This window comes from Ochotona curzoniae, unplaced genomic scaffold, assembly GCF_017591425.1.
Source record: "Ochotona curzoniae isolate NIBS_2020 unplaced genomic scaffold, NIBS_Ocur_1.0 contig_64, whole genome shotgun sequence".
Taxonomy (NCBI): Eukaryota; Metazoa; Chordata; class Mammalia; order Lagomorpha; family Ochotonidae; genus Ochotona; species Ochotona curzoniae.
In genome coordinates, this window is record NW_024466502.1 from 35,068,954 (window position 1) to 35,141,042 (window position 72,089).

A 72,089-nucleotide genomic window follows, 5' to 3' on the forward strand; every position below is an offset into this window, starting at 1 on the left:
CTTTGGATGTTTGCGTTTATGATTTTATCTTTATCACACTTGAAAAATGTTTAAATGGAAAAGGTTGAATTTTGTGATTGACAGCTCTTATCTAACACTATTTTTATATCAAATAAACTGCTATGAATTAGGTGCAAAATTACTAGAAAGATTTCTACTTGAATGGCTCTGATACCTGGCTTGAATCTTGCAGAAATATCCAGTGTAAAGGTCAAAATTCATACACTTCAGGAGAAACTTATGGGGAGGAGGGGTTATCACTGTAGCAACCATTACTGACACTGTGTTAGCAGATCGTAGCATCTTGGTGAATTTACAAGGGCTCCAAGATGATAGCTTTCTAGATTTAATGGAATACAGATTTGTTTTTGTCACTCTTCAGAGACACCAGTGAATGAAAATGTTGTTTCAACTCATCAGATCCACATAGAAATAAAATGCTTGGGGCTGGCACATTGACTGAATAGGCTAATCCCTTATCTATAAGCACTGATATCCCATATGAATGCCAGTCAGTGATCCAGCTGCACCACTTCCAACCCAGCTCCCTGCCAATAGCCTGGGTAAAGCAGTGGAGGGTGGCCTAAAGCCTTGGGTGCTGGCACCCATATGGAAACATGGAGGAAGCTTCTAGCTCCTTGCTTTGGATCAGATTAGTTCTGGTCATTGTGGCCTTTTTGGGAGTGAACCAGTAGATGGAAGATCTTTTTCTCTCTGTCTCCCCTTCTCTTTGTAACTGTGCCTCTCCAACCGAAATATATATAGCTTTTATTAAGATACAAAAACTAAAGTGCTCACAAGAATTTATGTTACTTAAATGGTAAAAAATTGTTAGGCAGATTAGAAAAACAGATTTGAACAGATTATGAAAACAGATTTTCATGGAAGTCAAATTATAATTGTAAAGTTATTTTGGGGAGAGAAGAAAAAGACAAAAATGTACTTGAAAATGTGTGTTTGCTAATATGAAGGGAATATATGTGGACCATAAACTTTGATGATTTGAAAATTAGTGATTTGAGTGATATTTTCATGACAAGTGCAGTGTTAATAATACTTTTAAATGGAATTGGGCTGAATGTACATTGTATTTAAATATGCTAGGTAGAATGACAGTCAGAATTTTAGAAATATAAACAGGCAACAGTTTTTTTCTATAATAATAAGATTTTGTGTCTTGAAGAAACCTTAAGGGGCAGGCATGTGGAGCAGAGGTTAAGTCACCTGCGTTATATACCTGAGTGCCTGGATTTGAGTCTGCTTTGTTGCTGATTCCAGCTCCTTACTCCCTGCTGTGGTGTGCCCTGCAAGGCCATAAGTTATGGCTCTAGCAGTCAGACCCCTGTCACACACTGTGAAGATTCAAATAGACTTTTTAACTTCTGGCTTTTTTTGGCCCAGCTCTTTCTATTGTGAGCATTTGATGAGTGAGAGAGGAGAAATGGGAAGGAGATGGGAGATCTGTTGCTCTGGCTTTGAAATGAATAAATAAATAGTTTAAAAACATTTTTAAAGGTAACTCAAGGAATAATATGATTTTGCTCTCCTTCTATGGAAAATGATAGGAGTCAGTGATGGTTATGTAGCTCATCAAAGATTGTGTAACTAATTAGTATAGAGCAGCATCAGTTCCCAGGATCTCCTGGTTGTTGGACTTCTAGTACTTTGTCCAGTTATCTAGCCTTTCTCTAATCTAGATAGATGACAAAAGGCATCTAGCAAGATCAATGAAATTTTTTAGCATAAATATTTGAGCAATGAAAATTTCAATATCTTCACAAGGCACTTATTGATTACCAAAAGAAAGGGATGAACCCTACAAAATCTCCATAATAATCTACTGATCGAAGATAGCATCAACATTCACAGAACAAACTGACTGCATGAACCTCCCAATATGATGTATGGAAAGGACACAGCATCACTCATGCTATTTTTTTTTTTGCAAAAAGAGCATAAACTAAATCCAATCATGGGAAAATACTAGACAAACAAACAGAACAGTCTACAAAATCACTGGCCCATGTTCTTCAAATACCAAGGTTATTTTAGAAGATAAAGACTGGCAGAGAAACTTATTTCTGGATTAAGAAACATGACTAAGAAATGAAATGTATGATCCTATCTAAGATTCTGAAACAGAAAAACGTTTTGTTTTCTATCCTGAAGGACACTATTGGGTCAATTGAAGAAACATGTTGCAATATTGTGCCACTATTCCTTTGTAACTTGATGATTCTAAGGCCGTTGTATGAGAGAATGTAACCATCCTTTGGAAACACACATTGAAATATGTGAATGTGAGGTGGTTAATGTCTGCAACTTACAAACACATATTCCAGCAACTCCCAGACAGCAGCATTTACATGAGCCTCAGGGGAAGCATATTTGGCCTCATCATGTCCCCTATATTTTTTCTGGTATCAGTTTATGTAAGTGAAAATATATATAACAAAAATGAATGTTCAGTTTATGAGGAGCACTTTAAAAGGAGAGTCCATTTGCTTTCTAGTGCTGTTATATTTCACCACTGGAATGTTCTATAATGGATACACTCTTCTGGTTAACAAAATCCTAACTTGCTTAAATGGAAAGTAGTTGAAATTAGCTGATTACAACTATTAGCTTCCAAAGCAAAATGGGAAGTTCCACCGCATTAAGACAATGTTTCTGTGAAAGAGGCTATGTAATTTTGACTTGGTGCCCTGAGTCACAGTGTACCTCCCGATACCAGCCTAGTGGTGCAAACACAGTATAGGGATGTGTCTAATTGTAATAGTGGTGACTTCACTGGGTTTACCTGATGGATAAAAATTAGGACAAATACAGATTCTGAGATGCACGGTGATTCCATTGGACTTAGGAAATGAGCAACTTGTTTTAGTTCTATAACTAACTACTTACAAAGTTAACATAACATGATCTGCTTGTCTTTTCCATCAGTAAACTATTGAAAAATTTATTCTTCAGTGTATTTTTGAAACATTGTGAATACTTTAATTATAAGGTTGTCATCAATAAACTAATGTGGGAAATGATATAACAACTCAGCCTTTTACCTCAATGTGTACATGCTTACCCTCTGGCCTTAGTAACTCACTAACTGTTCCATTTTGCCCACAAATGTGCTACATGAAGGAAAGTGCAAAATTTTGAATCATCCTCTCTAACATTTGTTCTGCTTTCTGATGCCCCTCATCTTTCCAAATTGTCCAAATACACAAGCTACAATATTTAGGTCATCTCTGGGGAATATTTGCTTCTTTGTTGTTTGTTAGTTTGTTTTGTTTGTTTTAATGGATGATAATTAAAACCAAACAATAAAAAGAAATTTTGATGCTACTGCTGGTAATCCTTTACCTGTATAGGCACTGATTTGTGTTCAGGAAGCTCCATTATAATCCAGCTCCTTGACTATGGATGGGGAAAGCAATAGAGGTAGAACCCAGTCCTTGGGCTCATGCACTCATGTGGGAGACCCGGAAGAAGCTCTGGGTTCCTGCCTTCAAATAACAAAGCTCTGGCCATTGTAGTCATTTGGGAAGTTATCCAATAGATGTAAGATCTCTCTCTCTCTCTCTCTCTCTCTCTCTCTCTCTCTCTCTCTCTCTCTCTCTCTCTCTCTCTCTCTCTTTCTTGCTGTCTCTCCTATGTCTGTAAAATCTATCTTTCAAATACAAATAAATCTTTAAAAAATATTATGGGCTGAATTTTTGGTGCAGAAAGTCTTCTGAATCTCACTGTAGGTGGCGTGACTGCTTTGCTGTATTTGTAAGAGCATCTCAGATTCACACTACCTCTTTGGCTTGCGAGTCCTGTCCACCTATACAATACTGCAGACAAATTTGTCTGCTTTCTTAGTACTTGGTTTGTTATTTCACTGTGACATTCTTTGAATGTCACTAAATTGTAAAGAAATTTTTATATGCCCTGGTTTGCAAAGTGATCAAAATCCTATTTAGTAGATATAGATTATTCTCTTATTTTAAGTCATACATTTCTTTTAGGAAAATAAAATAAATTGAGTAAATGACAATCAAATATAAATCCCTTTTTATTAATAGCTGACTGCTCTCAGTACTTGCTTCTTACAAGTTATGATTACGAATTTTTAGCTTGAGGTCCGTAAAAAATCATTCAAGCTCTTTAGAAGTTGAAGCACTAAATCCTTCTAGATGTATATTTTAACGTCTCAGCCTTGTTTGAATCATTTATTCCCTTTGGAACTTTCAATGTCATACTTTTAATTACTTTTCCTAGAAGGACTTACATGTTATAAAAATTCTTTTTGACTAACAACCTTAACTTTTTAATCTATTTTCTTTGTGCTTCCCTGTGCAAATTCACTTCTGGCATTCTTTTCCTATCAAGGGGATATGCAGTATGTCAAGTGAGCTCCCTTTCTTGGACAGCGGGACATGGTTGAGAGGTGGTGATAGCCGTGGACATTAAAACTTGAGAGGACTATGCCCTGGGTATTTATCATCGGATTTCTTTCATGTTAAAAATTCAGGTAGACGTTATGCAAACTAAACTCTCAATTTTTCTTGTATTTGTATTATAAGGAATAATAATCAAAATGAGGACATCTATTTAAAATTAGTTTACTATCTCATATTTTTTTCTTTGTTTTAACCTTTGGCACTAGAACTATTTTTCTATTCATTAATCAGAGTTCTTGTTTCCTATTATATATTTTTTATTCGTGTTTGTTGAATTTTTATCCATTGTTGTCATAATTTTTCATTGGATAGTGTTATATTCATTAGGTGTATATAAGTAATTATTTTACCATTCCAGTGGTCTTTTACTTAATACCCCCTTTGCTATTTCTTGTTATTTCAGACCAGGTACATGATCTTAGTGTCTGTCCTTGAACTTGTTATTTTCTGCTGAGTTCTGAATGCAGACAGATCATCAGTGCAAAAGTACTTCTAGAGTATACCAGGAGGGATTCTTTTGGTGGGGTATATGTGAAAGATAGATGACAGTTGGTTACTTAGGCAGCTGCTGGATGACAAATGGAGGACAGTGCCTTCAATTCCTTGGACAGAAGGAAACAGTGAATCAAAACTCAAGCAGTGAGGCATAGCTGTGGAACCCAGGGACGTGTCAGCAACCTGCATCCTAAAGGAAACCAGGGCCTCATTTTGAAATTCAAAATAGCAGCTAAATTCACTGTCTCTGAAGGCAAGTGTTTTTAAAACATGGCACATTAACTGCTTGGGTGATAATAAAAGACAGTCTCTGTTCATCAGTGTGAAAACCCTTGTGAGACAGATATCGGATTCCTTAATTCTGACAGCGAAGTTTAACTTCAAAGATTTTATACTGAATCTTCCAGTTTACTGTGTACCTAGAAAGATATTTAATTTTCAATGGGAAATGCTGTTATTTCCAGTGTGTTAGTATATTGTTTCCTTAGAAATAATTTACAAAAATATTTATAGAAAATCAGACTGTAACTACAGATAGACCTATGGTGTAGTATGTATGATTTCAGAAACATTCTGTAGTTAAATATACAATTTAACTTATATATTTCTGGAGCTGGATTTTAAGCATGAATTTTTTTTGTGATTTAAAATCTAGAAGCTGTTTATGCTTCTTGTTTAATCTCCAAAGTCTTGCCTGTTTATTCATTCAAAGTAAATATCAAGTTTGTGCATGGTAAGATAACCATATAGTTTGATATCAAAATAGTGTTAAAATTAATTAAGAGAGAAAAAGACAGGGAAGGTGGGAGTTGGGAAAGAGAGAAGGGCAGAGGGAAGTACAGTTTTCTTCTTAGAAATATACCTATGAACCACATGGAATCTGTTGTCTTTCTATTAATAATAAAGAATATTCCTAAAAACTAATAAGGCTTGTTATAAGACAATTACACATGAAAAAACCTCAAATTTGAATAGGAAAAGCAGGATGGGCCAGCTTCATAGAAACTCTGTTATGAGAACCCTGATACTGTGAAGTGCGACGGAAGAGCCTCAGACAGATGGTTGCCTGTGATCCGCAGGAAAATCGTGCTGGAGCCCAGGCTTGGACAGCAATGTATAACAAGCTGACTTTGTAGAAAGACTCCGAGGACCTATGGGCCAGCATTAAGAACCACCTGAGAAAGCTGTGCAAGTTGGCTCACAGTCTTGATTCCCTACACTGTGTGGAAGATGTGGATCCAGTTCCAGGCTTCTGATTTGGCCTGGGTCAGCCCTGGCTTTTGTGGCATTTGGGGAATGAACCAGTGGATCAAAGTCTCTTTGTCTCTCACTAACTTACTCACTCATTCTGTTCCTCTTTGTAATTCTGATTTCCAAATAAATAATGAATATTTAAAACAATTTTTAAAAAGCATGCAAAGTGTTTTTAAAATCCTAAGGAAAGTATTGCTTTTTAGGAGAGTATTTTATAGGAGAAATCATAGCAGAGGCAGTTGGATTAAGCTGCAAGTATAACTCATAGAAACCTGAAGAACTGCAGGGTGTCCGTGCAAGGCCTGAGGTGCAAGTCCCCCTGCGGGTTCACAGAGGAGGTGCTCTGAATTAAGAGGAATTTCTGAGGGATCAAAACCTAAACACCCTGCTTCCTGGAGATAGATCCCATTCACCATCGTGCGGTGGTGCTGCAGAAAGCTAATACTTTCCTGCATTTGAACGGCAGGAGACACACAGAGCCAACAGCTCCGAATTCCAAATTGATCTAATCAGTCCATCATCCACTAACCATTTCACTACCTGTAGTTGATGTTGCAGTGCCCATGAGTTAGTCACATGAAAGCCATTGCAACTCAATACATGATAACTGATCTAATTAAATTTTTAAATTGTTATAGCCATACCAAAAGCTGTGGCTGTCTGTATATATATCTGTATAAACATGTGTGTATCTAGTTAGTTATCCATTTTTTATCATTTTTTAATTTGAATTATCTTTTGCTGTATGAATTATTATTGAAAGGCAGATCATCACACCTATGCACATGTGCACCTATGTGCATACACACACACACATGCACGTTTTTCCATGTGCTGATTCACTTCCCAAATGATCACAGCAGCCAGGACTGGGCCAGGCCAAAGCTGGGAACTCTGGTCTCCCACATGAGCTCACACATTTGAGCATTCTTTTGCCTTCCCATGCGCATTAACAGGAAGCGTATCTGAAATGCAATCACAGGGCTTGGGTCACCAGTGGCAGCATAATCAGGTGCACCACAACATTGTCCCTTTGGCTAATCTTGTCACAATGGTTACATCTTAAAAATTAATTACTAGACTGTGAAAAGGGGAGATATATTTAAATTTCTGAGACACACTCCATTTTCTGCATACACAATTCTTCATCCATTAATATCTCAAGTAACAGGGTCTCAGAGTACCTGCCACCCACGCACTCATAATAATCATTAATTGTTTTTTCTCATTTGCTTTCATCTTCAACACTTAACTTCAGATAAATTATATTGCTATTGTTGGTGTTTTTCTGAAAGAATATTACTTGGTTATATTTTACTTTGGCTGTACTTTTTTGGCAAATTTACATTTGATAATTTTTGCTTATTTCTCTATTAGAGTTTTCATATATTGTCTATAGATTTATAAAAACAACATAGAATAGGGCCTGCTGTGGTGGCGCGGTGGTGCAGTGGTTAAGGTCCTTGCCTTCCACACCCGGGATCCCATATGGGCGCCGGTTCTATACCGACAGCCCCACTTCCCTTCCAGCTCCCTGCCTGTGGCCCGGGAAAACAGTCGAGGACGGCCCAAAGCTTTGGGAACCTGCACCCGCGTGGGAGACCCGGAAGAGGCTCCTGGCTTTGGATCCGCATAGCGCTGGCCTTTGCACTCACTTGGGGAGTGAATCATCGGATGGAAGATCTTCCTCTCTGTCTCTCCTTTCTGTGTATCCGCCTTTCCAATAAAAAAATAATAAAAATAAATCTTTAAAAAAAACAACATAGAATACTAATATTATCCACTTATCGGATACATGCATTAATTCCACAAATATTTATTGATAGTACCTTGGCATTAGGGACAAAACTAATGAATTTAGCATTTATCCTTGGCTCATTAATCACAGTTTAATTTATTATGGAATTTTCTGCAGTACAAGAGTTTTTAAATTATAGTAATATTTAATAGTCTTTTCATTAATTCTGGTTTTGCTCTTGTCCTAGGCAGTCTGATACTTGAAAAGTGGATATGTTAAAAGTATGTTTATTTTATGACATTTTGCAGTTTTTATTATATATTTTTGTTTTAATGTTTCTATGTATTTATAATTTGCTTTATTATATGTATTTCTATTTAATATATCTGGAAGTTATTTTGTATTGGAAGTAATATAGAAATTCACAAAGCTTGTTTATACATACGGAGATTTATTTAATGTAATTCTTTTTACCTGCTCAAATATTTTTGTCATTTATATATAAAATGTTATCTGCTCATACATTTTATTTCTATTTGTGTCTGTGATTCCTTTAAGGAGTATATTATTTTTGTCTGTTCATGGAATCATATATCTGTAGATTCTTCAGCAATCTAAAATAGTAATCTATTTAGATTTAAAAAATTATTTATGTATTTAAGAGACACAAAAATAAGATCAAAAGGGAGGCAGAGAGAAAGACAGAGAGCTCTAATTCATCCCCAAATGGCTGCAGCATCCAGGGCTGGCCCAGACAAATGCCAGGAGCCTGGAACTCAGTTTGTGTCTTTCACTTGAGTGGTAAGGACCCAAATACTTGTACCGTCTTTAGTAGTGAGCTTGAATCAGAAGTAGAGCTTGTGCTAGAACCCAGGCACTCCAGTGTGAGTTGCATGCATTCCATGCAGCATTTTAACTGGCTTGTCATAGTCCATCCTATATAGATGTTGTAAAACTGTTCCATCATTGACAAGCTTTTTTCCTTCCTCTATTCCTTCTTTCTTCTCCTCATTCTTTTATTCTTTCTCTCTTGCCATCCATTCTCCCCTCCCTCCCTCCCTCCCTCCCTCCCTTCCTTCCTTCTTTTCCTCCTTGCTTTTGTCCAAACATTTTGATATTTGGTTTAGTATTTAAATGCCAATGATTTTTCCTCTCAAGATCAGCATAATTTTCTTCTGATAAATGATTTTGTTTGGAGGAATAGTTCCTTTACACTTTCTAATTTATTTTCATAACTGTTAATATAATCAGATTGTTTTGCATACTTGTGAGTCAGATTTAACTCATATTCTCTTCCGGTAGAATCATCTGCTTAATCCAGATTTTCTCTTTTTTTTTCTTCATCTTTATTTCTTACAAGTAAAAATTACATATATTTACCATATACATGATGATATTTTAAAATAGATATACGATGCGGAATGGCAAAATTGAACTAAAATATGCATTATGTTATGTGCTTATATTTGGTGATAACATTTACATTTAAATTGTGTTTTCTGAGTTATTTTCAAGGCTTCAATATTCTGTTATTAACTATAGCACCATATTTTACAGCAGGTATCTTGGACTCATTGTGCCTCCTCTCTACTAAGGTTTTTTTTTTCCATCCTTCATCCTCAATGCCAACCTATTACCATCCTCTAATAGTCATTCCATTTTCTGCCTTTCCGAATTAAAACCTTATAGGTAACACGTACAAAAGGGGTAATGTGTGCTAATGCTTGTATGTGCTGGATTATTACAATTCAGATAGTGGCATTAATATTCACTCATGTTCTTGCAAATGCCATGGGAAAATCATTTAGGAGAAACACAAATCTGTTGGTTTTCTAGTGTTGTATACTTTAATCATTACTACAGTTACTTTGACCCATTTCAAGGTGTCTGGAGATGAAGACTGCCCTTGACTGATTGATTGCCATCTCACAAGGTTGCTGCCACACTGCAAATCAGCGCTGCAGCTCTTCCTTCTTGGGAACATTCAAATTTTTGTAGTTCAATTCCCAGAGTTTACATATTGTTCCCTGCTATATTGTCTCCACAGGCAGTTCAAATCACAATGGCTTACTTCATCAAGGCAAATCAGATTGTTTTATTCACCGTTCTGATGGGATGAAATCAGATGATTTCACTTCAATAAGCCAATGATGTATATCAAATTAGCACCTTTTCTTTGGTCTGAAGCAAATGTTGATTATTTTCCATTATGATGAGAAGGAATAATTGCAAATCATTGGGATCTACCCTCAGTCAGCAATACTGAACATTTTTGCAAATGGAATGGCCAATATTGGAACCTTCTTGGGAATTTCAGTTACCCAAGGTCAACTCTAGGCCTAAATTTTAACTGGATAATGAAAGAAATAAGCAAGTCACAGGTTTAATTTTTGTGCTTTTGTGCTATTATGAGTATTATGATGAAATCTTCCATGGTATCTCTCCATTGTCCCCAGAAGGACATCCCTTTGTGCAGCGTATCCATGTATATAGGCTCTCTGCCTTTAGTCTTCTGTAGCACTCTGAGTTGTCGATCAAGTGTGATGATGCTTTGGTACTTGTGTTCACTTATCACTTATTTTACTCAGTAATCATCCTACAACACAAAAAGATTGACGTTGACAGTTTGCATATGTTAAAAGAAAACCATTAATTGTTTTTGTAAGTGAGAAGATAAAGTTTATAACTCAATAAGCAAAGAAAAGTCGTATGCTGAGATTGCTAAGATCCAAAGCAGCTTTTTTATTTAAGTTATTTATTTTATTTCTATTGCAAAGTCTGATATACAGGGAGGAAGGGAGACAGAGAGGAATATCTTCCCGCCAATGATTCACTCCCCAAGTGACCACTATGGCCGGTGCTGTGCCCATCCAAAGCCAGGGGCCAGGAACTTCCGCCAAGTCTCCCACATGGGTGTAGGGTCCCAAGACCTTAGTGGCTAAAGTCCTCACCTTGAGTGTGCCAGGATCCCACATGGGTACCAGTTCTAACCCTGGCAGCCCTGCGTCCCATCCAACTCCCTGTTTGTGGCCTGGGATACAGCAGGTTTTTATTGTTTACCTTTTACTGTATATAATATGTACATTTGGGGAAGGCAATGTAGGAGTCAGTGTGTAGCAAAGTGGGTAAGCCACTCTCTGTAACATGGGCGTCCCCCAATTCAAGTCCCACGGATTCAAGTCGCAGCTTCTCTGTTTCATATAAAGCAACCTGCTTATGCTCTTGGGAAAGCAGCAGAAAATGATACAAATCCTTGAGCACCTGCATTCACTTGCAGAACCCAGATGGAATTTCAGGTGCCTGGCACTCATTTTTTCCAGCTGCAGTTATTTCAGCCATTTGGGGAGTGAGCCAGCAAAACAATCATTCATTCCCTCTTCCCTCTCCTCCTCCTCTTTCTCCATCTCCCCATCTCTGTATCACTATACCTTTCAAAGAAATAAAAAAAATATTTTTAATAAAAATAAAATAGCTAGAAACAAATATTATCTTCAGTCAAAGCCATCTAATTGGGGGGCTGAGTGGGTGCAGGGTATCTTAGAATGCATCTCTTGAGGATTAGGTTGGCGTACTATATGTGTCAAGTAATTAAATCCCTGCTTTATCCTGAAGACTGGTTGCAAACTAGCAGAATATTTTATTTATAACAGAGATTATCATGGGGAAAGTCATCAGAGAACTAGAGTTCAAAATGCCTATAAATCAGGATTATACCTCTAGGCATTCCCTAATTATACATCTATAGAACTAGCTGCATCATAATATGTTATCCCGATATGATCTGTGTTAAAGTAAAAGAACAAACAACCACTCTGATAAGCCTCTGAACAACATTTCGTTTGAAAGGCAGTGAACATCTGTGAAGGGAATTGGTTGAGGAGCTCAATAACCATTATTATGTTTTAAAATTTTCCTTCCTAATAAAATACATATACCCTGCTTGTAGTTCATCTAGAAAAATAGACTCCATTTAGTTATCACTTCCAATGTTATTGTATGATGTTTTATGAAAGCAGATTTGGCAGAATTACTGCTTCTTAAATTTATTTATTTATTTTAATATGTTGGAAGATTTCTGTAGACAAAAGCAACAAGCCCTCCTTGTTATGAACGTGGGGTAATCATTGCAAGTTGCTTTAAAAAGAAAAGATCATGTTTCCTAAGATAATTTACCCTGATTTCCAAGGAATTTTTTATTTTATATTTTAATAGTACTTTTTCGTTTCTTAAGACAATGCACAGTGCTAAATACTTCTCCAAAATCTCATATTTTTGCATGTGGCTTATTTTTAAAAAATCAATGGCAATAGTCTTTGATTTTGTATGTAATTTTCACAATTGATTCTTAAGAATAGCACATACAATTCTTACAGGAATAGGATTGCTGATATTTTCTCTCTTTTTTTCTCTTTCCACTAGAAGTGGATTGAGTCATAATGCTGAACATAGAAAATGATGTATTTGTGTCTGTGAGAAGTTAAAGATACTAACACACTCAAACTCTGCACCAAGTTTATGATTTCTAGTTGAGAGAGTGGGTATTCTTCTTTTTTAAAGATTTATTTATTTATTGGAAAGTCAGATATACAAAGAGGAGGAGAGGCAGAGAGGAAGATCTTCTCTCTGATGATTCATTCCCCTAAGTGACCCCAACAGGCGGAAGTGAACCGATCCGAAGCCAGAAGCCAGGAGCCAGGAACCTGGAGGTCTCCGATGCGGGTGCTAGGGTCCTAAGGCTTTGGACCATCCTCAATTGCTTTCCCAGGTCACAAGCATGGAGTTGGATGGGAAGAGGGGCCAACAGGATTAGAACTGGCATTCCTATGGGATCCTGATGCTTGTAAGGTGAGGACTTTAGCCTCTATTCTACTGCACCAGACCCTAGAGTAGGTATTCTTTTCAGTCTTTTGCTAACATGGTGTATGCAGTTCAGTTATTGAGAAAGTTGTTCTGAATTTATACACTTTCATAATATTTTGCATTTGTATGCTTTCATAAAATCCAAGCTCTTTTGAAACAATTTTATTTAACTTTTTAAAATTTGTGTTTTTACTTTAATATTTATTACAAAAGTGAAAGGTTTACAGACTCATGTGTGCCTCAGGATAGGATGCACAGGCTCAGTCAGGGTGGGCTGGGGAAGATGGATAAGATAAGTGTTTCCGTTTTCCCTCCTGTGTCCTTGGCGGGGTGCTGAGCAAGGTGAGTTGGGGAGAAAGTATGCTGCTCCTCACCATCACATTCCAGCAGTGCGTGGGGATGGAGACAGTTGTTTGCTGTCCTTGAGACCCCAATGTGAGGAAGACCTTTCCAAGCTTGCTGCTTGAGTTGTCTTGATTGTTCTGAGAAGTTATTGTCTTTGTTACACCAGAAGTAAGAAATATTTTCTAGGGTGTGTTGGCTGTCCTTGTCTCCCTCAGTGTGTGCATAGCCTTAGGGGCTTTTGTAGGACCTGGCCTAAAATGTTATTCAATCTGTACTTTTTCCATCTTGTGAACTACACAGTCTTCTGTTGGCTTAATTAAGTTTGCTGTCTTTTCCTTCATGTTGATCTGGATATACTTTCCATTCTTGCATGAGGACCAATAACTGAGGTGGCTGCATCCAGTAACATGTGGTGTAACTGAAGTGTATGTGACTTTCGCTGCAGTTGAAAATCAAGTGCAGTGGTCTAGATGGGGAGCCGCCTAAGAAGTCACACACACACACACACTAAAAAGTTCCTCAGATCTTATTCTTGTGTTCACTAGACGGTGCAGGACTGGGCTCAATTCGTGCCCTGCATAAGCCAATGCATGTGCTTGTGAGTGCAGCTGCCTACTTAGTCCTGCCCTCAATGTTGGCTCTGTTCCTGGCCCAGTTCTTATATATACTGTTCTGTGCTGTGACCTATGTACCCCACTATGTCCTGGGGCCTAACCCAGCACAGCGCTCCCTAAGTCCCAGCTCTCACATTTGCTGGCAGGTGCTGCAGCCTAGCAGAAGCATCCTTAAAGATCTTCTAACAGCCTACTCCTGGCCCTCATTCTCCAGATTGCCAATGGGTGCTACAGTTCAGCCCAGTTTAACCTGACACCAGTCACAGCTGGCACTGATGGGTGCTATGGCCTATTTGTGGTGATCCCAAAGAATCTTTACCAGACACCTCCAAACATGGATCTCCTTAGCACCAGCATGTGCTGCAACCTTTGCTGTCTTCCCCTTCAGCTTTTCTGTATGCTCTCAGCCCAGCTCTTCGGCATACAGGCAGGTGACTTTGCCTGATGTATGGAAGGCCTCTGAATTCTCCATTCTGATCCATCCTGCTTCAGCTCCCTCAGTTATCTGCAGGTATAGTGGCCTGGTTCATAGATGCCTCCAGAAAGCATTTTATACATTATGGAACAAACCTTTAAGTGCCTCTATTCTGAGCTGCACCAAGTACCCTGACCCCTGGTAATGCACATTGTCCCCTCCCCCCCCCCGAATCCCTGCTATGTGCATGTGGTGGTGTTACCTTGGCCCACAGGCACGCATGATGGCATGGTAGGTGTTCTGTCACCTCCAGTCTTTAAAAATGGGAAAAAATATTGAGCAGGCAGCTATGCTGACACACTGGTATAGTTTACAGAGTTGGCATCAACTAGTCCAAGAATGCCAGCCAGCTGTTGTCTGCCTTTTTTCCCAACAGTATAACACTTGCCTACATACAAGGCAACCTGGGAAGCTGCTTATACCTGGGGAATGTTCTGTTTCTTAAAAATTAAATTCTTCTAAGGTTGTAAGTCAGTATTTTTTTGAAATTATTGCAATGTATTACTATATATTAAGTGAGAATACAATGAAACAACAGTAAACAAAATGTGCATTGCTTTTAAAAATTGCGAAGTTAAATATCTTTGAAAAATAGTCTTTTTTTCTTTTGTTGTTTCTCTTCAGGGTTACGTTTGAAAAGGACAGTTGATTACACCCTAGTTGATACTTCTTCTGAAAGAATAATTTCTCCGTGTCTTATATGACTCTTTTTGCCATTCATCATTTTACATCATATCTATGCCATTGATTGGACCATCTCAGACAACTCTCCCACAGAGCATGTGTAATGTTTAGTAGTGAATGTGTGTTTAAGTGACTGGAATGTGTCTGAGTTTCCAAATCTTGTGTAAGCCATCTGTCATCTCAGGATCCCACAGCAGGGCTAATGGTGCTGAAATCTCTTGGTAATGAAGAGGTTAAATCATTTTGTCCATGATATTTAGGATCTATGCTTACAGAAATGTCTTTTGAAACTAAAATAATCATTGCTTTAAATTAAAATGTTTATTATTAACTGCCCAAAATGCCAAACCTCTTTTCTCATCCATATCTCCAGGACACTTTAGATTTTCAGGGTCGTGGCTCAATCTTTTGCTTCTTTCTGTTTATTTTGAACTTTCCCATTGCGAACCCTGGGAATGCTATTCACAGTTACTCTTCCCTATGTTCTCACCTTCTTTTCTAACTCTTTTGTCTCTTTTCTCTTATACTTTTAAAATAATTTAAAACTCATATTCACAGTCCACTATTATGTAAGCTATTTCTTCAGATTTTTACCCCATGGTGTTACCCTCATCCCAAGTTCCATTATTATTTTGAGTAGTTTTATCACTCACTTAGATGTCCCATACATCATTAGACAGCCTGTTTTTATTCACTTTCATATCTTCCATTATGTGCATGCTGTGTGCTCTAGGCACTTATTTCTACTCACATTGTCATCATCTGAAGTGACTCCACCTTCAAACTCTGTAGGTAAATCATTTCACTTCACCTCTTCTCTTTCCAGTCTGTATGCCATTACTTCCACCTAATTTATCAAACTCCCACCATCTCAGGACCTCTTCCTTCATTGATATTTTTTGTTTGTTTTGTTCCTAGCAAGATATCTTCTTCTTAATCTTTATCTTCTTATTAATCAGTTGTTGAGTAGTAATTTTCCAGTGTATTAATCTAACTCTTCTTCTTCATTGATTGGAAAGCTGCAAACCAAGAATAATCCTATGGCATTCTTCATTCACTCTCACCTGAATTTCTATATGGGTGCTGGAGAAAATCATACTATAAGAATATTATAACATGAATGTTATGACAAGAATGTTACAACATCAGATTTATTCTTAATGCTTCCCAGAAATTCATTAGCCATAATAATTTAAGGTTTGTCTAATTTCATGAAAACTATTTTGTATTCTCCTCTCATGAAATCTCTCGCATTTCCACTCTAATACTTAAATCTTTTCTGAAGTTTTTTTTAACAATTTGTAAAAACTATGTGCAAATGTGTTATATCTAAGTGTCTACATTTACTTTTATCTGTTTTGACTCTCCAATCCTCTATTTTCATGTAGAGAATTTTCCTGAAAGTCTGAGGTCAGACACTCCAAGTAAGCATTTGTTTTCCTACTATTTTATGTGCCCAGGAAATCTTCACTTCATTCTGATCCTCATTTTCCCTTCCTCCCTACCCCAGTATCAAAGTTATATATGTGTTTTCTATGTACAAGAATGTTTCAAAAAATTTTGGAGAAATATAATTATCAGATACATTTATCTTACTGAAAATGGGAAAGTTTCATAGATTTTTTTGTAATAATATTTCCATAAATTCTTAAAGTTCTCCTTCCTCTCTCTATATAATATTGAAATAAATAAATAAAACCAAACATATTTCTTTACTGTCCAACTCCTCAATCTACTAAGCATTTCCTTTTTATCTTCACATGCAAGGTTGTGGGAAAAAAAATCCTTTGTGCTTCCTCTCTGAATTCTGTATATTCTGTTCCTAATTATTTCTATTTAACTTCTACTTCATTACTTCATAATAAGGCTTTCACTAAGTTACTAAAACATGCCATGTTTGTGTGCTTAGTGTACACTTTTATGTTACCTTCTGATTGGCTTAGCATGATTTAATGATGTTGTCCATACTCTTACAATTATCACCTTGCTTTAAGTAAAATATTTATCTAATTGAAAAAGAGAGAAACTTCTATGCACTCATTCATTCCTAAATCGCAAATATCCACACCAGCTGTGACATGACTGAAGCTAAACCTGGGAACAGGGTATGATTCCAGATCTTCTAAGTGGATGGCAGGAACCCAGGCACAATTCTTAGGGTTGGCATTGGTAAAAGGCGGAGGCAGGAGTAGTAGTGAAAATCGGTACAGGAAACAGGTGTCCTAAAAGCTTGCAAGGAGACTGTCTTTTGGCTGTATTGGCCCAATATTCTTTTGTGTTTCCTCCTACCTTTGTATTTTCTCTTCTTTGTCTGTTGTCAGCACATTCCTCTACTGGCTATTAAATGCCAGCATTTTTAAAGCTTTTTTGAAAAAAAAATTATTTTTTATTGCAAAGTCAGATATATATAAAGAGGAGGAGAGACAGAGAGAAAAGTCTCCCGTATGAGACTCCCCAAGTGACTGCAATGGCCGGTGCTGCACCAATCTGAAGCCAGGAGCCAGAGGCTCTTCCAAGTCTCCCACGCGGGTGCAGGGTCCCAAAGGTTTGGACCGTCCTCTACTGCTTTCCCAGGCCACAAGCAGGGAGCTGGATGGAAATCAGAGCTGCCAGGATTAGAACCAGTGCCCATATGGGATCTCATCATGTCCAAGGTGAGGACTTTAGCCACTAAGCCACGGCATTGGGCCTAGAATTTTTTAAGCTTTATTCTTGGATTTCTTCTCATTTTTGCTCCCTTTCTTCTAATTTTTCTTATTCAGTCTCATCTCTGCCATCACCTCAGTTGCCATTTATAACACTCCTTGGATTTTACATGCATATCCAGTTTATATTCCTCTGAGCTACAGATTTAAATGCCCAACTGCCAATTTGATACAGCTACTGAATATCTCAAGGTATTTCAAATTCATCATATACAAAATTAAGTTTAATCTTCAAACTTTCTCACAGCTTAGACAAATGACCTTAGTTTAGTCATATTATAAAAGGAACACAGGGAACAATTGCTGTCTCTTCTGTGACCTCAAATGGCATATCAAGACCAATCCATGTCCTATCTAAATATCTTATGAATTTATCCACTTCTTTTTGTCTTCATTGCCATGATAATAATAATAATTGCTGTGTCTTTAGCATAGAATTTAGAATTGTCCCAAGGACAAATTTCCCTAATCTTGTCTTCCCCATGGGATATCACTGCCATGAAGAAGAAGAAGAAGGAGAAGAAGAAGGGAGGAGGGAGGGGGGGAAAGAAGGAAGAAAGCAGACAAAAGAGAGGAAGGAGAGGAAAAGTAAGAAACCTTAAAGTGACCAGTCAGACCACCTTGCTACCCATCAAATTTCTTGGTTTCTCCTTTTCCTGTTTCCCATGACATTGACCTTGAAACCTAGGGGTACTTCTGCTATAGGAGTTTATGTGCCCTGACATCTTTGTCATGAGCACTCATTGCCTCCTCTTTCTTTGTGCTAACTCATTCTTCCTTAATGTCATAGCATGATTATATTTTAGGAAGTTTCCCCAAATTCCAATAAATAATTGCTAGATCCCCCACAAATTTGTGATTATTTCCCTTAATCGACAATTCTGTACCATCATTGTGTTTAATTAAAATAGGACATCCTGACTGGATTCTAATCTCTTTGTGAATAAAATCCTTGTATTTTTCATCATCATTTGTATCACTTCTGCACAATACAATAGCCATAACACTGTAGACACTCTTATACATTTTTTAAATTAATAATTAGTCCTGGTGGATGATATAAAAACAGAGAGGTATATGCTTAACATAAATGATTTTGAAAGGAAAATGTAACTGCACAAATAGCAGTAATTAGTAAAATCATCTCCTGATGTAAAATGGTTGTTCTGCTTATTCTACTGTGTTGCTCTCTAAGGTCATGGTTGAATATTTGTTGATCATTTTTAATAGGGGAAAACAATTCTTTGCCTCTTGTCAGGCTCATCTTCTACTTGGTTACTTAGTGTTGGAAGTTCTTAAGACTTGTTCCAGAATTTCAACTAGTTTTGCTGCGTGTTGTTCTCCTTGCAATTTTATCCCCACCATAACTCGGCTAATGCTTATAAACTAATGCTAACACACATGTGCATTTCGAGTTTACACTTCTCTGAGCTTCAGACCTAAGTGCTGCTGATCATTTTAAGGATCTGGGATTGTGGCAACTCTAAACAAAATTCTTCAGATAACTGATACAACCTCAGTCCACAACATAACAGCAAGTTGTGTTCAATTGGAATAATTGAATAAACTACATTTCAAAAATTTATTCACTTATTGACTTAATTATTTGAAATGTATATGAGAAAGAGGGAGAGAGAGAATATTTCACTTGCTGGTTCATGTCTCAAATGCCTGCAATACCTGGGGCTAGGATAGACTAAAATTAAGAGGCAGAAACTCTATCCACATTTTCAAACTTCCTGGGACATTATTTGCAGTCTGTCAGGTGCGTTGATAGGCAAAACCTAATCCCAAGCACTCTAGTAAGAGACACAGGCATCTCAAGTTATATCCCAAAATGCTCACCATTAAAGTACTCCTACTATGCACATTTGGACAATTGAATTAAATTGTCTGGATGATACATGATTGCTCAGTTCAGTTATAACTCAGGATCATTAAGTTATTGAAGGTGTGTAAATGGTTGTGTATCTTCAGGAATTTAACACACCTAACTAAACATATGTTTGCATTTTTCATGATTTCAGTTCTGTAATGCTGCAGGGTCTAGCATGAATCAGAGTGGTGAATGAGGCTGGCATCATAAATACAGTTTTGATTCAGAATCATTAGGGAGAGTTTGTTCAAGCTATCTGTGCATTGACATTTCTGGAAGATTTCACATGTACATATGACGAGAAAATATCAATTTTTGCTCTCTCATCTAATTAATCACTTTTTCAAAATATAGGGAATGGTGTTCTGCCCATGAAATATGTTGAATTTTAAAAGTTATGGAATTTCTTAAAGCATAAAAATAGTCTTCTTCTATTTAGCTTAAATGGAGATGGGTTTAAGAAAGCAGATAATTGATTTGCTTATTCAACAAATACTTGCTGAGATTCACCATATGCCAATGAATAAGCAATTACAGACTCTACTTATATGACCATTGCACACCCTCGTAAGTCCGACAGTGTCATGAAGAAGTCATAATAAACAGCTGAACATGAATAATAAAACACAATAGATTGTGAAAATGCAATGGAAGGTATATAGAGAAAACTGTAATTCAAAGCAATAAGAGAAAGTGGGATAATTTCTTACTGAAGAACTTCCACAGAGGAAATACCCAATCTTAGAGTTGAAAGACAAGAAGCATTCATCCATGCAAAGATTCAAAGGAAAAATATGTTCACAGAGAATAACAAGCTGAAAGGCCAGGAGCAGGATAAAGGTTACTGAACTCTGAGGACCAAAGGTCTATTGTAGCTTGCAGCACAGTGAGCCAGAGATAGAGACCTACAGAGTGGTGTCATGTACTGAAGTGAAGAGGTGGCCAAGGTGAGGGCATGCAGGGCTAGTTCCAAGTAGCACATTTCTGCGAACTGCTAACTGGATGGAACGGCCACAAAGGAGCTTTAAGTAGTGTTGGAGAAAGACACTTTCACTGCAATGTGGAGAGTGATTTCACAGGCCAGGAGTGAAGGCAGAGATCAGTTATTTCAGAATTCCAGGAAAATGAGCATAATGGTGTCAACCACAGTGGGAACACTGGCAGTGAGTTGTTACGAGGTCTGTGTTAGATTCTGACTCTGCACTATGGTTTGGTGCTTTAAAGATGGATTGGGAACATTTTGGAATCATTGAATGAATGACTTGTTATAAGGAATGAGAAAGATTTTTAGATTTGTTAACTGTAGAATAGTGTTTATTTATTTATTTATTTATTTATTGGTCTGGTGTAGCTTAAGGATTAAGAGGTATGGGAAATGACTAACAAAACCATGATCCTGTTGAATTGGAGATAAAATAAATGCTTGTGATAGAATGGTAGTTGGGTAAACTATTATGTATATGTTTAGCAATGAGGAAAATGAAAATAGGTAGATGATAAATGGCTTGAATTTAGTGAAATGTATGCATTGGAGACCAAAAAAAAACATGAGAAATGGTGTTCCTGATGTAATGAAGTACATGAGCTGGACAGACAACTTTCAAAGAATGGAAAGTTTTGAATTATTTTGGAAGTGGCAGTTATGTTGATTACAAAGTCCTAGATATGACTATGATACTGGCTGGCTGATTTGCATGATAAAAATAATTGTTTCAAGTGCATATATCAAAGAATTAGAACTCTAGAATGTAAAGTAAATGAAATATTTTGAATTGAATTGATTTTATAGACTACAAAATATTTGCATATACATAAGATGTCTTGGGAATGGCACCCAAAGATAACAGAAAATGTATGTTTCACATATATCGGAATCATATTCTGAAGAAATGCTATGGCTTTAATGTGTCTGAGTTTTTGCTGTGATCTCTCCTATGAGGTAAATGTGTGATTTTCCAAATATGGCATCATCTTGGTGCTCACATTTGGGGACTTTCCATATTTTAGGTTTTTGCATTGGGGATACTGAACCTATACAGTTACTAAAAATAACAGAAGTGAGTTTAAATGGAAAAACTCTGGTCCAAATTAAGGATTTTAGTGAATGAAGAGGAGTAGCAGGTGGGTAAGAAGATGGCAGAATTGAAGTGGAAATTGAAAGGATGATTAGAATGCCCCACATGTCAATGGTGCTGAATTTTGCAGAAAGCAAAGTGGAGAAATAAATGGAAAGTAAAAGGAGAGGACACTTAATTTGTGCCTGGATGGAGTAGTTCCTCTGTTAGTATGGGCTAACAAAGAACTGTTGTCCCAAGGAATACTCAGATTAGACTAAAGACAAAGCTATTCTGTAAGGTTTCTTTCACACAGAAAATGAAGATTCAGAGGACTTTGCTCACCTTGCACTGGAATTTTGGGGGGAAACAAAGAAATATGTGAAGTCTTAGATAAAATGGTATTATGTTTCTGTATATGTAACATTGCCTGAATGAATTTGGCTAAAGCATTGAACCTGGACTATATAAGTCTAGAAATCTAATCATGATTTGAATATATCATGAGAGAACATCTAGAAAATGATGAGAGAGCTTTGTCTCCACCAAGGCACAGATTTTTATTGTAAGAAGGAAAGAGACTTTGTATTAAGTAGATACTCCTGAGTTGTAGCATACTGATTTTTTTTTAATTGATTACATTGCATTATGTGACACAGTTTTATAGGCACTCGGATTCCCCCCACCTCTCCCCACCCCCCCCCCATGGTGGATTCCTCCACCTTGTTGCAGTATTACAGTTCAAATTCATTTGAGATTCTTTCATTGCAAGCATTTACCAAGCATAAAGTCCAGCATCTTAATGTCCAGATAAGTTCAACAGTTTCTTGGGGAGACAATCTCTGGTCTGAAGGTAAAGCCGGCAGAGTATCGTCCCAATCAATTATCATAACATAACATCAGGTATACTGATTATTTAAAAAAAATTTTTTTTCATTTGAAAGTCAGATTTACAAAAATAAGGAGAGAAAGAGAAAATGATCTTCTGTCCACTGGTTCACTTCCCAAATGGCTGCTATGGCCGATGCTGAGCCAATCTGAAACCAGGAGCTTCTTCCAGGTCTCCCACACGTTCAAGGCTTTGGGCCATCCTCCACTGCCTTTCCAGGCCATAAGCAGGGAGCTGGATGAGACATGGGGCAGCTGGAACACTAATCAGTGCCCATATGGGATCCTTGTTCATGCAAGGTGAGGACTTTAGCCACTAGGCTATCGTTCTGGACCCAGCATACTAAGCTTCCCTTTCCCCTGGAGAATTTATTTAAATCCCAAAGGGTGAGCACTCAGGATCTGCTCCATTTTGTTTTGTTTAAAAATTTATTTATTTGAAACACATAGTTATGTGGTGTGTGTAGGAGGTGGGGAGAGACAAAGAGACTGCTTCTGTGTCTAGTTTACCCCTCAAGTGGCCACAGTGCTGGGCTGATCAGGCTGAAGCCAGGCACCCAGAGATTCATTCAGGTCTCCCATAAGAGTGGCAGGTGCCTAAGCACTTTGCCCAACTTCCGCTGATTTTCCATGTGCATTGGCAGGGGGCTGGGTTGGAAGGAGAGCATCAAAACCTCAAATCGGTGGCCATATGGAATGCCAGTGTTGCAGGTGGCCTATGAACATGCTGTACCACAGCACTGTGTCCAGTTCATTACATTTCTATGGAAACCTTCTCAACAGAGAAATGCCCAAACTTATTTTGGGAAATTATGCAAATGCCAGACCTTGGTTTGTTTTTTCTTACCTACGGTAGTGGTATACTGTGCACAAGATAGCCAATTCAGTTTCAACACATTTTCCCATTGCAATCTGTACCACTACACATTTATTACCTGTTCTTAATAATGAATTATCATATTCTTTTTTTTCAGAAACTGTGTGTGCATTCAGGATGGTACTAAAAATATAAATATTAAAAACTTAACAGTCACAGTGTCAAGTTTTGGCAGAATAAGGATGAATTCTAGTGATAAAAGCATAGCTGGGAGTCTTGGTATTTCAAAGATAAGTTCAATGAGCTTTTGCCTTAGGAAAGTAAGATAAAATGAGGGTCTACACTAGTGAAGAGCTGGAAGGAAGGAAGAAATCTGAAGACATGCCTCAAAAGTTTAAATAGTCAAAGTATGTAATGGACTAGGTGTGAGATATTAGGGAAAGGGAACTCTCAAGAGTTACTTCAGAAACATGTAATTGGACAATTTACATGACTGACACAATCTAGGTGTAGGCAAAAATTGAGTAGGGGGAGATAATGAACTCATTTGTGATGCTGACTTTTAAACATCAGAAGTATATAAAAGAAACTAGGGTTAAATTCTGAGCCGTGATAAAAATCTTGTTATTTGAGGTTCTTCAAAAAGTTCATGGAACTATGTATCATGAAAGAATTACACATGTATTTCCATTTTTTTTGCACCAAAATCAACTTATATTTGATCTCTTTCAACATAAATTATTTGCAAGGAGAGTTAGTTATTTATAAGTCAGAGTTGCAGAGCAAGATAGAGGGAAGGAGGGAGAGAGAGTGAGTGAGAGAGAGAGACAGAATCTTCTATCCTTTGGTTCTTTCCCCAAATGTCCCCAGTGCCAGGGCTGACTCAGGTAAATCCAGAAGCAAAGAGATTCATCCTGGTCTCCATTGTGGCTGCAGGGGCTCAGGACTTCACCTGTCCTCTCCTGTCTTCTTAGGTGCACCAGCAGGGATCTAAACGGGAAGTGGAACAGCTAAGACTGGAACCATTGCGTTTGTGGGATGGTGGTTTCAAAAGTACTGGAGTACTGGCTAAATTACTACACCACACACTGGTTCTTCTGTTTTTTAATTTTAAATCACCTTCATAGTACTACCTCCAGAATAAAATATAGAATATGTCCACCACTGCTAGATTCCTTATCACCTTTTATTGCCAATTATTTCTTTCTACAATAAGCATTCATAAGTAGTTTTGAACATCGAAGGAAAATCTGAGCTGAGTAGAACAATGAGAACTATAAGTTTGTGGGGTGAATGTAAAACTTGCAAAGTATGAGTGTACAGACAGTGAGATGAGTCAAGAGTGAAAATCCTTAGAAAATCAGCTTCTAAAAGATTGCCAAGGGATAGGAAGCCCTGAAGGAGACAGAAAGAATGACAGGACGATGTAGCAGACACTACAAAAAGTGTGGAATCACAGAAGCTGAGAGAGCAGCGTTAAAAGAGGTCAAGTAATGTTTAAAAAGAAAGAGTACAGTAAGTGCTTCATGAAGCAAAAGCCAAGTTAAAGTTAACACTGGTGAACTGAATTGAGTAGTTCCATCACGATTAAAGGACTGGACTTTAAATAACTGAATGTGAAGCACTGAAGATATCATCAGGTTTAGACTGTTGTCCTTGGATGAAGAGCTTTGTTTTGTGTGTCTGTGTGAACCTCTTGCATCTTGCTAAGGCACCTCCCCGACTGGGAGGTGGAGCAGCTGCCAGGACAACTGTGCACTCTGATCAGTCTTTTAACTGATACAGACAAGAGCTCCAGAGAAGAGAACTCAACAAATCAGGAACAAATAGATGAAAAAGACAGCTTTAAGGAGAGCTCTAAATGTTCCAACAACCACGTGAGCAAGTGAGCTCAAAAATGTGCACTTTTCATTTGAGCCTTCACCTGAGACAGCTGACATTTTGGCTGTTATATTATACAAGTATATGTTCTTCTGTGCTAGTTTTTATGTAGCAACCAATAGCATGCATATCCTGAATCCACATTAGGGAAGTACTTTGGCAGCTTGAAGTTGTCCCTGGCAGAATTTCTGCCATTAAAAGTAGGTCAATGGCATTTTATATATATATAATCCTGTAGGAGCAGTAATAGTTGGGTACTTATAAGCCTACCCCTAGCAGCAAAGTTTAGACTTTTGGAACATAGAGAGCAAAGTTCCCTAAAATAATGAAATGTAACATTAGTTCAAGAATTTGGCTCAACTGAGAAGAAAGACACATTGGCCTCAGAAAACATTTGGTCTAAGTAGGTAAAGAGTGCCAAGAATAGATGATTTTTAAAATATATTTAATGCTCAGGACCAAAAGTAGCTTCTTTAGGTAGGTGCATGAGGTAAAAAATTACAAAAACACATATGCCCAAGCATTATTTTGGGAAGCCTGAACTAATGAACCAAGTGATATTTCTTTGCCTTTATTTTCTAACAATAGAAATAACACTATTATATTATCACTTTAATAGCACTGATACATAGCTTTCCTCACTGGAAATTCCAATTAGTGTTAAAGAAAACAATTTATATATAATGGGAAATTGCCACAAACAGAAAAATTTAAAACATTAGAGGATTCATTCAGATTAAAATAATAAAAAGCAATGAATTTATTCTCTTAATGAAATTAGTAATCGAGATTTGCATGGTAACAAATAAATACGTACATTCATTTAGAATTATTTTTTCTTAATGTGCAGCATTCTATCTTAAATTTATATATACTATTAATGATAATTATAAAATAAACTTCACATTGCTATCTTTGTATTAAAATTAGGGAAGCACTTTATTTGTTTATTAATTACAGCTATATATACATTACTCATCATTTGTGGTGGCAAACTGTTTCTGTTATGAAGCTTGAATAATAGAGTGTTCCAACTGTGAGGAGATAGAAGACGGAAAAATGGCTTGACAGAGAAGCTAAATCTATTTATACTGAGGGAACCAGATAGTCAGCCAGGTAAGCACTGTCAGAGCTGTCAGTCCGCAGGAAGCAGACTTGGTATTCAGAAACCAACATTTCCAGTTTGTGGATAGAGTAAAGCAAATGAATAATCAGATGGAGAAATTTATGCCACTGAAACTGAAGAACCAGCCCATCACAGAGACAAAACCAAGCAAGCACAGATTAGCAAGGTGGGAGTGGCTGTCAAATCAGACTCAGGCAGATGACACAAATTCAGTTATGCAGGTGACTTGTGAGGCCAGCCCCAGCTTAGTAGCTCGGATCTGGGCTGTTGATCTTACTCGAGAGTATTGGGCAGTTTTATCTGGGTCTGTGAGCTATAGTTGGGACTGTGCTTGCTGACACCGATGAGAGTTCAAAGTGTTTAGCTGTAAAGAAAGCAGATGGTCTAGGACAAATGAGCTTCATGGTCTATGCCTGCGTTTAATTATTTGCATGCTATTGCTTGGTATACCTTATAATATCATTGTTTTCATTTTTATGAGCAAGTAAAAACTTGGAAACAAACTGATCCAAATTAAGCAAAGTCACCTTCATCATTTTTTTTTTGGAGACTGCAGAAAAACTATCCTTCCATGATCCTTCCATGACCCTTTTATGAAAATACAAATTCTATAGGAGCCTTTATTTTTATAGTTGATTTCTGAGTATATTTGATCAAAGTACTTTGGCCTGAAAGATTGATATTTGTGCTTAATGGATCAGAGATTTAATTAGCATATTATCTCTGCTCTTGGTTATTGATAAAGCTATTCAAAGGAACTAACTTGACCTAGCACTAGTCTCAGTGATACATCCAAGACCCTTTCAATCAGGTTGGTTGTCTACTTTTATTTGTTGCTATTCTTTAATGACTTTTCAACTCATGAGTTAATGATGGTAAGCAACTAATTATTTTTTTCAAGTATTATTTCTTTAGACATTTCTAAAATTATATACTTAAGGTTAAGCTTCCTATTAATGAATTGCCACTTCCAAAGTAATACAAATAAAAATATAACTATTACCTATTTATTAAGATTTAAAACTTTTAGATGTAATCTTATAAAGTAGGTGTAAAATATTTGTGGTGGTCTAGCGGCTAAAGTCCTCGCTTTGCATGCACTGGGATTCAGTATGAGTGCTGGTTGTAATCCTGGCAGCCCCACTTCCCATCAAACTCCCTGCGTGTGGCTTGGTAAAGCACTAGGGGATGCCCCAAAGCTTTGTGACCTTGCACCCAGGTGGGAGACTTGGAGGAAGTTCCTGGCTCCTGGCTTCCGATTGGCACTGCTCTGGCTATTGCAGCTGCTTGGGGAGTGAATCATCTGATGAAACATCTTCCTCTCTCTCTCTCCTCCTCTCTATATATCTAACTTTCAAATAAAAAAAATTTAAAAATTGACAAATATCATTTATGTTACTGATATTACCTACATCACAGGAAAACATGAAGTAACCAGCAAAAATATTATAGACAGTCATCATGGTAAAAACACGGAGATCTAATACTTGACTCAGCATTCAGCCTAATATACTGGCTTTCTAAAAGAGAACTGAACATTTTCTTTGTAACTTTTGTTACACCATCAGGAAATCTTAAGCTTATTTCAAGATTGCTTTCTAATTAATTTTTCTTACTGTGTTTCTCTCTGAAACTTTTCTGCCTTTTCCAGTTATTTAAAATTCCTAGAATCTCATTAGCTACAAATCAATAGGTAAAAATAATGTGTGTGTGTGTGTGTGTGTGTGTGTGTGGTGAATATTAAAGGCTGATTTGTAATTGTATTTCTCAAGAAAAATAGGTAATTCTTGTGGCATCCAAAAATATACCATCTTTTATTGCCTTGCTTTTGTAGGCAGAATATACTTAACATTGTTTATGGAAATACGTTGATTTTAAAGTATTTATGTAGTACTATCTATCTGCCTCTATAACAATTCTACTTATACAACCATTTTATAAATAAATAACATTTTGTTTCAGAGACACAGTTTGGTTTTTTATGTGTAGCCAAGCATTAGCCTACATTAAATGTCACTATTGATGTTTAGATATTACGTTTTCTTTGATCTTAAAATAAATTCTTAGCCATTTCTCAAAACTCAACACTATTTTAAGACCAACGTTTTTGCCAAAACAGAAAAAAATATAATTAATAATAATCTTTGCTGCTGTCAGAAGGAAGTATTTCTGCCTGGTTTTCACAAATTATGAATATAGCCTTATTTTATTGATCAACAGCCAAAAATAAATTTGCAACCTATGCCTTTAAAATTTTCTTTCCACAATATTTTAAATTCCTATTTTACTGTGGATCCATTTTTTTTAACCTAGAGATATTTGAATGTTAGGTAATTATGTTTGTTGGTAAGTTCAAGAGAGAAAGGATGAGAAAGTCAGAAAGTAACTTGATGATGAAGACAGAGAATGACTTTATCATCATAAATGGCACTATAAATCCAGATGTGAGTGAGAATAAGAAAATGTTTTCTGCCTTGTAATGAAAATTCCTTTGTATATTCATGGATATCTGTTCTTGAATTACAAGAGACAGCAGTCGTAATGAGGTCCATGCCGATTGACTGGAAATGGTCTCACTTTGTTAACCAGGCCAATCACACTGAGTTTTGTCTCATCATCCAAACAATTGCTAGCAGAGAAAATTGTCGATAATCACAGAAAATCAAGGCAGAAAATTGATGCTCTTTGAACACTTGAAGCAACATAGGTCACGATGCCCTTCGTGAGCTCACTAACAAGATGCTCCAGGTAAGGCACTGCCAATTTGTTAAACCTTCTCAAAGACCTTAACTCTATGTAAACTGTTTCTTCAAGATGGTTGTAGGTCCAGCATGAACTTGGTCTCCCTCTTTTGACTTTTCTATCTTTCTCTATAAAAAAAATTCAAATGAGTAATTAATCTTGGATGTTCAGTGTTACATAAAATAATTGGGGATATTTTAATCCTTTAAAAATTAGATGTTAAACAATACTAGAAAGGGAGACTTGATATGTTCTTTTCAGGCATTGCGTTGGAAGGAGAGCCTAACTTTCTAACATAAGGAGCAAGAGGTCTGGTTCAAATCCTTGTGCAATCCTGTGTGTTTTGGAGTAAGTCACTCAACCTCCCAAGGTTCAATATCCTTGCGGATGGACTAGGAATTACAACCCACACACTGCAGGATTTTTGTTAGGGAATAGTAGAAGAGAAGTTTATCATTGATTGAGTAGTAATATTATCAGTTTTCCTCTCCTGAAGTGCAGATTCTAAGACATCAACAAAGGATTTAAAAGAAGCCGGGACTCGCTTCTGTGGACTAAAATCTTTAAGCACAGAATAAATACATGGAATTATCATCACATATAAAACGATTCAAATATAGGTGACCTCACCTGAGCACTTTTTTTCTGATACCAAATTTAGACTCAGAATGTGATAGGAACAAATTCCTCACTTGGCTTATGTAGATTTTTCCTTTACCTAGAAGTTATCTCTGTAATCTTAATAAGTACAGTTCCTTTGACTTGTTTTATAACACCTTATGGCTTGAATGTATAAACAAAATTATACAGCTTATCTGAAGTGAGAGATATAGCTGAAATCCATTTGTGACATGTGTTGTTAGTGTTAGGAAAGTGAGAGTCATGTGATTGCTCAGGAGACATCATAATTCATCTCTGGTTTAACATTTAAAGTGTTTTTCAGCCGCTGAGAAAGTAACACATAACGGGTGGCACGTCTCTCATGTCAGTAATCCATAAACATACAACAGTACCATTGCCTGAATGACACCGAATGCATTAGTATCATAAGGGTGTTACACTGCTGCTCCATAAATTTCAGTGATTAAAATGTTCTTGAAACAGACTGAATCATTTGTGTCTGACTCAACAAGTATTCTCATATAGCAGAATAATGCTTTTATTTGAAATATAGGAATTTAACCTAAGTGAAATTATTACTATAGGGGGAAATAGTCTGCTGTAACACATCTCTAAAGATAATTTTCCCATCACAGAATTTCATAGATATTTGCAGAGAAATTTGTGCAATTTTAACCATACAATGTCACAAAACTTTTATTAACTCTTGTTTATAGATTGCATTTTTTCATTGAAGTTAATAAGTACTTAGATATTAATATTTATTAGTATTCATTCAAGGTAAATAGCGTTTTTTCCCAAATGAAGATATAAGGTATGGAGTTTTATAGATATACCAGTATCGGTGCACTTGACAACAATAAATATTTCAATGATAACAAACACAAGAAAGGCAGCAAATAGTGAAAAATGAGGATCAGGCAAATCCAAATAAAACTCTTTATGCACTGAAGAGTTTATAATTTATAATTTAAATCATTTCATTAAATACACTATTCTAACCACACTATACTTTCTTAATCTATGAAGATCATTTGAATGACAGAAGATATTTTCACTGGAAGTGCTAGTTACAAGAGGGGGGCAGCAAATAATCTGTCACAGAATGCAGAATAATTAACCGACCCTTCAGCAGACACAAACTACAGAATGATATGAAAGATAAACAAACATGTCTGGGACCTTAAGTACACATTATTGCATTTTGTTCAGAATTTTCCTTTCAGGAAAGATTGGGCATTGGACACATAAACAAGTAAAATTTATTCTGCGTGGTTCTCCTATCTGATTATCCTCCAGAATCAGAAAAATTAGATGACAATGTAAGTTGCTAATGTCTACTGCTGTAACTGATAATGGATAATACCTAAAAGACTTAATTCTGTTTATCACCTCCTTCCTTAATTATGTTGTTACTTCACATAATGATATTTGCAACATCATGTTAAATTTGTAATTCCTGCAAGCAGTTTTTCTTAATCTCGCTATTTTTCTCACCCTTAGTATCTATTGCTTCAGCTGTAACTCCTGTTTTTGTTTGATGTCTTCAGTGTCTCAGGTACCTATGGCTGGGTTCTGAGTAGGATATGAATATGGACAAAACAAAATTTCATCCAAGAGATTATTCCCATTCTAGATGGTGAAACTAGCAAGTGAATAATCTCTCACAGATGCTGTAGTAGACATGAGAAAGAAGATAATGATGAGGAGGCTGAGATAAGCATTTCTACCTAGGGCAGCTGGGTAAAATTTTGAAGGAGTTTGGAAAATTGAATAAAGTGTAGAAAAAAATGTGTTGGAGTTTTGCAGATGAAGACAAGTGGACAGAGAATGACAGAGTATGGGATACAGAATTTAAGAGTTATAACAAAATCTTGGTGAAGTACATTGGAAATATGAAATCTTAGATAATACTATAAATGACATAAAAGACCCAAATTGCTCCATATAAAATAATTTGCTGGCCCTCGGTAATGTTGAAAGAATTTTTCGTTAAAGTAAATATTAAAGAAATTATTGTATTTTGTATTTATCAATTTGAAAAAAAGGTAAATATACTACTGTCAAGTGTGGAAAATTATTTTCAAAGTATAGAAAATATTAAATTCCAACTTTTCCCGTAATTTTTAGAAAATATATTTTTACAAGGTGAACATCTCATGTATTTCAGATAGGGATGTATTTCAGCTTTAGTGATCCTTAACTTCTTACATTCCCACATGCTCCTTATCTACCCTCTTCTTTCGTTATTTCTTCTTCATTTTAAATTTTTACAATGACATACTTGCTCACATAACTATAAAAGGTTTAACACTGGATTAGATAAAAATTCAACAAGTAGTAGGTAAAAAAAAAAAACACTGTTCCTCAAGAGTATAATCAAAGGCTGAAACGGTAGTCGGATCTCTCAATGTCAGTTTTGCTCAACCAATTATATTTTTGTACTCTGTGTATTAATTACCACTGCTTGGGAAACCATATATTTGTGTTTTGGAGAATTTGTGTTCTGGCATATTTCTAGTTGCATTCGTTTGTTGAAAAAGACACGATTTTTTTTTTTTTTTTTTGGTGAATATCGCGGAGTAGCACCCCAAAGCACATAGTGATTAAATGTACTTATTTCATCATACTTACTTTATCCATTCATCCATTGATGGTCATCATGGGGGTTGAAGAATTGTGAAGTGAGCTGCTACAAGCATGGACATATGGATACCTCCCCACCATGCTGATTTCATTTTGTTTTGGTAAATTCCCATGAATAGGCTCACTAGGTAAAACAGTAAATTGCTCCTGAATTGTGTGGACCTCTTTTTAATATTATTTTTTACCAATTCAATAACATGCAGGATTAGTTTATGTTTTGGTGTCTTCTATTTCTTTCTCTCTTTTTTAATTTAATTATTTCCATCAAAACTTAAAATCTTCTACCATGTCCCTGATAAATAGTAACTCCACTTGTAATCATTTGTCCAATGCTTTCTTCCTCTAAAGAACTCTGCTTATCAGCTAGTGTCATTTTGAATACCCTCTTTATGTGGAGATAGAGTATACTACTACAAAACCTTTACTTCTTGATCCTACTTTGATCTTGAAAAAAATTTAAATAAGCTTACTTTTTCTGAAACAAAGTAATTTTTTAAAGTATTTGAACATTTCAGTCAAGACCCCTTCCCTATATCCAGGTTAAATATTCTACATATGTGTAGCTTTGAGGCTGCTTCTATCGCTGATCCTAGTTACAGTAAACTGCTGGAGTTAAATCTGTGAACTAAAGGTACAGATTCTTTTACTTTAGCGTCAGTGCTTGGTTTGAAACAGTAGGGTACCTCTCATTTAGATTGCTTCTACATCTACACGAATGTAACAGTTTTTGAAGCCACATGTATTTAGAGTCTGTATTAACAGAGAAGCCTTGTAGACTCATTTCTTTTGGGACATATCCACAGTGTGGCTACTGTGATTGGTCCATAGTCTTGGTGTGCTGACCTGGGACAAAAAGGCCCCAGAAGTGGTACACTCCTCTATGAATCCGGATCTTTCTTCAGTCACTGCAGATCTTCCCAGAGCTTGTTCAAACCACTGGCCAGAGCCTGGCAGTATTTCGCATCTTTTCCATCCCTCTGTATGCTCAAGAATAGTGTAGGATCTTGTATTGACATAGACTCTGCATAATGACGATCACCCATTCTACCTCATCCTCTGTGAGTTATGCTCTCTCCATGGGGTCAGTGTCTGCTGCTTTCCTTAGTACCATAGGGTACATCTTCAACCCATATCCTTAACGGCACTGTTGGCAGAGGCTGTTTTATGCCACTCATTCTAGCAAATGAGTGCATTCTTGCAAAATGTGCTGGAACTTCTCAGGGATCACTGGTTTTTGTTGTTGTTGTTGTTGTTGTTGTGCTTTAGTGGAGCATTAAATTGTTGACTAATGCAAAGTTAAAATACGTTAGGTTAAAAATTGTAAAAGAGGAAGCTGGAAGGGGAGGGGAGAAATTATCATTATATAGTTTTAGAACTGTTTATATGAACAGGATGAAATCTGTTCCTCATATAAATGTCACAATAAAAACTTTCAATATAACATCTCAGAAATGTGTAAAACCATGAAATAAAGTTACCAAAAGAAAGGACTAAATTCATGCTAATCAAGGATATTTGTTAGGCATATATTACAATGAAAGAAGCAAATAATTTATTGCTATTCATAGTCTAAGCAAAACAAGGGCTTCAGTTTAAATTTTTGTCTGTCATTATTTGTATGTGATAATACAACTCATTTAAATATATACCTTAAAATAAATATTTCTTAAGCTTCTGAATCTTAACTGCTGAGCAATCTAACATAGAATCTGATACATCAAATCTATTTACTCAATAAAAGTCAATATAATAATGAATGTTTCTGGGTTTCCTGAGTTTCTAACTACAGATATACCACCCTCTAGCAAGTCCAGATCCCTAAATTAATACTCTTGTTGGATGGTTTCTGAGTATTTTCTATCTGCATGCTGGAATATCTGTCTAAAACAATTTTAGCTTTTGTACAAGAGATATTAAACTGACAGTGTTTAGCCAGCAGGCTTACTAGCTTATTAAGGCAGTTGCTAGAATCTAATGAGAAATCTTTGTCATCAGCACAGAAGTAGGTACTTGTCTTCTTATTTCCAATGGCAGGTAGATATTCATTCAGATCATTTGAATGCTTTACCAAATTATTTTGAAATAAATTAAAAAGTAGATATGATTCACATATTTCTTTCATGGATTTTGATTGGAATTTAATGTTGGGAGTCCATTTTCACCTGCTCTGATTCTCACAGGTGCTTTATGCTTGAGACTTTGAAGGTGACTTCACAGCCTGAGGTCTGTGCCGAGATCATACAACATGGCCTATAGTGATTCTGATCTATAGAATCAAAGGCTAACTATAGATCAATACTGCTGACAAAGGCGTGTATTGTTCTCAAATATTTTCTAAGTGAGGTGAAAATTTCCACAAAGCACAAGCGAAAAATAGAGATGTTTGGCAATGGTCCACAATACAGAATAGTTTTGTGTGAACCCAGCATTTGTTATATAGAGAATGTTTTATTGAAGGGCCAAATTCTTTAGCATTGTAAGGTATACTCCTTATAAAAGAGGTCCTCTTTGTTTCTCAACTGAATTACTTGACATTTAAAGAAAAAATTTGATATGCTTTTAGCCAAAACACCTCCTCTTCTCAAGTAAAATTATTTAGATACACTTTCTCAGTCCCCAATCCTGCCACAGTTTCTTAAGATCCACAACTAGCAGAAGTTTTCTATCAGTTATGATGCCTGTGTTGTGACAAAATATATACAACTAAGAGCTATACCAAAACATTTGTATCACTTAATTGTCTGGAAAGTTACAAGGTATGGCAAAGGTTAACCCAAGACAGTGGTTCAACATCTCCATCTTCCTGTTGCTCATTATCATGCTGGCTTGCATTTGATTTTCCTCTGCATTGAACTGTTGATTTGCACTCCTTTCTCCTGGAACACTTTTTCATCTGGAGATGGGTGGAACAATTGGTAATGTTTTAGTGTCTATGTTGATATCATGGCATTTTGATTTTTTGCATTTTCTTGCAGTTGATTGTTTTGAAGATACATTTCATTTCAGCATTCAGACTATGAAGTACACAGAGTTATCATTTCTTAAAAAGATGTATTTATTTGAAAAGTGGAGTGATGGAGAGAGGTGGAGAGACAGAAGAGAAAGATCATCCACCTATTGATTCACTCCTAAAATGGGTGCAATAGCCAAACCTGGGCCAGGCTGAGGCCAGGAGCCAAAACTCAATCTAGGTCTCCCACATTGGTTGTAAAGTCACACATTATTATACCATTATCTGCTGCTGTCCCAGACATATGACACGCATGCTAGATCTGTAGGGAAGCAACTGGGACTTAAACCAGCATACTTCTTTGTGATGTCAGTATTGCAGGTGGCATTTAATCTGTGACACTACAATGCTGGCTCCATCACAAAGTCAAGGAAATAGAATCTTGTTTGTGATCACATTTAATAAGTGACTCAACAAAGCTTAAATAGAGCCCTTTTCACTTAAATATAATGAAGTTTTACTTCAACCCTGTTACCTTTGAATTATTCTGAAAAATGAGATGACATTCTTGTATCAACAGGAATCTAGTCTGTGATTGGGGTTTGTTTGACTGATCTGGCACATGCTGACAATGAACCTGACTGTTCCTCTGGTGCTGGCACCTCTTGTTCCACATTTGAAAGGGAAAGAATAAAAAGGTGGATGAAAATAAATAAAACAAAGACAAAATTGGCAGATAGTACTTTAAAGGAAAATGAGATGAAAGTCAAACTAGACAAAGTGAAAACAGAAAATTCAACAGAATCAACAGAGTACTCTCAAAGGCTTATGTTACATCTTGTGTCTGAATTTAAAATAGTTAAAAGTAGCAAGTTATTGAGCTGTCAGAACAAGAGGAAGTCTCTTGTAGTAATGATAGGGTGTGGTTCTGCGAAAGACTGTAAGGCAAATTTGGGAATCTGATACCGTCTGACACTGTGGCAAACAAGGATGGAACAGATATTACCAGGCACAAAGAAGGGAAACGTTCTTAGAAAAGTTAGAAACTTAAATCAACCTAAGAAGAACCAGAAGTTCTAAGTAGTTTAGATTCTATATAAATTGAGCCAATGCAATATGAATCTTTGGGACAAGGTGATTGTAACTAACATTTTAAGATTCAAAGAAATTGGGCTGCTAGAAAGAAGAAATTCATTTAGAAGTATAAGAATTGACTGATGGTGATTCCAGTCCAGTGGATAGCAGAAACAGTAGGTGCTCCTGAAAATAATGCAAATGTCTTGGAAACATCTGTGAAGATTTTACTTAATAGTTGGAGATGTAACCAAGATTTCACTACGCTTACCTTGGTTCTAAGGCAGGCTTATAAACTGGTTATGAACCTGGTAAGTTTGAGAAAGCAGAAAAAATATACAGAAAGACAAATATCCATTCTACTAAATAAATTGTGACCATTCAATTGAGTTTGTGCTGTGCAGTTCCCAGGTGACTATCCATAACATCATCAACATATGCAAAATCTCGGTTAGTGTTTGATCTACCATTCAAAGAAATTATGCCTGTGATAAATGCATATGTTTTCTTTTCCCCAGAACATTGATTTGTCAGTTTTATCAAATGCTGTCAAATGTGAAGGAAAATGCAATGTTTTGTCTTTGTCAGGCATCCTGACAATCTTAGCAACATGTGAATGCTTCCGTTAGTAGTGCTTAATGTGCTTCTGTGCTTATTTTGATCTTTCTAGCAACAGAAATTAACACTAAAACTTGAGTTGAATGTGGTACTTTTCATCTTCAGAATGTTTTAGAAATATTAACTAATTTTCACCCTTCTGCATCAAATGTAGCACAAGCATTGTTACAGCAGAAAAAGAAAATCTGTCAGAAACGTACTGTGGGAGCTGTTGCACAGCATGCCATGGTATTTGCAGATTCAGCTCTTTGTCAAACTGCCAGTGGACATTGACTGAGAACAAATATAATTTGGCAAAAAATGGCAAGAGAACCCCTCAGCTGGCTGAAGGGGGGTTATGGGGAAAAGCATTTTAAAGCCCATTAATGTTGGCTTCTAAAATTTTTGTATGGCCTAATCTGACATTTTATATATATATTTTTTTACCAAACCTGGGACAGTAACAATTAATATAACATACTACTGTAATAATAAAATAGCATAATAAATATGTAGTGGTTTGAAGTTCAAATCAAGACAAGAGGGACATAATCTATGAGCACTATTGAGACTCCCTTGAAAAACCTTGCCTCTTAAAATCACTTTATTGATTTATTTTCATTTTCTTTGAAACATAGACATAGAGATAGGGAGAGAGATTTTCCATTTGGTAGTTCATTCCCTCAAGATCTGTAACAGCCAGGACCAGGCCATACCAGAGACAGGAGGCTGTAATTCAATCCTGGTCTTGAACATGGGTGGCAGCAACTGAATCACCTGAATGAGTACCTGCCGCCTTCCCAGGGTACACATTAGTAGGAAGTTGGAATCCAGAATATAGACCTGACTGTAATTCAGGTGTTGTGACATGGCATCTCTACATTCTACATTATAGCTTACCCATTATGTTTACCCTGATTATTAACCCTATTTTAAGTACAGGTAACAAAGAATTGGAGAAGTTAAATAAATCATACAAATTGTGCGGCTGATTAACACCGCAGACCATGTGCTATGGTCTGAATTTTTGTCTTTCCAAAATTCCTATGTCAAAGTCTAATCATCAACTTGATAGTTTTAAGAGGTGAAGATCTCCAAAACGGATTTAGTTATAGGGGCGGATACAATTAAGTAATCTTGGGAGAGGCCCATGGGAGTATCCCTGTTCCTTTTGTTTTTCCTTTCTTCCTTGTTCCTTTTTCTGAAGACACAATGTTTGGCTCTTTTGCTCTGTGAAAGTGTGGCAAGAAGACTTTTGCATAAACCAAAACTGTTGATGTTTTTACTTCAACTTCTACCACCCAGGACTGCAATAACTAAATTTATTATGTCTTTATCAGTTACTCAATCTCTGCCGCTCCTTCATTGCAGTACAAGTGGATTAAGATTCCTGACTCCTGGGCCCGGCGCGGTGGCGCAAGTGGTTAAGTCCTCGCCTTGCACGCCCGGGATCCCATATGGGCGCCGGTTCTAATCCCGGCAGCCCCGCTTCCCTTCCAGCTCCCTGCCTGTGGCCTGGGAAAGCAGTCGAGGACGGCCCAAAGCTTTGGGAACCTGCACCCATGTGGGAGACCCAGAAGAGGCTCCTGGCTTCGGATCGGCATAGTATCGGCCCGTTGCGGCTCACTTGGGGAGTGAATCATCGGACGGAAGATCTTCCTCTCTGTCTCTCCTCTCTGTATATCTGCCTTTCCAATAAAAAGCTTTGGGAACCTGCACCCATGTGGGAGACCCAGAAGAGGCTCCTGGCTTCGGATCGGCATAGTATCGGCCCGTTGCGGCTCACTTGGGGAGTGAATCATCGGACGGAAGATCTTCCTCTCTGTCTCTCCTCTCTGTATATCTGCCTTTCCAATAAAAAATAATAAAAATAAATCTTTAAAAAAAAAAAAAGATTCCTGACTCCAACTTAGTTCTGATTTTTAAGGTCTTGTGACATTTTTTATAATTACTGATTTTTGAAGCTAGCATTAAACAAATTGTTAACGTGTTTGCTAATTTTCATTAGACTTCAAACACTCTGTTATTTCTTCATTCTCAATCTACATGAGAATCTTCATTCAGTTGCCTTGCTAAGCAGTGATTTTTTAACCACAATTGTAGTACTTCAGTACTTCAGATGAATAGCTTGAAATTTCCAGATTTCACTGCCCCCATATGTTGTCCACAGATGGAAATGAGCTGCTTAATAAATCCGGAGCACTTGTAAGGGTCTAGGAAAGATTCGGAATCCATCCATCTCTTTTATACTCTACAGCAGTTTAGAAGGGTCAGATTCTTTCCACAAATTGGCTGAAATTTTCTCAAATTATTTTGGAAACTGAGCATTCCAGCTTTTCTGTATCCTTTCCAGGTCCACCTTGGTCCCTGGGAAGCAGCTGCTCCAGCCCTGCTGTGCCCAATGCTGTCTGTGCTTAGTACTCTGAGAGAATCCATCCCCAACACCACAACGTTGCATTCATCAGATTGTACTGCAACACTGACATAAGTGTCAGTTATGAAATTCAGCTTCTTGGCCTGAAGCTTGCCTTATTTTCTCACATTTTTGGCAGGTTCCACGATTCATTACCTGTAGGTTAGTTCTTTCCGTTTCCATAGCTTTTACTTAAGCCAAAGTCGGTGAGTGATTAATAGCGATTCTCAGCAACTCACCTTAGAAGTCTGGATTCATCTCTACACAATTGGAAAAGTAATCTAAAAATAAGTTAGAAGCCTAGGGGCATTTCTTGGCTTTGACCTTTAGCATTTAGGGAGAAGACATAACTTTGGGGCAAAAGCAGACATTTGTGTATTCAGGAATCATCCACTGCATGTGAGAACGCAGGCCTCAGACACCTTCACGTTAATTAATTATACTGAATCCTACCCAATAATCTGGTGGAAATTTTAACATATTCTACTGGTCAGACTTGGTTAAGTAATTTCCTTTTAGCTGAGCTAGGAAAAGGTAGTCTCACACTACCAAAGTTTAGTTACATTTTTATTATTCAATTATTTAAAAAACATTCTTAGACAGATGAAGAAAAGTGTCTATTTATATCTATATTATCTGTTCATGGCAGTATTTTTCATAAGCAGGGGACTTACCCCCTTCTGACTGAATATTATCATCATGAGATGTTTATCATCCTAAAATACTATTTCTTGATTATCAAAGACTTTCAGGATAGAGGGCCAAACAAATTCCTATATTGTTTTATTTGTTGTCTACCAACCATTTGAAAAAGAAAATGAAGTTTCAGGAATGTGAGCAAGTTCTCCAAGGTTAAATCCTAGCCAAGCTGTTATTCAACCCAGGTTCTTTAGATATAAAGTCTGTGAACACAGTGCCTATCTAAAGTACTTTAAAATCCTCACCTCACTGAAATATATTTTTCTTGTTTTTTTTTCTTCCTGTCTTTAGCATGACTGTCTGCAATTTGAATATCCCAGATGCTTTATTTGGCTGGATTGATATAGTACATCATGAATTGTTCTCAGCTTCAGGTTATCATACATTTTTCTGGCCTCTTATTTCCTTGGAGAGATTTCAGGATGATCTGGATTCATATCCATGCTTACCTAGACCCATGACAAAGGTTGCTTACCTTTGCACTTCAGTTTGAAGCTTCATCTGATTGAAGCTTTGTGCCCCTGCCCTCTTCCTGGACTGGTCCCATCTGCTGTTGCTTAACCATTGACTTGGACAGCCTGTATACTAACCTGCAACTACCTCCAGTTTCCACTGATAATTGCTAAAAATTCTCTCCCCTACAGATTAAGACTCAATAAGTGTGAGCACAGAGAAAAAGGGAAGTCTAACGTAGATCTGATAATTTTTCTTCAATAGCAATTATATTGTACCTTGCGTGTTCATAACACAACAGGCATGGGAAGTGATATAAAGTAGACAAAAGGAAGTGTTTTTATTTTTCAACTTCCTATCTCTACAGTTTCATATTTGAAGCTGACAATCACCAGTTCTATTTAAAGAATTGGTATTTTCTAATTTTCTGATCGTGTTTGACATTTATTCTAAAGATTGAAAATGACAAACACAACAACAGTATGTTTTTGCTTATGCAGTTTGCCTATAAGTAAAGTTGGAACTCATTTAAAACATTTCATAATATACTTTTATTTATGTATTTCTAAAATAAACTTTAATTTTTTTTATTTATTTGAAGGTTGAGAAAAAGAGAGACAGAGTGAGGGAAATAGATCTCTTCCTTCTGCTGATGTGTTCCCTAAATGGCTGTAAGAGCCCTGCCTGGGCCAAGCCGAGAGAAGCCAGAAACTCTGTCCATGTCTTCTATATGGATGTAGGGCACCAAGTACTTATCATTTGCTGCTTCTCAGAGCACACATTAGCAGGAAACTGAATCACAAGTACACATGGGCTGCGATCGCAGGAACTCTGATATAGGATGCCAGTGTCCCAAGTAGCAACTTAACTATCTGCACCATAATGCTCGCTGACAAGCTATTGTTACAGTCCTTGTTGGATAAACATCATAATACAGAGTACGCATTTAGAAATTGTATTGGAAATTTGATATTTAGAGATAAAATATGTAATCATTTTTCAAGTGTTTTGCTTTTTATTGTGTTTTTGCAAAACCTATGCCCTGGGCTGAATTTGAAAACAGAAATGAAACCAAGAAATGTGAGCATGTGTTACATTGCGTGTTGAGGAGACCTGGTGGAACTCTAGCATCTTTCTTAGACTACAGTGGTGGCTATCCTGCTCCTATCCCTGCTTAGTTCACTTTGATCCATGTTCTCTTGGAGCAGAGGAATTTTTCACTGCAATCCTATTCCTAATACATTCCTTGCCACATCAATCTCCTTAGTGAACTCCTCCTAGCTTAGAAATTTGTTCCGATGGGTAAGAAACCCACATCCTGCACTGCAGAACCTGGGGTCAATTCTCAGCTTTGGCTCCCGACTTCTATGCAGATATTGGGAGGCAGATGCAAGCACTGAAAAAGTTTAATCCCTGCCCACACATATTTGAAACACCTGGGTTAGAGTCCCTGCTTCACTGCTCATCCTCAGCCTAGTGCCAGTCATTGTGAGCCCTTGGGACGTGAACCTGTGGATTGGAGAATATCTCCTTTCTCTCTCTCTCTCTCTCTCTCTCTCTCTCTCTCTCTCTCTGTCTCTCTGTCTATCTCGTGTGTGTGCATCTATCTGCCTCTCAACAACAGGTAACTTTCTATGATATTGGTGATAGTGGAACGAAATTGAAACTCTGTGTAAAGCATCAGCTGCCTTTGTACTACTTACCCATGCTCCCTTCACAGAATCCTTTCCTATGTAACATTAGGTTCTAGGTAAGCATCTTGTGAATCCTTCAGTTCTTGTTAAACCAGAACTTCCTCAAAATGCTTTCCCTTAACTCCAGAGCAATTGGGGTTTTACGCTCCCACATGGTCTTTTATCATCTAGAGATTCCTTTTGTAGCACGTTTTTGTTTTTTACAACTTTAGACATTTATTTGTGCAATTCTATCTGCATAACTAATACTGCCCCTCTTGGCACTTCTTGAATGTATCTCCATGAATCAGTGGGCATGCTGTTATGACCAACATTAATGAGCAATGATTCCAGACCTTGGGTGAGGTACCTGTTGCTGGATTAGGCCTCAATTTTGGTTTCTTTGGACATTTCCTTCAATTTCTCTGCACTCATTTTTATTTTCATCTTAAAGTCATGATAGCATGCCTTTCCTTAAAATATGTTTCAAAGACAAATTAATTGCATTAGTCAGAATTCTCCCAACAAAGGGGACTGAGAGATTTATTGTAAGAAATAGGATCACACAGTTATGGAGGCTGAGGAGTTCTAAGATCTGCAGTTTATTTGTGCGATTTATTTGAGGGGATTCAGGAGAGCCAAGAGTGTAGCTCCAGTCCGAGGTCATGAAAAGACTAATGTCCCAGATCAACCAGTCTGGCAGGAGTTGTTCCCGGCTTATTCAGCCTTTTAGTTCTATACAGGTCTTCAATTGACTGGATGAGAGCCAAAAACATTAGGGAGGTCAATCTTCTTTACTCAGTCTACTGACTCAAATGTTAATCTTATTCAAAAACACAGCCATGACACGCTCAGAATAATGTCTGACCAAACGGCACCCTGAGATCCAGTCAATATTTATAAAACCCTCTGTACAGAGTTTGGTACAAGAAGGACCATAGGTAATATTTGCAAATAAATAGCCATGTCATGTGTGCTTTAGCATGTAGCCAGCATTTGCTGAATGAATGCATCAAAATGAAGGGAGCGGGCTGTACACATTTTTAAGCTGCATCATAAAAGAAAAGATGCTCAGCACATCTTAGGATGGTTTCACATGTGTGCCATTTAAATATTACTATGGTCAGGAAGCTCATCGGGCTTTATTCTCAGTTGGGACTTAACTCTGTATCTTCATATCTTCATAGAAATGCTGCTTTTTTTTCTTTGCATCCTTGTGTATCTCTCAGTTAAGTTTAATTCCCCCATACATTTATGCATTGGATATTCATGCTCTGATCTCCTTTTCATTGATTGGTTTGATTTTCAAAATATGTAAATGAGAACTGTCACTATAGAGAGGAATTTTGACGGCAATCACTTTTTCACTTTTGAAGATTCTCTGTAATAAAATAACAAGAAAAGTAATGTATGTTGTGTCAGAATTTTGCGTGTTGTGTCAGTTACTGTGTGTTGACTGATTTATATATATTACTTTTTTTAAGATTTATTTATTTTTATTGGAAAGGCAGATATACAGAGAGGAGGAGAGACTGAGAGGAAGATCATCCATCCAATGATTCATTCCCCAAGTGAGCGCAACTGCCGGTGCTGAGCCAATCCAGAGCTGGGAACCAGGAACCTCTTCCGGGTCTCCCACATGGGTGCAGGGTCCCAAAGCTATGGGCCATCCTCAACTGCTTTCCCAGGCTACAAGCAGGGAGCTGGATGGGAAGTAGAGCTGCCGGGATTAGAACCAGCGCCCATATGGGATCCGGGTGCGTTCAAGGTGAGGACTTTAGCCACTAGCCCATGGCACCGTGCCCCATATACTGCTTTCTAAAGGAACACACTGAGTGTATAGGATGGGCTGTGTTAGGACTCCCATTATATAGCAAAATGTTCTGACACTTATAAGATTAAGATATGTATGAGGGCTCAGAGCAATAGCCTGATGGCTAAATCCTTGCCTTGCAACTGCCTGGATCCCATATGGGCGCCTGTTTGTGTCCCAGTTGTTCCATTTCCCATCCAACTCTCTGCTTGTGGCCTGAAGAAAGCAGGATGGTTCAAAGCCTTGGGATCCTGCATCTTCTTGAGAGGCCCGGAAGATGCCCTTGGCTCCTGGCTTCAGATTGGCTCAGCTCTTCCTGTTGAGGCCTCTTAGGGAGTGAACCAGTGGAAAGAATATCTTTCTCTCTGTTTTTCCTTCTTCTGTAATATTACCTTTCCCTAAAAATAATTTTTAAAAATTTAAAAGAAATATGAAATAATAGAGTATAAGGAAAGAACAGAGAAACTTGAAAATCAATGTTTAAACTGAATTTGCCAATTCCGTCGTGTTTGGGCACTTGTGAGGATATAGTTGAAACTGCACTAAGAGTACAGTTTGGAAATGGGCTGCTTTAAGTGACTTAGGAGGAATTAAATGGGCAAAGTGATTTGTGGCACCATTTATTTACTCACCAACTTAACCATTCTAATCTTTTATATAAAATAATTTCTTCTATCAGTCGTAGGTATCTTTCATATTAAAGTGTTAGGACAAGAAAATACAATGTTTCCTTTAAGAGCAGGAAAAAGTTAATTTCACTGTAGCTTTTTTTTTTTTTTTTTTTGGAGTGCAACTTTCTTGATTCAAGATCTGAGACACTTGAAAAGCATTGTAAATTTGCAGGAGGCTTTAGCTTGGCTTCTTCACCAGGCTTTGTATGTGATACATAACAGAAAGTATCTTGTCATTAACGAGGTTGATAAAGGTGCAATTTTTCTTGATTAGTATTCTCTTGTGAATGTCAGTTAGTACCTTGGGTTTATACTCAACATTTGCCATTGCATTTCTAATTTTTTTGCTGTTAAAGGTTCAGCTGATACTGATTTTACTTAATAAGGATAATTGTTGTGGAAAGGCTGAGTTGGTTAATATTCCTTAGGTATCTCTGCTGGCAGATCTAAAAAAAAGTTATAATCTCTCATAATTGAAAATGACCTTTGATGCTAATTATAGGGATTTTTACACATCTTATTCACATAAGTGGCACAGGAATGGGCTGTTGTATGCTTAAGAGAGAACATCCTAGTGCAAAGCTGTATGTCTAATAATTCGAATAAATCCTGAAAAGCAACATCAGAATTTATTGTTTTCATTTTTTGCTCTAAAGTTTTATTTACTTTTATTGGAAAGTCAGATTTACAGAGTGAAGGACAGACAGAGGGAAAGATATTCGATCTGCTGGTTCATTCCCAAACAGCTGCAATAGCCGAAGCTGAGCCAATTCGAACCTGGGAGCTTCTTCCAGGTCTCCATTGCAGGTGGTGGATCTCAAGGCCTTGAGCCATGCTTTACTGCTTTCACAGTACACAGGCATGGAGCTGGAGGGGACGTGGAGCAGCCACAATAACCCTGCGTTTGCAAGATGAGGACCTTAGCCACTAGGCTACTGCACTGTGCCAAAATCAGAATTTCTGAAGTTTTTCCTGGATTTTTTTATTGTTAATAACATTGTATTATGTGATACAGTTTTATAGGCACTGGGATTCCCCCTCCCCCTCTTACAACCCTACCCCCATGGTGGATTCCTCCACCTTGCTGCATATTCACAGTTGAAGTTCAATTGGGATTCATTCATTGTCCTGGATTTTTATGTTGGCAGCAGATAATAAAATTTTAGTAAATGTTTCAATTTTTTCTGTTTAAGTGAAGTTTGTTTGTTTTTACATTTGTGAATAAAGTATTTTCTTGAGTTCTGTTCTTGTATGGGCAGGAGGTAATCCTGTCAAAGTAGAATCTGTTTCAATAACATAGCTTGTTCAGAGCTGCTCCACTGGGTCATGTCTGTTTCCTAGGATTGATCCTTGGCTTTCCAGTTCGTTGTTCCATCTCATCTCTGGCTGTCTTTTTCACTGCCTTCTCTTTCCAAAGTTTCTTCTGAGGAAAAATATAGTTTTCCCAAATATGGATTTATAAGCAGAAGAATGATTGGCTCTTTGAAAGAATGTTTAAAGATTACTTTTTCAATTTTTGAAACATTTATAGCTGAGATGGTTGATTGACCTGTTCTGCCTTCTCTCTTTTCTTGGTTAGGGGTCTGAGTCCAGCATTTCAACTGGGGAGATCTCCAAAGAAACTTTGTCTGAGGTGTTCTCAGACCAGATTCTTGAATGTACTAGCAAGTATGTTTGGTGTTGTTTTCTAGAGAAGCCCAAATAGACTTGTATTGGGATGGGATGGCGGTTGGGAGGGGTAGATGACAGAAAGTCCCAAATTCATCTTAAAATGTTGCCTTTAACTAGGAATTTAGCCTCATTTAAGGAGCTTTCTTTGCCAGTCAGTACTTGATGGAAGTTCTTGATGAAGTGTTTCCAGTAATGTTTCCAAAGCTAACTTCACTCCTGTGTTTACAGAGACCACCTACTTTGTATCAGTCCACCTATGCTGAAAGTTCACAATAAGAGGTTTCTCTTTGCATTCTAAACTTCTTGAAGTATTATTTTCCCCCATAAGTAATCTAACAAAATTGACCGCCTACAGAAATCTTTCCAAGCCAGGAAGTCCTTAATTACTGATGACTAACCCACTTTGAGTCAACCCATTTTGAGCTCCTGGAAAAGCTGCTGAATGCAATAGACTCTGTATTCAGTTAAAATGTGTGAACAGAATTTCAGGAACTCTTGCATCCACTGGAGGTTATGTTTCAACTCCATTGAATGTCTTTTCAGGGCACTTGTATTTGACTTTGCCATTGTGATGCCACCTGCATCACATATTGGAGTGTGTGCAATTGAGTCTTGGCTTCAGTTACAATTCCTGTAGCTGCAAATGCACATATCAGGAGGAAACAAGTCATGAGTTCAGTGTTTGGGATTCTGTTAATTATGTGGGAGAGCTGGATTGAGTTCCAGGCTCTTGATTTGAACCTGGGAATCCCTACTTCAGGCATTTGAGCGAACCAGTGGATGGAAGGTCTTTCTTTGTCTGTTTCTTTCTCTGTCTCTGTACCTTTCAAATAAAAATAAGTAAATTAAATAAATAAAAATATCTAAAATAATAATAAATATTTTCTATAGCTCTCAATTCAAGGCACTCTATATAGTCCTAGAGGTTCTCTTCTAGAATACTACCCTAGGACAATGATAGAGCATTAAAACAATATCCATTATTCATAAATTCATGCCAAGTCAATAAGAACTGTAGCTACTACTATTTGCTGAGCAGTCATTATGTGGCAAAAACCTTGTGTTATGGACATTGTTGTTTTCTTCTGAACCATTCCTTCAAGTTTCTAGTATTGCCCTATTTGTATATAAAAACTTAATCACACAGAATATTTTAAGATGCTTTTAAGTAAAATCTTAATAGCAAAATGTGCAGAGTACCAAAGGATTGTTGTTTTCTCTTGGCAACAGGATATAGGTGGGGGATGCTGACTATGAACTGGAGGCACACAGTTTTAGGGTTCAGTTTCCTCTGAGACTTGAAATATGGTAGCCTGAGCTCTAAGTAAAGCTTATTATAAAACAAAGAGATCACTTGTTTAAGGCTGGACAGTAATCCCTGCAGTTTTTTTTTAAAGATTTATTTTTATTATGTTTTTATTGGAAAGGCAGATATACAGAGAGGAGAGACAGAGAGGAAGATCTTCCGTCCGATGATTCATTCCCCAAGTGAGCGCAATGGCCGATACTATGCCAATCCAAAGCCAGGAGCCTCTTCCGGGTCTCCCACGTGGGTGCTGACTTGGCTACCTGTCTACTCTCAAGTTACAAGAGAAGACAGAAAAGTTAATAGCTATTTTATTTATCGTGACTGTTTCTAAACCTGGAGTGATTTTGTTGCCCAAGGAAGGTTTCACCATGTTTGAGACCTTTTTCTTTGTCACAGTTTGGGAGGTAGAAATACAACTCTTGTATGGTGAGTATAGGCCAGGCATGCTGTTAAACATCCCATAATAAGGAATTTTACAAACCAGAATGTCAGCAGTGTTAGAGTAGGGGAAGTCTGTTCTGTATTGAGGAATGGACAAAAGAAAATCTGTGAGAAAATGCCATTTTGTAAGTTGATTGGGATTGTCACGTAAGACACATAATTAACAATGTGATGGTATTTGAAAAGAGCAAAAAATAATTAAATCTGCTTGTGAGATATCAGATCAGATTTCATCAAAGTATCTATTAGGATTTTGTGTTTTTTTCTGAAGTTGAAATAACCAAGTCTTTCTTCTAACAGCTTCTCCTGTTAGTAATCCTGAATATCTGGAAATTTTTGATACGTTATAGAAAACAGGGAGATGTGAATAAGCCTTGACGTTTGATGGCTAAATAAGAAGTATACTAACAGAAACATACTGGAAATCTGTGATATTTTGTTACATAAATTTAGTTAATTTATGGTTAGCAATAGAAAATCTACATGTTTGTCATGTGTAGAGCACAGTAATTAGACCCTAGGTTTTATTCAGTTTCGTGTTAGCCTTATTTGTAGACATTTCTTAGTGAGTTCATGGAGAAATGGTTTCTCTAGGGCAGCTCTCATAGCCCTGACTGAAAATCATTCACAGCCTATAGCATGGAGACTCAAGTAACACTGATTGATGAATTTCAGAGAAGTTGATCCCGTTGTCTTAAGCTGTTGCAGTCCAATGACAGCAGAGAAGACTGGTACAGATGCAGAAAACCAGTTATCTGCTACACTCTTTGTTACTACAAAAGAACAATTGCTAATAAGAAAAAAAAGTATTTTTCTTAAAAAAAATTGTACTGCATGTTATTCAGATATTCTGATACCTTTGGATTTTTATAATTCTACTCTCTTTGTACTACTGTAAAAATCATATTTCAAATTTGTTTGTTTAGCTCTCATTTGTTACTACAAAGTTTTTGGGCACAAAGAGATGTGCTATACTTAGGGAAAAGTCTAACATGTGAGTCTTGGAGGTTGTGAGTTTATGTGCCTGATAGATTACCGTATGAATGGATGATTTTTTTCATTTTTTTAACATGACTTAAGTTTTTATTTATATATATATATTAAAGATTTATATATTTGTTGGAAAGTCAGATATACAGAGAGGAAGAGAGACAGAGAAGAAGATCTTCTGTCCAATGATTCACTCCCCAAGTGAGTGCAATGGCCAGGATCCAGGAACTTCCTCCGGGTCTCCCACATGGGTACAGGGTCCCAAAGCTTTGGGCCGTCCTCAACTGCTTTCCCAGGCCACAGGCAGGGAGCTGGATGGGAAGTGGAGCTGCCGGGATTAGAACCAGCGCCCATATGGGATCCGGGTGCATTCAAGGTGAGGACTTTAGCTGTTAGGCCATGACGCCGGGCCCTATTTGTGTATTTTAAAGACAGGATTCTGGTTTTTTTTTCCCCCTTGGTGGGAGGCAGGAATGATAAAAATCAAGCAAAGTATGAAAATTTTAAAAAGTCCAAAGGTCAAACCTGTGCAAGAAGATAGTCCCAAACCTTTGGCCAGATCCAGTTTCATATGCAAAACTCCTTTTTCTTTTTTCAGTAGATGTTCTTTTCTGCTGTTTCTTTAATGCCAGCGCATTCCTGCCTAATAATGCAGTGCTTTTTGACTGCTGGTGTAGAGCAAGTGCATCTGTTAGGAATCTTTTTTTTTTCAACCCATGAGGTAAGCACAGTTTTCAAGCCTGTTACAGATGTAATCAAAGTGGGAAAAGGAAAAAAGGAGCTGTCCTAAGTTTATTTAATTGGTAATTAATTGTTGGAGCTGGGATTTGCAATAGCAAGGTTTGGGGTTAGATAATGTTTCTTATTGACCGAGCTACAAAATTAAATGCAAACACACCTATTTTTTTACACTTTCTTCACTGTTTCAGCCTCCTGTATTTGGTCACTTAATAAATGTTGTTAATCTTTGAGAAGCTTCGCACACATCCTAACCCCTTGACTCCTGGGTGACCCATTGTCAGTTTGCATTGCCTCTCAAATGGGATATTTCTGAAGTCTCAATTTTTCTTCTTTCCAGTTTCTACTTTCTCAAGTTCAATGTACTCAATGCTTTAGATACTAAAATGCAACTCCAATCCATCTCACAATTACCCATAGTGCTCAATAGTTCTTAATATCTTTCTGTGGCTCTTTCCACCTTCAAATTGAATTCTTGGATCCCAACCCTAATTTCCCCTGTCCCCAAACATCTGTATCAAATTAACTTTCCAGCCTACGTTCACGATTCTCTGTCAGCATCCCCAAAACCATATTGTGATTTTTTTGAAGATGTTTCTTCCTTTCTGATATTTTTTTTCTACAAATAGTGTTTCTTTGTCTCCTTTTACTGTGCAACAATGCTTGCAGCAGAAAAATTATTCAACATATTGATGGTTACCAGGAGCTAGACTCAGGAAGGACAGAAAACAGGGGATGCTTATCAAAGCGAGCAAAGTTCCACTTGGGCAAGAGGAATAAATTCTGGAATCTTACTTTAAAGTGTGGTGAGTATAGTTAGAAATTATATATTACATTCTTTTTCTTAAAGATTCATTTATTTTGACGGGAAAAAAAAAAGATTTAAAGAGAAAACAGATACGGACATAAAGATCTTCCATTGGCTGTTTCACTCCCTAAATGTCCGTAGTGGCTGGAGCTGAGCCCATCTGCACCTGGGAGCCAGCCCTTCTTCTGGGTCTCCCATATGAATGCAGAGTCCAAAGGCTTTGGGACATTCTCTGCCGACTTCCCAAGTAAAGATCAGGGAGCTGGATGGAAAGTGGAGCAGTTGAGACATGAATCGGCAGCCATATGGGATCCCCACACTTGCAAGGGAGAGGATTAGCCAATTGAGCCATTTTTCTAGGCCCCAGTATTATATTCTTTAAAATGGAATGCAAAATTTAAAGATCTCATCACAGAAAGAATAAATATGTGACATGATAGATTTAATCATTCCACATAACTTGCCACTGTGTTATATTTGTGTGCAATATTTGATACAGCAATGTGTTGTGGAAGTTTGTAAACTAGAAGCAGTAAGTGCACCCCACTAGCCAGGTTTCTGTGCATTCACTCTATGATGTTCACAGAGCAATCTGCCAATAGTGCATTTCTCACAATGTATCCCTATCAGTTAGTGATGGATGACTTTTAATGTTCCATGGTCAATTGAAAACAAAGACAACAAAAGAATTCTCAAGCCATGTTGTCTTTCTGAAGAAGGAAATTTTGAACTCAAGGTGCCCATCCTTCATGAAATGTCTGCTGAAATTGCCTTTCTGAACTGCACAGGTTTTCTCCTCATTGTGAATTTCCATGAAGAGAGCCGTTTTTAAAGTGCTGGTCATTCCTACAGTAGAAAGAGTAAAGTAAAATCTACTAGTAATGATTAGAGTATACTGAAGTTAAAATATATTCCCTTACAAAGGTGAAAATACTGAGTGGTTGCTAAATAACTTAACTCGGAGCCCTGCTTCTCTCAATAACTTTAGGAGTTACTTGAGTTTTATTTTTATAATGAATAATATATATTCAATAATAATTTTAATCACAGAACTATTATAAAGACTAATAAGATGATTAAATAAGTTTTAAGGGGATATTTATATTCCTAAATTCAAACTTTTATTCCATTCTTAAAGATTTACCCCAGGCTAGATATTTTACACGTTTGATCTATTTTTATCCTCCTGATTGCTCCATATGATTACTCTTATTTTACAAATATGCTCTATAAAGCTAAGTGACTAACTCAAATCACACAGGTATAATGTTCAATCACTCACATTAAAATAGATTTGCTTATTTTAAATCCAGTATTTTTCCATTAAATATAAAATATTAAATCACTTACATTAAAGTAGACTTTCCTGTTTTAAATCCAGCATTTTTTTCCATCAAATACAGCAGTTCAGTCATATGGCAAATACTAATGGAGTGTAGAGGTTAAGAGCATGGTGTCTCAAGCCAACAACACCTGGGTTCAGTGCCAAGATACACCATTTACAGGGTACATGGCTTTGTCCAAGCGCTTATCCTTCCTGTTCCTTCTCATTTCTGAATTGGAAGTGGTACACTAATTTCCTCATGAAAATTTTCACAGTTGTGAAAATGATTTATTGGAAGAGAGATCTCAGAAAGTCGACAGAGGGAAGGAGAACAAGGCAGGGTAGCTAACTTAAGAAAACAGAGGGCCCACAACAGATGACAAGCACCAGCATCATCCCATTAGCAGCTGTGGATTATGCCTTATTCCATAGGATTGGTCCTCCACTACCAGGCAGTGACCTTATGTTTACCTCTAAGTTCATCATTCATTGATTGGAGTGACTGCATAAACTCTCATGCTAGTTGGCTTCTTATTTTTTAGTATATGAGTTCTTGGAGCTCTTTGCAGCCAACACATCCTGTGTGCGGAATGCACCAGGGTGTATCTGGGCAATTCACCAATAGAATTAACTCTGTCATATAAAGTGCTTAGAACAATAACTGGCTCTTTGTGAGCTGCCAATAAAAGTTAGATTTCATTTTATTATGTTGCTTTGTGAGCTTTCGCACAATGTATCATATATTTAAGTTTGTCTTTCAAACCATAATGTACATTCTTTAAGGTCATGTGCAAGTCTAATTCTGCCCACTGTGCCACTCACCTGTAGCCATCAATGGACGTGTTGTGATGGGTGCCTAGCAGCTCTAAGTTATGTCTCATGTAGAGGATAGAAACTCTGCCTCCATTCTTTCTCATTCACCTGCTTTTTAACATATAATGGGATAATAAATTAGAGTAATTTCTATTGGGGGTGCAGGAGCACCTCTCAGAGAGTTACATGGGAAATAATATAATTGTACTTTTATCTGTACCAGACACATTTTATAACTTTGTGCTCAATACAATGCCCCCAAATTTGTTATTTTATTTGTGAACTGAGTTTGTCAATACTTAAAGTGAAAATTATTAGAGAAGTCACAGACACTCTTATTTTTGCCAACACAGTCTTGTCCGGAATAATTGCTTTTTAATATCCAAAGCAATTCAGTTGATCAGAATATTGATCACATTCTCATTTTTGATCATTGTGCTATTGATTTAACATTATCACTGCCTTACCAAGCAAGGTGCAATATGAGGTGTCTTGTGCATTCATCTTTGTTAAAAGATAAATGCATAAGACAGGCTTTAAAAGCTTTTTAAAGTGCAAGATGCTGTAACTGCATTTTCAATCTGCATTCTCTCCTGCTGTTTTATGGAATTTATTGAAAATGTGCTTCTTAGAGGTCAGATCATTTCTTTCTTCAAGTGGAAAAAAAGACGTAAGTAATATATTAAAAGGGCTCTAGGATAATATCAAGAAATTAGAAAACCTCATTGTATATTCAGACACCCTTCCTCTCAGACACAATGACACATCAAAAATATGAATCACAATTCATTTGTTTCTAGTAAATTTTGGACTTTTACATATTTAGGTTTCATTGGAACCAATCACCTATGCCACTTTTTCTTCCTTTTTCCAACTTCTCCTTCTCATATCAGGTCATTTGGAAAGCTAAAAACAATTAAAATCTATTTTTAAAAAACTTGCGGTCATTTTATTTGGACTCTGTAATTTGACTAAAGTAGTTCTCTATTCTTTAGTTCTAAATACTTAAACACATTTTTTTATTAGTAAGACATTATCGACACAGATGACATTCAAAATATATAATTTACATGGTGCTTTTATCTAGGTAACATATGAGTTGTTGGTAATTAAAAACCATTTTGGCATTGAACAAAGTGAATATTTATTAAAATATATAGTAGTTAGATTATTTATTGCTCTATTTTCTAATCTAAAGAATGATAGAGTAGATATTTTAAAAATAAGATAGACTATATATACATATTAATTTATTCAAGAATGAATACAGCTCCTTATTTGTACCTCTGATCTATAAAGAAATTGTGAATAATTTCTGATCACAGTTTGCTGAAAATATTTCTACCTTGTCTTAATTGCTTGTCTTACAGTTTGAAGTACTTCAGTAAGTCTTCCCTAAACATGAATAGTTTGCTTTATTTTATACTGGGAAAGTTTCCTTTCATTTACTCTAATTAATTGTTAATAGATTGTTCTCTCTTCATTATTAAAAAGTAAGGGTAATGATTCAGGGGCCATTTGGGAGAGGATATGTCTGTAAGTATTAAGAGTGAGCTAAGTTTACAAAGTCTTCTTACTAAAGAGACGGTACAGAGCTCTTCAGTGAGTCCTGAGTTGTGATGGGTGTTTCTAAGCCAGGAAAAATACATAATTATTGTTTCTTTATATAATATATACTATAAAGCAATACCTGAGGGTAATTCATCAGGTTATAGCCAAACAAAACAAAATAAAACAAAATTTAACTCAACTAAAAACTAGCTATATAGCTGCTATATATATAGTAAATATACTATAAATACATACATATAACTACTATGTACATATAGATAGTATTATAGAGATAATTAGATAGTTATACAGATAAGCTTCGTATGGAAAACTTTAATATAGGCATAAAGAATAGTAAAATGGAGCTCTTATACTTTTGGCATAAGATTCTAAGATGGAGAAATGTGAATCCTAAGGACTCCACGATGACTTGCTTTTAGCATTTGTCAAGGAGCTAACCAAAACTACCTTGTGAGGCTTATTATTAGTGGTAGTGGACTAGTCAGGAGGGCAATGGAAACTGTATCCAGGATAATTTTGAGTTACATTGTAGGAAGGCAAAGTCACTCTTCTTCTGGCTAAGGTGCTGCCTACTTTGTAAACTCCATGTAACGAGCTTTGGGTGGTTAGCTTGAAGGAGAACTGAATTTTCTTAAGCATATTTGAAAAATCTTAAAGTGAAGAGAATCTATGTAAGATAGTAGAATTTCGAGATAGGGTGAGAGGGAGATAAAGAGGTGATTGCTTAGTTGATTGATTCAGAGTGTGTGGGTGTGTTCTAGAGTGATTTTGCTATCCATTCCCAAAGTAACAGTTTGGACAAAGGATGAAGGAGGCTTCGCTGAGCCAAGTAGCATCTAGGGGAAGGTATTGCCTTGAGAGTACCTGAGGTCAGTTTTGGAAGAAAGAAGTGACCCAACTGTGAAGCGGGGTACCAGCAATTGAAGGAAAAAGTTACCACTAACTTTCCAGGGAAGCTATTTACATCAAGAAAACTGCAGAAAGGCTGAAAACACTACAAAGACTCACCAGGAGAGTCAGTATTGATTGCCCTCCTCCAAGCTAGAGGACCCAAGCATGAAATCAAACAGTACATTGTGACAGTCATCATCAGGGATGATATTCAGGCCCTTGAGTCTGGGCTGAAAGGCCCTGGCACCAGCAGCCCCTGAGGTGGGAGGAAGAGGGCAGAATAAACAGGTGACTTGCTCATATCTCACCTCACCCTTCCAGCTTTATAGGCTGAAGTGAAGTGAAACTGGCCCTGGGAGAAACTCTGAATTAGATAACAGCTTGGAATCTTGATTGTTAGACAACATGGGAGTTATTATCCAGAGAATTAAGTATTTTGAACTAGACCGAGAAACTGTTTAACTGAGATTTCATTGACAGATAGGGATACAATTAATCTATAAAGTGACTATAAACAGACAAAATCAAGTGGCCTTGAAAGCTTAACCTATTGAGTTCTGTTTGTTCAATGAAATCATTATATGCTGTAGATGATTTAAATCTGGAGATGGAGTCAAGAAAATAGGAATGGAGAATAAAAAAAAATGGACATCATGGAAGTTATGCAGCACCACAAATGAAATACGATCAAAGCTTGATATGTTCCAGGAAATGATCGCAGTTAATTTTTGCTATAGCCTGTGATGTTGGAACATGATCTCTATTTTTTAAAACAGGAAGATAAAGCTTAAAAATAATCTCCTTTGGGCAGTTGGCACAGTGATTAAGCTACTGCTTGGGTTGCCACATCCAACTTCCTCTTAATGCATATCCTGGGAGATGGCAATGATGGCTCAAGTACTTGGGTCCCTGTCACCCATGTGGGATAACTGGATGGAGTTCCAGACTCCAGGCTTCAGGCTGGTACAACCATGACTATTGTGGGCATTTGGGGTCTGAATCAGTGAGTGGGATATTTGCTTGCCTCTTTCATGCATTCTCTGTTTTTAAAATAATAATAAAATAATACAAAGAAAAGGGTTCTCTGCTTTACATTGGTGTTTATCCTATGGGCTGAGATGCTCACATTGCACACCACTGAACCTGCCTTCTATCCCTGGTTCTGACTCCTAAGTCAGTCTTTCTGCAAACACAGACCCTAGAAAGTAGCTTATAGCTTGGTAGCTCAAATGATTGCATTGAGTCTCTTGGTTCCCACCTTGGTCTAGCTCTCGTTGTTGAGAGCATTTGGAAACTGAATTAATACATGGGCATCTCTCCTTTCTCTTCTCTATCCACAAAATAAATGAATATAATTAAAGATTTATCTTATGAATCTGGCTTTAGTTATCCAATGACTTCAACCACTTCCACAAATTCAAAATTTCAGTCTATGCTGTTTACTACTACAGATATTTCTACTTATTTTTTTTATTTTAAGGAATCCACAGATTTTGTTGATAAAACAGATTCCAGAAATGAGGCAGAGGGACAAGCCCTCAATGACACAAATGTAAGGCTTGTGTGACTAAACAATGACATTGTGGTCAAGAAGGAGCAACCCAGGATGGCAGCCAACGTAAAACTGAGAATTACAGATTTGGTTTTGAACACAGCAGCTCCAAAGACATTAAGATATGATGTTCAGCATGGAGGAAAAGAGGTGGAAGTGAATTGTGTCAGGACTGAAAAAGAGACAGATAAGTGTCATACATCCTAATCAAAGTATTGTTGTTACTTTCTCAAATACATCCGTTCTTGCCATGGACTCTATCCTCTTCCCACTGCTTGGATGATTACAAATACATATGCAACTATATTAATACATTTTCTGTTCTATTGTACAAATGCCTAATTTTTTTGAATGCATGGTCTCTATTTTACCTCCCCCCACCCCCGAGTTCTAATGTAGTACCTACCATTTATTAGGAAATCAATTGACTCATGCAGAATTACAGAATAAATGAGTGAATATTTAATTAAGTAATTGGGAAACAGTGAGTAGAGTGAACATGAAAAATTAATAGAAGAGTGAAACTTGAAGACAGAATTTTAGAGGCTGCCACAAGAAATAAAGTAATAAATGTTACAAATATAGATGGCCATGATTAAGGAACATACGAAGAGTCTGAGGACATGATTACAAGACAGGTTTCCAGATGATCATTTACAGTGTACCGTGCTTCAGGGATATCAAGGAGGAGAGTCCAAACAGCCACTGAACTTGATGAAGTACTGGTCAGTTGTTTTGGGGTAGAGCAGTACCCACAGAACGGTGGAGATAGGTGCCACCTGTGATAAAAGAACATTAAGCAGCAGTAAAAACAAACAACAACATAAACCTTGGGTTTTGTTTGTTTGTTTGTTTTGATCAGAGGAAAGAGTTTATTTTAAGACAGCATTTTGGGGAAAGAGAAATTTCTTTATCCAAAATGTGCTCTTAACCCTTAACCATCCACCAGGAGTTTTTAATGCAGCGGGAAAGTTGCAGGTTGAGGTTGAAATAAAACAGTGAGTCTGTTGACAATAATGTAGAAGTTCAGGCTTTGTTCTGATGAGTGTTCAACCAGCTGTTACAGGGAAGTCCTGTATGTCAACCAAATGAAGGTCCCTTGAAGGCTCAGCATCAGTTGGGTGAGACTCCTTTGTTAGCTAGTTCAGAATTTGACATTCAATATGATCTCCCCTCAAGTGGATCCTGAAATTCTTATGCAAATGTTACTGTTGACCTGACAAACCACATGTATTTACTCTATCAGTAGCTACATATAAATAATGAACTAATTCCTGTTCATTACAGAATTGGTGAAAACTCTGTCTGGGAAAAGCAAATATAAGATGCTCACTTGCTTTTAACCTGAACTCATCCATTTTGTACTGTGCGAATTAGTTGTTCACACTGCTTTAGGCTTAGTCCATCAGTTCTTGAGAAATGTTGCTTGTTTGAATCATTATATGCAGAAGATTTTGGTTTTACTTACACATTCATTTAAGGATAACAAAAAATGTTTAATAAAAACTGCAAGGTTCTGTTATTCCTGTTAGAGAGCTGACTTGGATTATAATTATATTTGTGTAATAGTCCACAGAAAAGGGTAATTATTTGAATATTGACTCATTAAAAGATAGTCTATTTGTGGGTGAATTCATTATTTGTTCAAAGCTAAGAGCTGATTTAAAAGTATTAGTAACTTAATTATTTTATTAATGCATATTTAGAGCAAAATATATGTTTTTAAAACAAAGAAATGAAAAAAGATTTGTGAAATACACATGTCTCATAAACCTCTAGAGGTCCAAGTGTAAGCATGAGGGGGATTTGAAATGAAAATCACTCCCTCTTGGAAGGGCCCAGCATGGAAGGGCCCAGCATGGTGGTATAGCAAGCTAATTCCTCTTCCTGTGACACCAGCATCCCATGTGGATGTCGGTTTATGTCCCAGTTGCTGTACATCCAATCAGCTCTCTGCTTATGCCCTGGAAAAGTAGGGGGGCATGGCTCAAGTCCTTGGGCCGCTGCACCTATGTGGAAGATCCAAAGGAAAATCCAGGCTCCCAGGTTTATATCAACTTAACTCCAGCCTTTAGGACTATTTGGGGAATGAACCAGCAAATGGAAGATCTCTCTCTCCATCCCTTTCTCTCTGTCTCTCTTCCTTCTGTTCTCTCTCTCTCTCTCTCTCTCTCACTCTCTCCCTCTCTCCTTCCCTTCCTCCCTCTCTTCCACTCCTTCTCTGTGTATGTCCACATTTTAAAATGCAAATAAATGAATTTTAAAAACTCTCTTCCCCATGAGAACAATACAAATATTTTAATTGCTCCATTTACATGAAGAACACATAAAGCAAGCACCTTGGGTAAACGATTCAATGAATGTATTCTGGAGACTCTGCTTTCACTGGACCCATGATGTGCTTTTTTTCTATTGGAGCAGGTTCATAGCACTCATTCTATTGTTCCATGAATCTGTGTTGCAAAAACTTATGAATCAATAATACAAAATACAAACTTAAGAATGCCATGAACGTTTTCAGTGAATTAGTTAATTTCATCCAGCTTATCTGCAATTTTCATTGATTCTGGAGAACTGAAACATAGTGAGCAAAAAATATATACATCAAAACAAAAACAAAAAGCCATGCTTTGTTTTTTTATTTCTCTACTTCCTTTTTTTCCCATTTCTGGACATCTGGCTGGAAGTGAGAGCTGGAATTGAGCATTTGGTAGGAATATTGGTGCTGTAGTATACAGATATGGTTTTCCAGCCACTTGATTTTATTTTCTTCCTCTGTGCCTTTTGCTCTCAGGTACCAAGTATGATGCTATCTCCCCACCCCCTACTTTAATTGGAGGGTTATGTGCTGGTTGGGTTACTAAACAGAAAACACATCACCAACGCACATTTCACACTTCTTGTATCTGTACTGTTATCTACTACTGATTTGTTCTTTAGTTGTTATTTTGTAAGTATGTCTATGTTTAATGTTTGTAAGATTCATACTTTAATATTATTTTTAGCATTTATTATTTTATTACTATATTCAGCATGATTTTACCAAAATATAACTAGAATTGTACAACGGGAAGTAAATGTTAGAAGTTACTCAAAGCAATTTAAATTCTGAGCATGACCTTTTTTTAAAAAAGATATTCTTCTATCTGCTTATTCACTCCCAAAAATAGTTGCAGAGGCTGGCGGTTGTCCAGGCTAAAGCCACAGGCCAACAACTCTATCTGGATTTCCCACATGGCTGGCAAGGACCTGAGTACTTAAGTCTTTATATGCTGCTTCCAAAGAACATCAGCAGAGCGCTGGATCAAAGGTGACACAGCTGGTACCCAAACCACACTTCAGTATGGATGCCAGCATCACTAACTGTGGCTTGACCAATTGCGCCCCAAAGCCCACCGCTGAGCTGGATAGTTTACTTATACTCTCATCTGCTACTACTTTTTTTTTTTTTTTTTAGTTTTATTAGAGAAGTTGAGAAAGGAGACTCCCATCCTAGTGACAGGTGGGGGCTCTGGGATAAAAAGGACACTTACCCCCTGTCACAGTAGCAGGAGGAAAAGTGGAAAGACCCTAGTCCTCTGCCATAGTGGCAGGAGGAAGAGTGAAAAAGCAGTATTAAAGGTGGGGAAAGCATCTTTTAAAGGTTCCCCTCAAAGGTGATTCTCCATAAACAAAAGAATTTCTGGTTTCCATGGTACCTGGTCCTGGGACAAAAGGCCAGAAAGGTGTCACTGGCTAGCCTAAAACTAAACTGGTCATCTACTACTTTTAATAACCAAATAAGATAGGAATCAGTTCCCCAAATAAAAGCAACAGATCAAGGGTCACAATTATTGTCTTGTGAGACATTTCTGAGTGTTTGAAATGTTTGGAAGCTAAATTGGGTTTATTTTTTTCCTTAAATTTTTTTTAATACAGTGGTTTGAACATGAAAGCCAGCAAAAAGATATTCACTGAACTTTCTTGATATTTTCCAGAATAAGTAATTACTGAAATCTAATAAGTGTTAATATAATCATGAAATGCTAAGAATCTTTATGGGTGATGGACTAATTTGAATTCAACCATTAATTATTCTGAAGTATAAAATCTCCAGTTAATTAATTCTAACTTTACTCTTTTTTTCCCCCCTCAAAGTTTTTTCTTGTACCAGGGTACTGCCATGGCTGAAATTGCTGAAATTCTAGCCTTTTGTATGATAAAGTTGACTTTGGCTTCCAGTGAATCCACATGCATTTTTTAATCCTGTTAGGAAGAGAAAAACAATTGTTTCACAGAGCAGGCAAAGAAAATGTACAACTGGCAAGGGCACTGGAAGAATGAAGCTCTGATTGGCATTCTGCTTTTGCTTTGAGTAGTGCTGGTGACATCAAAAAGAGCAAGAGTAGCAATGACTAATGTTACCTTCTAGCTAAGTTTTATCACATATTTCTATATTTGTGTTCTGTGATGCCAGTGAATTATACTTTTGCACCTTTTTCTGAGTAATTACAGAGCACATGTAGGTTAGTTTATGAGAGCTTATTATAATCTTGTCAGCTTTTTCTGGCTGAAGTCTTTTTATTTTGTGGGTTTGTGTACATGTGTATATATGTATAAAGGTATATTTTGAGGACAGCTTCTTTTAAATTTTTTTATTCTTCATTGACCTAGCAATGAGGGAAAAACAGGAGAAACATACTCCTTGAGAACTGGTAATAAAAATTGATAATTAAATTCTCACAGAGCTTCGATAAGTTATGTCTTTTATGGTTTCCTAAGAGATGGTATGTCTTTTCCTGTTGACAATATAGAATTTAGCAATATCTCTCTATTTGGATATCTGGATGCTTACAATGGAAGTTTACAATGAAATTGATAGAAATTTTAACCCCCCAAATTTTCGACAGTAATGTATGATACAGCTACCCAGTTCCACAGATGACTGCTGTTAATTAATGTTATGGAGCAGTGAGCACACAGGTAAGCCCTGGACAGAGGAAAATTAGCATCCACCCGAGAGGGGTTGGAGATGCATAGAGGCACTGACCATTTAGAAGAAGTAAGCTTATGATAACCTAGGGCATGTGTATACTGGATGATGAATCTCCAAGAGAGCTAGCTCCCCAGCCCCCACCAAAGAATTGAGGAACACTAGAGACATTGGTGCCTTTCTCTTCTCACCCAGCTTGATTTCAGTGTAAACAAGGAGTTATTTAATGTCATCTGCTTTAGGAATTGTGTTTCTAAGTCAGGTTTTGAATTTAGAATCAAAGTTATCAAACTAATGGATATAGACAGTTTTTGGAGTTTACAAAACACAGCGATTCCTAGCTTCCAATGACAGACTAGACTTTGGCTTATAATGTTCCATTTGCACAAGCATGCCACACAGAAGAATTCAGGCACTAAAGAGAAACCAAATCATTTTTTGTTATTCTATGTGAAGTTCGTTTTAGGTAATAAATAGACTCAACATACTCAAATTTATGAAGTTGTTGTTTAAGGCTATTGCTCCAAAAAGTATAAATTTTTAAAATTTCTGTATGTAGATTAATCTCTTAATTTAAATGAATAATAAACTAATCAAAACATTTCTTTAAAATACAAAAATTTAATGACTTACTATTTTTTTTGTTATATTAGCAAAGGAAGTCTGGTAGACTTTTATAATGACAGCCTCATTTGCACAAATGATGAATTGGTTTCACCAAGGTGAACTAAACAGAAAAAAGTAAATCAACTACAAAAAATGATTTTAATCCATCAATTATACCATCTTTACATGAACCGATTTGGAAAAAAAGTGATTCACTTTAATCCATCATTATCCTCACAGGTTATAGACATCAATTTCATCCTTGTCTTCTGGCCTTGTAACTGTAAGCAAAGGGAAGCCTGTGTAGTCTTATCAGTGCACCTGCCAGTAGCATTAACAATCCAATTTGATGATGTTAGGATAGAAGAAAGCATATTTTGTGGCAAATGCATTCATTGCTATTTTTGCCTATTTCGCATTAATATATCATTGGAATGATGATGTAGAAGGTATCTGTGATACTTGCCTTTGTAATGTACATCATGTTATATTCAACAAAATATCTGGCTCATATTCTATTAAAATTTTGACATTAGTTTTGTTTGAGAGAGAAAGAAAGAGAGAGAAAGAACAAGAGAGGGAGAGAGAAAGAGAAATCTTATCTAGTGGTTCACTTTCCAAATACCTACAGTGCTAATGGTTGGGCTGAGACTGAACAAGAACCAGTACCAGGTGCTGGGAACTCAGTTTAGTTTTCTCACAAAGATGGCTGAAACCCAATCACTTCAACCGTCCTCACTGCTTCCCAGAATCTACATTAGTAGGAAGCTGGAGTCAAGAATCAGAGATGAAAATCAAACCCAGATACTTGGACACAGAAATCCCAATTTAACCACTAAACTAAACGTCTGCTCTGTGAATACTTTAAAAGTACTGGGGAAAAAAAGCCTAATGAACTCTTCTACCATAAAGAATTTTAAACATATAGGGCAACTAAATGCCATACATGACCCAAACTGGGTTATTCCCCCGGGAGTTGGGGAAGGGGATAAATTATTGCAACATGGCAGAAATTTGAATATAACCTGTCTTAGATAATATTTCGATAATTAGACTATGACTACATGTCTAGCTTTCAAGCTATATACTGAGGCATACAGGGTTAGATATGCAAGACATTTCTAAAATTATAGATGCACAGTTATGTTTAGAGGGAATGAAAACACTTGGACTGAAAAGGGAATAAAAACTATGTGTAGCATTCTTGGTACTAATCAACATAGCTTCTGTGTATTTGAAACTATATCAAAACTAAAAGATACAAAGATACTACTTAGGACATCTGCAATCCTTGGTTTGAGTCCCAGTTTTAGACTTGAGCTTCCTGATTGTGTGTGGAAAGTTGGCTCAAGCACTTGTTACCTACATGGGAGACCCACATTTGAGGTATTATACCCTCAGTTTAAACTGGGTGTTTTCTGCCTCTTGTGGGCATTTTAAGAATGAACTAGCAGATGAGATCAGTTTATTTGACTTACAAATAGGACTATTAAATAAATTAGTAAAAATAGAAGCATTTTAATGTATTTTATAAAGTGACCAATTACATAAAGCAACCTGTTTCCAAAATGACCTATTGCTGGAAGCCAAAAGGCCTCATATAATTGGCTGCGAGCAAAGGTGAGTAAGGTGCACAGAAGTGAGAAAAAGCAAATGGGAGACAAACTAAAGACTTGGTGCTGTTTCTCTGTTGGGCTGTGAGGCTAACATTGCTCAGCTGTGAGTGAAACCTAAAGAAAGCGTTTTTTTTTAAAAAAATAGGTTTCCTGACATTTTAAAAGTTAAAGTATAATCCCATACTTGATTAAATTGAATAAGGAAGAAAAGAAGCCTGATAATCCAGCTCATCATGGTTTTCTGATATGAGCAGGTGATTTTTGATCCAATATCTTCATTTGCACAGCAGGCACATATGATTTGTAGTCATAGACCCTCAAGGTCAAAAGGTTATCTTGTTTTCCTCCCTATTCCATGCTTAAATTTCCTGTTCCCTTTTATTGCCAACCAGAATATGTTAATATTGCTTCACAGATTTGATTTTAAAATGTACGTATGTAGGATAGTGAAAATAATACCCTTTTTCATGGACACACACAGAGAAACCCCGAAGAACTTAATAAAAATCTCCACCTTTTAAAAATATATTCAACATCCTGAAAAGAATGAAAACTCTATCCTCAGGGTGATACTTGGGTGAACTATTTTTAAGACCTTCAATAACACTGCGTTGTGACTGACATGATTTTTTGTTGTTTTGATAGTCTAGCCCAGACAGGTTTTCTCTTTGTTTTATATTAAAAAATCATCTTGCCCATAATTATTTTTGTACAGTTTTAAAAATCTGAAACCAATTATGTTGGATTTATATTTACCATCATATTTTCATAACACTATTTTGTTATGAAGGCCATGGTGCTTGGAATAATTGCTCTGCAATATTTCAGATCCCCAGAATTTCATTGTTTGTCAGATTTAAAGTGTAAATTGCTTGGAAAATATTCAACAGAAAACAAAAATGCAGTGAGTTTGAGAAAAAACTGGCTGTTAAGATTCCACTGATGTTTACCCCACTGTCACTATTTATATTTAATTTCTTCCTCATGTCTTCCTTTTTTTTTGACATAAACATGTCAAATCCAATCTTCTTGTTTTACATTTAAAAATATTATAAGTAGTTAATGAATATAAGGCCCTTTCTCCATTTAATAATATTCATCCTCCTGCTCTGAAAAGACATTCAGAATGTATAAATGCACAATTGAAGCTTTCGAGTTCTATTCAAGTACATGAGTTTATGTTTGGTATTTCTAGATTTGTTACTCTCATTCTATTTCTATAGATACATTTTTTATTGCAAATTACTCCCACCTCTGTGTCCTTGTTTAGCTAAGAAATGGTTTAAAAATCATCATTTGCCATTAAATATAGTTGTGATTAGTTGAGATGCTATGTAACTCAGAGTATTATAATTTTAATGAGATCAGAATGTAAAACCACAAGTAGGACTTCTCCCATCAATCTGTTTATAGATGAGGTAAATAGTAACAGCATCAGGTATCATTCCATTCCTTCTAAATTTATGGAATTACTTAGATTCTCAGAAAACCCTAAACATTCCTCTGTTTAACCAGAATTATTGTATAATCAAGCTAATTAAGAATTTATTAAATCAGTTGGCACTTAGAAATATCTAATAAGCATTTATTAGATAATCCTTTCAAAAACATATTTTTGATGTTTAGATGTGGAATACATTAAAATGTTTTTATTGATGATCCAAACTTTACAGAAGTACATGGAATAAATATCTATATTTTATGCAGATCTCCCTCCTAGTCTTTCCCTGTGGATAATTTGATATTCAACTTGAGAGCTCATTTTCAATGTATTTATTTACATGAATTCTTTTTAGAGATGGAATTATTTTTAAAATGTGAATTGGTCATACATTCCATAGAGCTCTGCAACAAGTCTTCTCATATAAAAATATGTTTAGGGATGTGTCCATGTTATTAAAGCTTCAGAGCGTTCTGTACTAAAGATGTACATAAATCTTTGTTACAACTTCTCTGAGGTTGCTGTTAAAATCCAACAGTCGAAGGTCACCAGAAACATACTTGCAGTCCAAAAAATAAATAAAAATGCGAATGGTGTGCTAACTGCTGGCTGTGGCTGAAAGGGATGCACGGCTGCATCTTTGTGGTTCATCATGAATAGGCACTAAGGCTTTGAGCCCTTTATTCAATTTCCAAAGATGAAAGAAGTGGCTATTTTCAAGTTTTGAATGGTACGTATGTATTTGAAAGGCGGAAAAACACAGAACGAAAGGAAAGACAGATAGACAATCATCTCTGATTTGCTGGTTTTGCTTCCCTTCAATGCCTGTAAAAGTCCTACTGCTCTTGGGCCTTGAGCTGGTTCTAAAGTCAAGAACTGGAAATTCAATGCAGTCTTTTCCTGTGGGTGGCAGGGACTCAACCCTCTGAACCATTTTTGCTGCCCTCTGTAATCTGCTTCGAAAATGAAGTCAGGACTCATAAACTTCAGTGTGCCAACCAGAAAAACTAAACCACTCCCATATTTTCAAGATTGTCAAAATTTCAAATTGTAGGGCCCAGCATGCTGGTTTAGTGGCTAAAGTCTTTGGTTTGCACTCACTGGGATCCCATATGTGTGTTGGTTCTAATCCTGGCAGTCCTGCTTCCCATCCAGCTCCCTGCTTGTGACCTGGGAGGGCAGTCAAGGACCTCCCAAGGACTTGGGACCCTGCACCCCCCTGAGAGAACCAGAGGAATTTTCTGGCTCCTGGCTTCGGATTGGCTCAGCTCTGGCCATTGCGACCACTTGGGGAGTGAACCATTGTAGGGAAGATCTTCTCTGTGTCTCATTGTCTTTGTATATCTGACTTTGCAATAAAAAGAAATAGATGTTTTTAAAATTTTTCAAAATGCATTTTTCCCAGTTAAATTTTTTGCTTTGGCTTTTTAAATTATTTTTAATTAATTTATTTTTATTGGAAAGTCAAATACACAGAGAGGAGGAGATAGAGAGGAAGATCTTCTGTCCGATGATTCACTCCCCAAGTGGCCACAATGGCTGGAGTTGAGCCAATCCAAAGCCAGGAGCCAGCAACTTCTTCCAGGTATCCCACATGGGTGCAGGGTCCCAATGCTTTGGGCCGTCCTCGACTGCTTTCCCAGGCCACAAGAGGGAGCTGGGTGGGAAGTGGAGCTGCCTGGATTAGGACCAGCGCCCATTTAGGATCCTGGTGCTTTCAGGGAAAGGACTTTAGCTGTTAGGCCACTGTGCCGGGCCCCCTTCTCACTATCTTGAGTGGTTAAGAATCTTTTCAAGTTTTCACTTTTTCTGAAGTTGAATATTAGTGATTCCAGCTCCTTCATTTATTTCTTGATTTTGGCCATTGATACTTGAAAATTTGTGACAGATATGTGACGATTTAGGCTTCCTCCAGAAGTCAATAGTTCATAATCTTGATGGCTTCATTTATATTTCTTAACACTTCATTTATACTGAATTATATCATCATATAATTAAAGATTGGGTACTTTCAGGTGAAAAATTTTACATTGGATTCTGTTTTATGTTTCTGATTTAGGTGGAAAGAGCAAATGTTTTTTCATATTCTCACATACTCAGTCATTAGACTTAATACTGAACACACAATACTTCACCTTTGCTTGTCAATTGCTTATGAGATTGTCTTCTTGAACAGTTATCCAGTAGACACCAGTCTAATTCTTTAAAACAATCTTAAAATACTTTATTTACAAGACAGAAACAGAGAGGATTGGTATCGTGGCTGAGGTAAGCCGTGTGGTGACACCTGCAATGCCATCATCCTGGATCTGACTACTAGCTCTAGTATGGGCTTTTTCACTTTTCCTCCAGCTCCCTGCTAATGTGCATGGGATAACTGTGTAAGATGGCCTCAGTGTTTGGATTCCTGGCATCTACCTGTGAGACCTGGATCGAGTCCCTGGCTCCTGCTTTCAGAATCACCCAGACCTGCTTGCTGGGCTGTTACTGAGTGACAAAGATCTCTCTGTCCCTGGTTCTCTGTCATTCTTTCTGTTCTGTTTTTTTTTTAATGTTATTCTTTTCCATGATACAGTTTTACCTTGTGAATAAATAGAGGGAATGTTCCCAGGTATTCATTCACTTCACACATGCCTGAAAGAGCCAGTGCTGGTCCAAATTGAAGCCAGGAGCCAGGACCTCAATCCAGGTATGCTGTGAGTGTGGTGGACATGGTATTCTTAATAGCTGCTTTTCTCTTTCATCCTTGGACATCAAAAACACCCCAATATATATATATCATTCAATTCTTATACATGACCAATATTTGTACTTCTATAATTTTTATCTATTCTATTAATAATTATGAGCCTTGCTAATAGTAATTTCAAAAGAGAAAATTCTTCTTCCTCCATTGCTGTTAATTACATAGTTGAAATTTCTTTTTTCACTGTACAAAAAGCAAATCAAACATAAGCAACTAAAAAGTCAAAAAGAAATTATTTAGAAATTTTGTAAAATAGTAAGGGAAGACCTGTTCTTTAAATATGTGAGTTTTCATAACTTTATGTTTCATTTTTAAAAGGATTTATTTATTTATTTGAAGGGCAAAGTTACAGAGAAGAAGAGACAGAGAGATAGAATATCCATCCACTGGTTCACTCCCCAAAAGGCTATAGCAGCTGGAGCTAGGCCAAGCTGATGCCAGGATCCAACAGGGTCTCCACCACTTGAGCCATGTTCTGCTGCTTTTCTAGGTATATTAATAGGAAGTAGAATAGTTGAGAGCCAAACAAGTGACCACATGGGTTACCTGCACTATAGGCAGCAGCTTAATGTACTATTCCACAGCACTGGCTGTTATACTGATGTATTTAGTGAATTTATCTTATAAATCATTGACATATAAGTTTAAAAGCAAAATTTTCTACTATCTTTTCAAACTTTTGGCACCGTGCTGATTTTTCCAAACTGCGTTTGCTTTTTCTCATTGTCTATTCTGCTCCAGCAGTTTTAGCAGATACATGAAGATCACTGCGCTTACTTCCTATTCCATCAATATTAATAGTGCTTATAGATGTGATGTGATTGCTAAAGCTTTTCCATAAACTGGTACAAATGTCTAGTTTATACATTCAATAAAACACAGATTTAGCTTTAAAATATTAACCAAGCAACAATTACTGCAAAAGGACATTGCATTCTGTCTTAAAGAAATCAGAAGGAAGAGATCCACAGTTACAGAGAGCGTTAGGGTGACATCCCGCGGAGACTGGGTGTAGAAAGCTGTGAACCCTGACAGCAAACTTGGGTTGACTGCTAGAGCTGGCATTTTTATTTCATGAGCCTTTTGATGTGAATTTTCTTTCTCGTTTTACCCCATTTAAATTAATAAGAAATCGTGCTGTGCTGTGCCTGGGGACTATTGTATATCAGTGTTTAGTGCAGCTAAACTTGTGCTTCTTTTAATTTATTTTATTTTTAATTTATAAAGCTTTGAATGAATGCTTATTACTCTTTTTGGATTTTCAGCTTTTGTGAGAAGCTCCCTTAAGAATCATCCTTTAGAGAGGAGAATGACTTATTCCCCCCAATGACTGGATCCTGGAGGTCCGAAGTTGTCCCACAATGTGTTTCGATGTAATTACTTGCATTTGTTGTGACCAGACCTCTACTGATGAGAGGATGCTTGATTAATCCACCTTAGCAGTGATGCTGCCTCAACAAAGTTTGGGCTTATGTATTGACTGTTCAATGGCTTGACTACTTGATCTTACTGCCCCCTACCCTATGAGTCTGTTGTCTGATATCTGAATTTGGCATAGTTCTACCCACTTGTTTTGTTGTTGTTGTTGTTGTTTTGTTTTGTTTTAATTCATCCAGCCTTCTCCATTCCTTGGGATCACTTTGTCTTGTTCTAGACACAAATTCAATCCCTATATTCCACAACCCTGGATTTAATGATCTGTCTCAACACAACATTTTAGCTCATTTTTCCATTTAATTTTTGTTTCTTTTTAAAAATACATATATTTATTTTTATTGGAAAGGCATGTTTAAAGAAAGAAAGAGAGAGACAGAAAGATCTTCTACTGCTGGTTCACTCCCCAAATGGCTGCAGTGGCCACAGCTAAGCCAAACCAAAGTCAGAATCCAGGATCCTGCTCCATGTTTCCCTCACAGGTGCAGCGTCCCAAGACTTTGAACCATCTTCCAGTGCTTTCCCAGGTCATGAACAGGGAGTTGGATTGGAAGTATGGCAGCTTGGCCACTAAGCTGTGCCCATATGTGATGCTGACACTGCAAGGTGGAAAGTTAGCTTGCTAAACTGTTGTGTTGTCCCTTACCACTTATTTTTTAATATAGTTCTTCCAAGTCTCAGATTATCAGTCTACCAGCAACTTCAAGGGTGATGGTTAGAATTCTCATGGCATTATCAAAAATATTTAGCAGTCTGATTAAAATGATTAATTTTACTCCAGCATTTGCTGATTCAATATTTAGTTATTTCCTCTTTTACTAGCAAAAAAAGAAAACAGTTGCCTAGTGTAATTTGGCATGAAAAATATTCAGAAAATAAAAATCCTATAGGCAGCTTAGAAGAAATATTTAAAAGATTCCTTACTCCCTTTGAAAATATGTAAGTAGGTTGATCTGCAGATCCATTAATAGTGCTTGTGAGTTGCATCTCATGGTTTAAGCACAGACTGAATGGCATGTCATACATTACCTATGATGTTTTACCTATTGCATTCCCCTCCTACTTTTTCCTAGTCTTTCAGAAATTTAGTTGTAATACTTTTACTTTTTCAAGGGAGTTATACCTTTGGGAACAGCTTTTTTGATCCTTTTGACAAATGCTTGCCAATTAAAAGTCACTCTTGAGTTACAGATTTGTATGTTTAAAACTCAAGATGAAGGTCGTTCTGGAAAGTCAGGAAAGCAGCTAGTCAGTCTGTGAGGGACTTCAGTAGGTAAAGAGCAGGTCAGGATAAGTAAGGCTGATTGGGAATTGATTAAAAAGGTAAAGTAAAGATCAGGTCAAAATTGTATAAGCTCTATGAAAAGGAGCTCAATGTCCTGATGAAGAAAGCATTTCTTCCAGCAACAATAAAGAAGTTGAGCATCCACAGCTGCTCCTTTTCAGGCCTTTCCAAGTTTCAAGAGCGGATTAACTGATGTAAAATCCACTAGAGGGAATGTAATAGATATTACTGATTTGTTGAGTTCTGTCACTTTCTCTAGTATATTTTGACTTATGAAATATTCTTATTAATGTTATGTGGGTTCCTTTCCTACTCAGCACTTTGGTTATCTAGATTTTGTCACTCATCTTTAATATTATTCCTTTTTAGTGCCCATAGCTGCATCACTCTACCATATTTAGGGGAGAACTGTAACTGTTAATCAAATATTATATCATTCTACCAGAGTTTAAGATGCCTGTTAAGGAGGCAGTCTACAAGGGCCCGGCATGGTGGCTTAGTGTCTAAAAGTTCTTACCTTGAACGTGCTGGGATCCTATATGGGCGGTGGTTCTAATCCCGGCAGCTCTACTTCCCATCCAGCTCCCTGCTTGTAGCCTGGGAAAGCAGTTGAGGACAGCCGTAGGCTTTGGGTCCCTGCACCTGTGGGAGACCTGGAAGAAGTTTCTGGTTCCCGGCTTCGGATCGGCGCAGCACTGGCCGTTGTTGTCACATGGGTAGTGAATCATCGGATGGAAGATCTTCCTCTCTGTCTCTCCTCCTCTCTGTATATCTCACTTGGTAATAAAAATAAATAAATCATTAAAAAAAAAAAAGGATGCAGCCTACAAAGGTCAAGGGTCAAAGGTCAAGGGTTTCCCTGCTGATTAGGACCCTGCTTGAAGATGTCTACATCTCATGTCAGAGTACCTGGGTGCTTCTCCTGGCTTTATTTTTTTATTCCAGATGACTGTGGAGCATCAAGTAGTTGGGTCTCTTTCGGCTACTTGGAAAACCTAAACTGAGTTCCAGTCTCAATTTTTGCCTGACAGAGCTAACTGTTGTGGACATCTGAGAAGTTAATAAGTAGATAGAAGATTCTCTCTGACCTTCAAATAACTAAAATGAACTAAAAAAAATAACAATAATTTATGCTTCAATATAAGTGTAGCTCTCAGTTCTGAAGCTGAGCGATTGATAGAGACAAAGCTCTGGTATCTTGGCTTTTTCCTAAAGTGAATGAAAGCAAAGCAGTTTGAGCAGAACCTTCTAGAGCAACTGCACAGTATCTTCAT